Below are 61,956 nucleotides of genomic sequence, written 5' to 3'. Positions count from 1 at the left end.
AACATTTTCAAATTCTCATTTGGAAGTTATGGATGAATTTATTTCTAGTGAGGGATTGGATGTTGGTGATGTTATTTGTGAACTAGATTCTCATTTTGGGTTATTTGATAATGATGTTGTGAATGAGAATGTGGATTTATGTGTGGATGAGGAGGAAGGAGTGTTGATAGGGGAGGATGTTGGGGAAAACAATGTAGCAAGTGATGCTCCCCAAGTGTTTGATGAAATGCCCCTTAGGCATAGCCACATATGTATGCTTAAGGGCATTGAGGATATTTGTCTTCAAGAGGGGGAGACGGAGCTTGCTTATTAATCTCTTTAAGAAGAAGGATGAAATTAATTTACGTGTGGAGATTGATGACTATGGAGATGGGAGAGATGTTGGTGGTTCTACCATGTTGGGTTGTAGCATGCCTTTTGAGTCGGGCGACTTGGCACATGAATTAGTCGGTTCGAATTATGAAGAGGAGTGGGAGGAAACGAAAGGTCATGGGAAAAGACGGATCGTTGATGAAGATGGAAATGAATTTGAGCATGATCATGAAGAAGAGGAGTTAGTAGAGGAGATTGATGAAGAGGAGAACCAATCCAAGAATGAGCTAGAAAGAAATGTTGAACATGACTATTGTGAAGGCGAATTCGAGGATGAGGTTGAAGAGAGAGAGCACGCTTCCGAAGATGAAATATGTGAAGAAGGTGAACTTTGTCATAGTGCATATGAGTTTGATTATGATGAAGATGGTAGAGTTTACCATGGGGAGGATGAACGTCGACGCATTGAGTGGAACCAATATGGGGTCGCTTATGAGGAAGACGAAGATGGGGTCTACTATGATGAGAATGGGCATCGGTGTGTTGAGTGGGATCGACATGGGGCTCCCTATGAAGATAATGAAGGTAGATTCCATTGTGATGATGAGTTGGAGGATGTTGAACGGTCCTATAACGAAGATATCTATGAGTATGGTGGAGGTAGGTTCCATCATGATGATGAGTTAGGGAATGTAGAGTGGAGCCGAAGAGAAGAAGCCTATGATGAGGAAGATCGGTTCCGAGATGACTATGAGACGGGAAATGTAGAGTGGAGCCGAAATGAAAATGCTTACAATGAAGAAGAAGATCGGTTCCAAGATGAGGATGAAGCGAGAGGTGTTGAGTGGAGCCAAGATGAAGACACTTATGAAGTTGATGATGATGGCGATGAGCACAATGTGTATTTGGTGACTAGGGTGCCAATGCCTAGTGAAGAGGAGCCTAGCCAATGTCATCGGTTATTTAGAACTCGATGCTTAGTTCGTGGGAAGAAGTGTGAGATGGTGATCGACGGAGGAAGCCAAGTGAATATCATTAGTCGGTCCGCTATGAGCAAGTTTGGGTTGGTTCTCGAGCCACATCCTAGACCTTACCACCTTGGTTGGGTCAACAAGGTGGAAAAGCTTCAAGTTACTCATTGGTGTAAGGTTCCTTTCACTATTGGAGCTTATGGGGATGAAGCTATGTGTGATGTTGTGGAGATGGGTGCTTGTGATGTGCTACTTGGTAGGCCATGGCAATTTGATTGTGATGCCTCACATGCGGGAAGAAGCAACACCTACACCATACGCAAAGGCGGAATCTGATATGTCCTTATACCTTTGAAGAGTTCTCCTAGTAAGAAAATGGAGACCACTTTGGGAGATTGTCCAACTCGGGAGTTGAATGTGAATGGGTGCATTGGTGGAACGGGTGAGACATTGAGTCATTTTGATTTGGGTTCCATGGCTGAAATAGCTAGCCACTCTCCTAATGAAGTCAAATCCCAGGAGGGGAATGAAGTTGATAAAGGGGAGAGCCAAGTCGGAAGTGAGGAAGTAGAGCCGATGTTCAAGGGTGACAAGCACGTGTCTTTCAAAGAGCCACCTAAAGGGCTTCCTAAAGGACTTCCACCTTTGAGGAAGCTACCACATGACATAGCATGGGATCTGAGAGATAGTGCACCTAGCTCTACATATAATGAGCTGATCTCTAGAGAGGAGGAGGAAGGTTGCTCTATGAAGCCTATTGATAGCATCGAGATGCCTAGCACAAGCCACATGCAAAAGAATCGAGTCACTCATTGGGTAAAATCTGAACTTATTTTTTTGTGCTTTGTTGAGATATTTGTGTTGGAATCTTGGATGTGTATGTTGAGGGAGAACCTTCCCGATGATGAGCATATGGGAGGTGATCTTGTTGTGGGAATTGTGAGCTCTATGTTGAGGGAGAACCTTCCCTATGATGAGCCTACGAGAGGTGATCTTATTGTGAGAAAGAGGAGCTTTATGTTGAGGGAGAACCTTCCCTATGATGGAACCGTGAGGGTTGATCTTGTTGTGGGCTATGGTGATTGTTCATTGAAGGGGAATGGCTTCCCGGGGAACATAAAAAGGATGGAAGGAGATCAAGACTTGGTAAACTCGGAACTCATTATTTTGCGCTTTATTGCTATGTATGTGTGGGGGTATATGTGGTGCTCGTTGAAGAAGCATCAACCCTATGAGGAGTTAATGAGAAGCAACCTTGTGATGAAGAGAGTGGGGTTTGTGAAGTCTTTGATGAATGGGGATAGCCGCCCGAGAGATGTTGAGAATGTGGAAGAGATTCAAGACTTGGGGAGTGATGGCCAAGTTAGTAATGTGGCAAGTCTTGAAGTTCCAGGATTGTTAACCCAAGATGAGGATAGAGCTACTAGATGTGTACTTGGGTTCACTATGATGTAGGTTGACAAGTGTCGCCGGGATATTCCGTTTGATGTGGGCCATGGGCAAGGAGAGATTGAGCATTGTAGCCGAGTTAGTGGAATGAGTGATAGCCAAGTCCGGGCATATTCAAGTCAAAATCATGTTTGGATTGTGAAGAGTACTCAAGGGATCGCTCCAATTTGGGTTGATATATGGCGTCGGGACATGTCACTTGAGGTTGGCTATGAGCGAGTGGAGGTTGAGCCTAGCATCCGGGTTGATGGTGTGAGGTATATTGAGGTCCGGGCACATGCGACTCAAGGCCACATTGGGGTTTTGAAGAGTGCTTATGGGATTGATCCTAGTTGGGTTGATACGTGTCGTTGGGACCTTCCATTCGAGGTAGACCATGAGCGGATGAAGGTTGTGTTGATTCCTCAAGTTCGTGATGGGGAGATCAAGAGGGTCCTGTTGATTCCTCAAGTTCGTGATGGGGAGACCAAGAGGGTCCATGGGTGGTCTGTGCAACCAAATAAGGGGTGTTGGAAGATCATCCAAGCAGTTATGGGGAAGTGGTTTGACAAGCTTCGCCAAGACATACCGTTCGATGTTGGTAGAGCATCCGAGATTGGTGGAGATTGGGAGATGAGTGCCATGGAAGATAGATGCCGGGATGAAGTACCCGTTGAGATATCGAGAAAAGCTCATGAGGAGAAGGTGAGTCCGACAATATGTGGAGTGGACTCCTTGAATTCACCTCGAACAACACCTTGGTTCGATTTGAGGACTTGGGTTCATTCACAACGAATACGTCTCTTCAATGCGTCGCAAGCAACTTGGGGTCAAGTTCTTTTTAAGAGAGAGTGAATGATGCGGGGCATCTTTCCCTAGGATCGAGTCCGAGCGAGGGAAGTCGGAGGAAGAACCAAGTGCGAGCAACAAGCGAGTAAAGAGGCCAAAACAATACAACACATCTCTCGAACACGCCCCACGTGTACTTGGACACGCTCCGCGTGTATTTGCGATTGATCCGGAGAAGGTCAGAAGGTCACATATGCAGGGCTTGGATTGGGCACGCTCCGCGTGGAAGAAAACACGCCCTGCGTACTTGTGGGTTTGATTCGGAAAAGAGTTCAACAGCCAAAGTACGCCCAGCGTACTTCTGAGTACGCCCCGTGTAAAATGGCTCCTGATCCAGAGAATGGCTCATCAGCCAAAGTACGCCCCGCGTACTTTTGGATACGCCCCGTGTACTTGCACTTTTCAGGAACTTGCTCCTTACTCTAGCTTCCTGGTTATTTACACCTTTGGTCCTTCAGCTCCTCTCCCTCCTTCAAATCAACCCCCTCCACTCACCTTTACCTCATTTACCCCTTATCTTTATGTTCTAATTAGCTAAAGTTCTTTACCCTTTATGTAATTAGGCAAGTAGGGTTTTTAAGATGATATAAATTCATCTCTTTCTTGTAATTCTTCTTTAACTTTTTATCAATCAAAATCATATCTTCTTCAAGAAGCTTGTTAAGGTTTATCCTTCAACAATGGGGAATCTTGATTTCCTATGGATTTAGTCCATGAATTGGGATTCACTCCTTCTAGTTTAGCTGGAGAATTGGAATATCTTTGTTAGTTTACGATTAAAACTAACACGTTACTAATCCAGATAAATCCGATCTGTATCAATGTCGTTTGAACGAAACATGCACAAATGAATTCCCCTTTCTGGAACCGAACCAAACAGATAAAGAAATTCAGAATCATTCATTCTCTTTCTTTCTCCTTAAGCTCTTTCTGAATTCTTTTTGTTACCCATGCACGAACCAAATGCTCCATAATGTATTGTAGGTTACCTAGTTTCGGTGGCGGATGTAGGGGGGTCAAAGGGGGCATTTGCCGCCCCCCCCCCCCCCCTTCATCCCATAAAAAAAATTAAGTTCAAAAAGAAGGGTTAAGTTGCAAAAATACCCCTAATATTTTGGGTCAGGAGCAATTTTACCTCTAACGTCTAAAATGATACAATTTTATCCCTAATGTTGGAAGCCAATAGCAGTTTTACCCCTAACATTGATAAATTGGGTCAATTTGAGAAATAATTTATCAAACTGTCTTCTCGGCCATGAATCTTGTCATCTACACTTCACACCATGCGTTATTTTATTAGTAACAAATCATAAACATATGTTGGGATGTGAAAAAAATAAGAAAAAATATTAAAAATATGCTGTCTTTTGTACGATTTACACAAAAAAAATTAAAAAAATTCACCGAATTTATAAATATTAATCTCCAATTTTATTATTACATTACAAAAAAACATTATATCCTTTTTTGGGAATTGGTCTTGGCTACAAAAATTACGGGTAAAATTGCTCCTGACCCAAAACGTTAGAGATATTTGATACGTAACAACCCGAGAATCCCGGAAATGGATGATTACGAGTCGGAAACATTAAAATTTATGTTTTTTATCAAAAAGATAATGAAAATAATACATGATAATTGAACGATTTTGCATTTTTTATCACCAAAAATTAAACAATTTGCATTTTTTATCATAAAAAATTGAACAATTTTGCATTTTTTGTCTAAAATTTTTTTACGTAGAATTTTACCATCCCCCTCCCTCAAATCCTGGATCCACCACTGCCTAGTTTAAAATGCTTTTATATGACATTTTAGTTATTATAACGCATTTCACTGGTATAATTTTCTATTACTCTTTTTTTCATATGTATTAGTTTAGAAGTGCAATTACGCGTTAAATTAGTTCAAATACTAATATTTTAAGGATTAATTTAAAAAAAAACATGTAGTTACACTAATTTGCATATGAAAGACTGTGTTTTTTTGTTGTCAAAACGAGAACTGTGCTTGTCAAGATTTGTAAAATCGAGAACTTTTAGGTTAACATTACCAAGTTGGCCGTTAACGACCCCAAAATGAACCAAAAGCTCCCTTAATGTATTGTAGGTTACCTAGTTTAAAATGCTTTTATATCACGTTTAGTTACTATAACGTATTTTACCCTTTTAAGGGTTAATTTAAAAAAAAACATGTGGTTGCACTAATTTGTATATAAGAGACTGTGATTTTTTGTTGTCAAAACGAGAACTATGCTTGTCAAAAATTGCAAAATCAATGACTTTTGGTTAACATTACCAATTTGGTCGTTAACGACCTCAAGTGAAAATTTTCAAAAATCAAAGTTGTTTAGTATCACATTTACTATGGAATCACATTTTTTATTTTTCAAAATCATTAATTAATTTTGGAGCTTTATCTCTCTAAATATTAACTTTCTCTCCTCACCAAACAACACATAAATGATATTAAAACTAGAAAGTTGAAAATTAAAGTTGTTTAGAATATTATCAAATTCTTAAAAATTTTAATTTTGAGGTCGTTAACGGTCAAATTGACAATGTCAATCCAAAAGTCATCGATTTTGCAAATATCGACAAGCACTATCCACGTTTTGACAACAGAAAACTCACAGTCATTCATCTGCAAATCAGTGTAACCACATGTTTTTTTTTAAATAACCATTGTTTTAAATTAAAAATACAAAGTGTTTACTTTTTATTTTAATTTTTTAATTGTTGAACATATTCAAAATAAATAAAAATTAATCATTTATTATCGTTCAATACCGTGAAATTAAAAATCATATGGGGTGTTTGTTAGATGGGATAAAGACACGAGGATAGGGATAAAAAAACTTATACGAGTTATCTCATGTTTGTTTTAGAGATAGATTAGGGAGATAAGAGCAAGATATGAGTCTTATCCCTCAAATCCTATACCCAAGAGGGGGTGGTATAAGGAGGTGGAATAAGCTCCTGCGAATTCAATAGGATGGAAAAGTCCATCTTATCCCTCAAATTAATGTTATGTGGTTTAAATAAGGTTAAAATAGTAAAATGTATTATTTTATCTATATTTCTATCCCACATACCAAACATTGAATAATAATTTTCGACTATCATATTTTTATTCTTATCCCAACCATTTACCTTTATCCCTATCTCAATAGAATACCAAACGTCCCGATATAGTTTTTTCTTAAAAAAATTAAAATCAAGGGTTTAATAAAAGAAAAATAAAATTACAGGCTCAAACCTTGAAACTAAAAAGGTTGAAAAAAAAAGGTTGGAGGACTTAATTATGGGTTTTATTTTTTCTTTCATCACATCAACATAGAAAATCAGAAAATAAAACAAAAGAGCTCCGGTGAAATTATCATTGCTCTACAAAAACTACACCAGCCGGGAATCTAACCCGGGTCTGTTTGCCACGTACTATTCTACCACTAGACCACTGGTGCTTCATGAGCTTCAATTGGGATAGTTTATGAGTCAAATATAACCAAATAATAAGTAAAAAAAACAGTGTCATGATAGGGTACTATTCTACCACAGGAAAATTACAAAATTGGATCAAATGGGAGACCCATTTATATTTTTAACTCATTTACTTAACCTATTACATATCTAGACTATGTTTGTGTGACTTTTCTACTCGTAGACTTCGCGAAATCATCGATTCGCGAAGTAGATCGTCACGTTTCAGGCTCTTTCTCATCGTAGATCTTCGCGAAACCAGACTACGCGAAGTGATTTTCTGGAAAACGTAGAGAAAACAGTAGATACTTACATTTTTCGCGCCTTTCACCATTAAAATCGACAATAACAATATTATAAACTGGGAAAAACGATGAAAATAACGTAGAATAACCATTCCTTCGATGGTCACAAGAAGAAAGAAACAAAGGAACGAGCAGGAACAGGAAGATGAAGAATCATGGCTTCGTTTTCTAGGATTAGGAAGAAGAAGAATCAAAAGATGAAGAGAGGAATAAGAGAAATACATGGGGATGTGGAGAAATGGAGAAGATTTTGTGAAATTTAAAGGAATAGAGGAAGATCGAAAGTCTGGGAGAGCAACAGTTCGTGTAAGGAAGAGAAGCGGGAAGGGGGAAGATGAAAGGGTGAGGGTATTTTGGGAAAGTCACACAAACATAGTCTAGATATGTAATAGGTTGAGTAAATGGGTTAAAAATATAAATGAGTCTCCCATTTGACCCAATTTTATAATTTTCCCTTCTACCACTAGATCATTGGTGCTTCATGTTGCTCAACGCATATAAATTAATATAATCTGTAATATTAATATCAATACGGGATATGGCTCCTCTTTAGGGCTTTTATGAAGATTTAATTTTCATAAAGGTCCTAGTTTAGCATTTGATCCATTGTGGGTCTCTGCTAAGGGTGAAATCGGTAGTTTTTCTACCGGTTTCATTTTGTAAAAAAACCGATAGATTAACTACCGGTTTCATAATTTTTTTTCTCTAAATTCAAATAAAACTGGTAGTTGGTCTACCAGTTTCAATATATAATGAAAATCGTTGGACAGTGCTCATGCTCATCTCTGGGTTTTTGAAAATTTTAAAGAAAATTTTCTAAAATGATCTCTCTATGCTTTTAAAATTTTAACTTAACTTTAATCTTTAACTATTTATTTTTGGACTCATTAATTAAATCTTTCCTTGCTAAATTAGTTTGTAGTTAATATCCAATTCAGTTAAAAATGTTTTATTCTTTTAAATGTGAGTTTGAAATTATATGTTTTACAGTTTAAATTAGGATTTTTTACCGTTTCTTTATAGTCACATTACAGTTTGACTTATGGTTTTTATAATTTGAAATTAGAAATTTAACCATAACGTTTTCAAGCAAGATCCTTACATTTCTGAAAATTGAAAAAAACTGGTTTCAATGTTATTTAACTGTCACATCAAATATTCCAAACAAGTTTGTGGATAAATTGAAATAGTTTCATATATTTTTGGTTATAACTATATTAATAACACAGTAAAAAAATTACACATTTTGACAAAAAAAAAAATTTTGTGATTAGCTTATATGTGACAAACTTAGTTCTTAGTATGTTAACATGTTTTTTTTTTTGTAATTGTATTAGTAACACACTAATATATCTTAGACATAATTGAAGTTTGAAATGTCAAAAGTGAGTTAAATAACAGTCCAAACAATCTTTTCAAATTTTCTGTGATGTTAGGCTAAAATTGATTTTTCTTAAAAACGTTAGGTTTTAATTTATACTATTTCATATGTTAGGACTAATTAACCATTTTCTAAAATTTAATAACAAAATTTAAATATTAATATTTGAAGTTAAATTAAAATTATTAAAACTATAAGGATCAGTTTTGAAATTTTTTCTTAAAATTTTCAAAAGTACTCAGATGAGCTGCTACATGCCATCCACAGGTTAAATTCATTATATAACTAAAACTGGTAGATTAGCTACGAGTTAGAAAAAAAATATGAAACTGGTAATTAATCTACCGATTCTTTACAAAATGAAACCGGTAGAAAAACTACCGGTTTGGCCCCTGGTTAGTAGAAACGCACCGTGGATAATATGTTAAACTATGACCCTTATAAGGATTAAATTCTCATAAGGGCTCTAAATGGGGGCAAAACAGGACACATAATTTAGGTGATTTTTTTTTTGGTTTAATACATCATTTTCCCCTCTGAACTTTCAAAGCTGATAGCCTCTTAACTTGAATAAAAAGTACAATTAGCTTATTAAACTTGCGTAAAATATAATCAATTAATCACTCAGTTGCAAAGAGTAATTAAATGCAGAAGATGTATTATACACGTTTTAAAAAAAAAAGTAAAACGACCAAGGTCTTGGTATGCGATTCTAATTTTAGAGAAAACTTACGTGTCAATTTAAAAAGGGTTTTGTTATTCACCGCTCCCAAATTACTTATGACCGCCCCCTATTTTACCTTTCCGCCCTTCTCATTATTTCGCATCCAAAACTCAAAATCCTCTCTCTCCCTTTCTCTTCAGAGCAAAAAATTCGATTTTTACAAAAATGGAACCGAGCATTCCCGAAGTAGATGATTTCGAACACGAGGTAATATTACGATCTTACATTTTAAAAAAAATCGAAATCTGAAATTTCAAATTTTTTTTTCTTGATTTTTGCCTGAACAGGTGGCGCATGCTGCCCGTTCCATAGGCCGAACGCATGAACCACGCGAATATTATTTTGCTAGTGAGTCAAATCTTCACTTCCAACACGAACACTTGACTTGTCGATGGAGCGAACATTGTATTGTTCGTATACTCTTCCCCTAATCTCTGCTTGCTTCTCGTTGAACCGCTTTCGACTGCATTTACACATACATTCAACAATTTCGTGTTATTGTCTCAAATCGTTTTCTATATCTTCCATATATGATATACATATGCAAGAAACACGAATTAGAAAAAAAAATATGAAACCGGTAGTTAATCTATCGATTTCTTTACAAAATGAAACCGGTAGAAAAACTACCGATTTGGCCCATGGTTAGCAGAAACGTACAGTGGGAAATATGCTAAACTAGGACCTTTATAAGAATTAAATTCTCGTAAGGGCTCTAAATAGGGACAAAATCCAACAATACGACACATACTTTAGGTTATTTTTTTTGGTTTAATACATTATTTGCCCCTCCGAACTTTCAACGTGTCCTGATAGCCTCTCAACTTGAATAAAAAGTACAAATAGCTTTTTAAACTTGCGTAAAGTGTAATCAATTAATCACTCAATTGCAAAAGAGTAAATTAAATGTAAAAGATGTATTGCACACGTCTTAAAAAAAATAACCAAGGTCTTAGTATGCGATTCTAATATTAGAGAAGACAGATTCTACAGTTGAACAAGTAAAAACTGCATTTTTAATCTATTCTGTAAATTATGTAATAACATTTTAAGGAGCGTACACCATATCTTCCGCATAATTTTTTTTTTTTTTTTTTTGCAACCGAATGATTAATTGCTTACATTTTATGCAAGTTCAATGAGCTAACTGAATACTTTATACAAATTGAGAAAGCTATAAGACACTTTGAAAGTTCAAAGATCAATCAAACTTTTTAGATAAATTCAAAGGACAAATGATATATATATATATATATAAACGAGTTAAACATAACTTAATACGTTTAGAATAAGTATTATAAATAATTTATAAGACCTTACATTTTTACATAATAGACTGTTTGTCATACTTTATTATTTAGTTTTTACGTTTATTTTATTCAATTGTTTAGTCCGTCAATTTTAACCAACTAAAAAAATTTATGTGTCAATTTAAAAAGGATATTTCTATTTACCACCCCTAAATTACTTATTACCGCCTCATTTAGTCAATTTTGCCCTTTTGATAATTTTTTTTTTTATTTTTGTAAAAAAACGCAAATTTTAGTCTAGGAGGGTCCTGGATCCGTCCAACCAATGGCTTGGGTGGGTGCTATATCCGTCCAAGCCATTGGCTGGGCGGGTCCAGCACCCTCATAGGCCAAAATTTGGCCTAAGCACAATGGTAGGGTTTTTAGTGACAGAAAATGTGAAATCGTTCAATTTTTTACGACGAAAAATACAAAATTCTCCAATTTTTTTGTAAGGAAAACTGCTAATCGTCAGAAAAATATGTATTATGTTCATAATTTTTTTGATAAAAAAATGTAAATTTTAATATTTCCGACTCGTAATCATCCATTTTTAGGATTCAGATTGTCACATATCAATTATTTTCATAATTTCAGTTATTGTTCTTCAAATTTGTGATTTTAAAGAAAGAATTTTCAGTTTTTTATCAAAATTATGAGAAGGGCAAAAATGTTCAAATGGAGGCAGTAACTAATAATTTGGAGACAGTATTTAACAATTCACTTCTCATTCACAATCCCGCGATAAAAAATAGCAACAAATCACTCAACTATAGATGTGCAAAGGCAATTGAATTATAAATGGAATGGAGAAAAAAAAATGTAATGAATTTAAAATTCACACGAGTCAGTAACCCTAATTAGAGCTATAATCGTACCGAGCCAAATTTTAACCTGCTCAAGTTCGACTCGCTATAAAATTAACAAGCGCGGGTCCGAAAATAAACGAGTTCAAACCGAACTTCGAGCTTGTTTCGAAACCAAAACTCTCTTTGAACTTGATTCATTAAGAAAATTATCAATCATAATTTGTTTGTGAATAAATCGTTAATTATATTTATGAAGTTTATTCGCAAATAATTTTTTAATTGTATACATAAAGCTCACAAGCAAAGTTCGTGAATAAATAAACAAAATGCTTTCAAATAGTGTCTATTACTAATTTAGTATGTTTGTGAACGAACTCATCTAATAGGAAATGAAATAATATTGAGTTTAGATATTGGTGAACTAACACAAAACTAAAACTTATTCATAAATATTCTAATCGAACCTACTCACAAGCTTTCGAGCAGAATTTTATCCTGCTCTAACTCAGTTCGTTTACAAATCGGGGCATCGTGCTCGCGAGCGGCTCATTTACAAATCAAGCCAAATCAAACCGAACTTTTATCAAGCGACCACCGAGACACTCATGAGCGACTCAGCTCATTTACAGCCCTAACCCCAACCGACTAAAAATTTATATTTCTCACCCTCAAACCCACACACCCCGCCATATAGGGTAAAAAAAATTATGACCACCAGTAAAAAAAACACAAACAAAACAAAATCCCTGCTGTTTCACTCTACTATTTAGCTAGCTCTATTTTTGAACTCACCTTCTCCCAATTGCTAAATATGATCATATGAGGACCTGGAAAAAGAATGTTTCATGTACATGAATATTATTTTGCTAGAGAGTCAAATCTTCACTTCCAACACCAACACTTGACTTGTCGATGGAGCGAACATTGTATTGTTCGTATACTCTTCCTCTAATCTCTGCTTGCTTCTCGCTGAACTGCTTTCAACCGCATTTACACATACATTCAACAATTTCGTGTTATTGTCCCAAATCATTGCCTATATCTTCCATATATGATATACATATGCAAGAAAAACGGTAATTGTGTTGTGTGAATAGAATTGTTTTTTTTTTTTTAATCATATTACAATATCATAAATTGAGGGCGAGCCTTGGCGCAACAGTAAATGTTGTTGTCGTGTGACCAAGAGGTCACGGGTTCGAGTCTTAGGAGCGGCCTCTTGCCAAATAAATTGGCAGGGGAAGGCTTGCCCCAAGTACACCCTTGTGGTGGGACCCCTCCCCGGACCCTCGCTCAACGGGGACGCGTAGTGCGACCGGGCCGCCTTTTTTTTTATTACAATATCATAAATTGTCACTCTGACCGAGTTCATAACTAAAATACATCCATGACCTTGAATTATAGGGCTGCTAACATCATAACTCTTAAACTACATTTTTTTAACTCACCTTCTTCCAAACAAATCAATACCAGTATACCAAAGCCCAATTGCTAGATATGATCATATGAGGACCTGGAAAAAGAATGTTTCATCTACATGAATATTATTTTGCTAGAGAGTCAAATCTTCACTTCCAACACCAACACTTGACTTGTCGATGGAGCGAACATTGTATTGTTCGTATACTCTTCCCCTAATCTCTACTTGCTTCTCGCTGAACCGCTTTCAACTGCATTTACACATACATTCAACATTTTCGTGTTATTGTCTCAAATCATTGCCTATATCTTCCATATATGATATACATATGCAAGAAAAACGATAATTGTGTTGTGTGAATCGAATTGTTTTTCTTCTTTTTTTTTTTTGTAAATCATGTTACTATATCATAAATTGTCACTCTGACCGAGTTCATAACTATAGGGCAAAATACATCCATGACTCTGAACTATAGCTACTAACATCATAACCCTTAAAACTTCATTTTTTATTTGTAAATATAAATCCTTATACTTACGTTCTATGTTGCATGAAAACGGACATGGACACAGAAAACGTTATTTCTAAAACATAACATTCATAAAATAGCCTACAAACGAAAATCGATATGGACACGAAACGCAGAAACGCTACTAGAAGTGTTCGTGCAACATAGCTTATGTTACTGTAAAACAAAACAAAATTTAGCTTTTTTTCATAAAAATAATCGACACGCGGCTACTAAATGAATGTCATGTGTCGTTTCAGTTAGACATTTTAATTAACTCATGCTAATATGTCACTCATTATCATTCTCATGCATTTTAACTACTGAAATCATTAGAGTGACCTAATTGAGAAAACTCAAAGTTGAATGATTTTATTGAGACAAACTGAAATTGAGTGACCATTTTGAAACAACCATATAAATCGAGTGACCAACGGTACATTGAGCCTGTGAAATTTTGTAATATATAATCCCAAATACTATGAATTATATCAGCAATAGTCTGTAAATCACAATTTTCTCCACTTTACAAAAGGTTTAAAGAGAATACATCACCCTTTCGATTTATAAAATCATTGCATGAAAAATCTTCAAACTTTAACCATGGCTGCAATTTCAAAAAGAAAACAAAGGTAAAGAAAAAAAACCATCTGAACTCAAAATATCATTAAATATTAGTTTAGAAATTCAATTTTAATGTCAAAGAGGAAATCATATCAACCAAATACTCACAATTTAAATCTAATGCAAATGCAATCCTAATAAAACTAATTTACCAAATCCGACTCTGCTTAATAACTTAGTAGAGATGGAGAGTTTGAGCTTCTTACTCTCTTTTTTTCCTTGTTGTCAACTTGATACTAATGGCATGAAACTAGTTTGAGTTGATAACTTGATAAATAACAATCTAACTAGAGGATAGTGGATTTAGTCATAGTTATTAAAGGCGCATGGCGTACGCCACAGCGAGACAAGACACACTTACAAAAACAAAAATTATAAAACTAACATAAAAATGTAATGAATACTAAATCATGACTACTCTTAGCATAAATAAATTTTAAGAATGCAAAATAAACGTCATGTTAGAAAAGCTAAAGTTGAATACTAGATCCTAAGTTCTACTCCTAATCAAGACTCTTCAATGCAAAATGGCACGCCACCGCGATTGCGCCACGCCATGGGGGTGTCATGGCGCTAAGGCCTGAGCCTGGTGCGCCATACGCCAAAGCGCACAGTGCCTAATCAAGCAGACATTCAGCTCATTAGAACTTCCAGGGCCTAGAAAATGGGAGATCAAAATATGTTAATCATTTTGATAGAATACCAACTGAGAAATCATAAAAGATAATATGGAGCACTATATGACGCTTTTATAGTTGATGCTTACCTTCCAATGAAAAAAAAAGGGGTTAATTACAAATAACTACTATGTGGTTTGGCCGATTTGCAAAGTGGTACCTGTGGTTTTTTTTTTTTTTGCAAACACAATCCTGTGGTTGCAAAATTTTACATGTTTTTTTACTTTGCCAAATTTGGCGACTTCGAAATGAAATTTTTCAAGAGTTAAATGATATTTTTAGGTGATGTTTTTTTTATGAGAGAGAAATATAATGTTTAGAGGGAGAAAACTCCAAAAATGATGATTTTGAAGAATTAAGAATATGGTTTCATAGTAAATATGATATCAAACAAGTTTAATTCTTGAAAATTTTCATTTTGAGGTCGTTATTAGCCAAATTTGGCAGAGTAAAAAAACAAACACTACAGATAAAAGGTTTGCAAATCGGCCAAACTACAAGGTAGTTATTTTTAATTAATCCAAAAAATAATTACCTTTAAAGAACATTAGATCAAGAAGTGTTGGACAATTGCAACCCTTCATTTGGTGGATTCCTTAAAAGAAATGAGTGTAATTACTCTCTGAGTTTGCTGCGTGAAGGTGAGAAACTAAAGTTAGGGACATGAATACAAAGAAAGCGAATACAAAAACCATAATACTAACCCTCAATCCTCATCCATTCGATCTAATATACTTTTATGCACAAGTTCAAGGAGTTAATAATACAAAATAATTAAGTTCAAGGACCTGGTGAGACACTTACAAAGTTTAAGAAGTCAATCTAATTTTATGGACAAATTCAGGGAGCTGGTGATGTATTAAGCCTAAAATCAAATTGTTATGGTCCCGAGTTAGTGATCTAGTTATGGGTCTAGAACCAGGTAACTCTACCTTCTTCTTCTTAGGTTTTCTGCCTTTAGAACCTATGATTCTAAATATTGAGGATCAATTAAAGAGAGAACCTCAGATCTCTGAATTTTACTTGATGAAATGGAACTTAGTATTCTTCCTTTGTTCCTCTGCATTTAAATCAACCCAAAACACACATAACTGCTTGTTTACAGTTATTACAAGGAAACTGCTTATTTACAGTTATTACAAAGAAACTGCCTGCAAACTGAAATATAGAAACAAATAACTGAAAATTAATTAACAAACTTCTTCTTTCTGTCATGTGAGATCCGTTTATAAACTTGCAAAGGTTTGGGTTGCTTTGGATCCATAACACAAATATTATATAAGCAAATAATTCACTTACAGAAGCAAATAATTCACTTACAGACACATGATGAAGGGAAGGAAAATGAAATCAAAGCATGAAAACTAAACATGCCAGAGAATTCGAAGCAAACCTATGAAATATCCCACCAACTGTTGAAGATAGAGAGGAACCCATGAAAGACCCACCATCTATGGCTAGCCGATTCGTTTTTGGTAAACAGTACGGCAAGATACTATTCTACCACTAGACCACCGATGCTTCATGCTGTTGAGTGTATAAAAAGTTTTAAAACCTTATTATTTATGTGTAGCTGAGTTAAATAATAAACCTCAAGCTTTTATCACTTATTTTAGGTAATAACCATGAAATTTAATCAAATACCAACATACCTAAACTATTGATGTACAAATTATAGTAGTAATTAAGCTGAAACAAGCTGAACTTTGATCTGCTCATGCTCGCTAGTCAAAATCATTCACTCATAAACTACAGCACTACTAACATTATGCTCATAAACTTCAATATCAGTTACATAAAAATCATCTAACTTACATCACTATAAGACTATGAAGCACCGATACTTCCCGGAGGTCACCGTACGCGTATCCGATACTCCGGGTGCGGGGATTCGCCGGGGATTCGGCGGGATACGTACGGGATTCGCCTGGGAAGTATCCCCTTTTTTCTTTTTTTTTTAAATGAAGGGATACGCGGGGACACGCCGGGGACACGTCGGGGATACTTTAGGGTTTTTTTTTTTAAAAACTTAGAAAGTATAAGGTTTTTTAAAAAAAAAACTCAGTAAATAGAAGGATTAAAATGAAATAATCCAAGATTACTGGTATATACAGGGTTATCACGATTGAATTGAACCCTAAACTAAATTGAAAATCTCTCCTGTCGATTGAACCCTAATCGTATCGAGTTCTTCTGTTCAGTCGATCCCTCTCACTCATCTGGTCGATCCCATATATTATTAATTATATATAAAATTTGCCGTATCCCCGCCGTACCCATATCTCATATTTTTTAGAAATGCCGTTTGCCGTACCCGTACGCGTACGCACCCGTATGCGTACCCGTATCGGTGCTTCATAGCTATAAGATTAAAGTGTAAAGCAATAGAAATCCGTTAAAAAAACATAACGAAAGGATGACGAAAGTTTAACTACATTATTAACTCTTTTTTTCATCCATGTCACAAGTTTGACTACTTCTGGTTGTGATAACTAATAACCTCAAATCCCTTCCCCAACCTATCAAAACTAAACAATTCAAGCAAATTACCCTTTCTTTCAAGCAAATAACCAAAGGAACAATGACTCAAACTGCAGCAAAAAAGATCAAGGCATTGATTGTAAACAAAACCCATATTGACTTTTACCATTAGAAAATGTCAAAGGGAGTGATGAAGAGCGCAAATCCCTTAATAGGTTGAAGGGGACAAATCTTCCACCAGGCTCCTTCGAAGCCCGTCTCTCTTTTTCTATTTCAGAACCAAATTGATTAAAGCAAGCAAAACTCGCATTAGTTTTTAAACAAATTTCTCAGAATTTGAAGGAACAAGCTTAAATGTAACTCAAGAAGACTATTGAAAGGCTGTGGTGATATGCATGTGGTGATTGTCTTACCATTATATTCAAATATCAGATATAACACAATTGAAAATCAAGCATGAGATGCATAAAACAGCAAAACATTAACAGAAAATCTAGAATTGATATCATCATAACGAAGCTTTATCAAGCATAGAATAGTTGATCAACTACAATAACAAGATGCAAATAAGAGTCATTTGTGTAACTAGTTTTAGTCTTTCACCATTAGAAAATGTCAAGTAGGTAGTTTTCTTACCTTCTGCAACTTTGTCGGCTAAAGCATGGAGACGCAGGCAAGGAGTAGTAAGAATGCTTCTCTTTATCGCCTGTAATTCTTGCTATGGTGAATTACAAGGAGTCTATAGCAATTACAGGTTAGATCTTGCTGGCATTCAGAGTCTTCCTCTGTAATTGCTATAGACTCCTTGTAATTCATCACAACTGAACAATCCAAACTTTTTGAAGGCAAATTCATATAATCCAGACTTTCTTCCGCCAAATCAAAATATATTATACAGTCGATGTGCTCATCTTCTTCTTCGTTAAACAGCATTGCAATCCAATGGAGACCATTCTTTGCATAAATAAACCTTGAATATAGTAATAGACCGAATTCCTTTTGGCTATTCTCTTGCTTTTCCATGAAAAGCTTTTCAATGAAAATATTTCAAATGAAAATATTTCAAATGAAATGTAATCCTCATCAATGGGGCATTCGCTCTATTACTATACTTCAACGTTTATTGAAATCAACGCAGATTGTATTATCTGATACATAGCAAAATAAACAATCAGAATATAAGGATAATTAATTGCTCCAACAAAATGCAGAAGGGCATAAAAGTAGATAAGAAGAGCAGAAATCTTGCTAGATTTATCTCTCTATGAAATCTTAATTTCGACTTTAAAACAGAAAAATGATATTGTTCTTGCAGACCTGAAGCTCGTTAGGTGCCTTTCTGTATGCTGCAAAGGCGGTGGTTCAGCGGAAGAAGCCGCGGCGGCGGACAAAGAGATTTTGAGAAATAGGAATTTATAAACAGATGGGCAGGGAGAGAAGAACGAACATAAAAGGCCTAATACATCATCAACTCCCTAAACTTGTCTATAATAGTAGATTGGCTCCTAACTTTGCAAGTTTCTCACCAGCTCTTTGAACTTGATTATTTTGTATTACCAACTCCTTGAACTTGTTCATAGCTTCCTAAACTTTATAAATGTCTCACCAACTCCCTAAACTTGCTTATTCGGTAACAACTAAATACAAAAACCATAATACTAACTCTCAATTTTCATCTATTAGATCTCAACTCAATGAAGATGTATTTTTAGAATTAGGTTTAATATATTTTTGTATTTAGTTGTTACGGAATAAGCAAGTTTAGAGAGTTGGTGAGACACTTATAAAGTTCAAGGAGCTAATCTACTTTTATGGACAAGTACAATGAGTTGGTGATACGAAATAATCAAGTTCAATGAGCTGGTTGAGATACTTGCAAAGCTTAGGGAGCCAATCTACTATTGTGGACAAGTTTAGGGAACTGGTGATGTATTATGCATTTGTTTATGGGATAAGGTACCAAAATAGGCCAATGTTTTTTTTGGGGGAAGTATCAATTTAGGCTCCACGTACAAAATAGCATTAATACAGGCTTAACGTTTAAAAAAAAAAAAGTAACCATTTAGGTTTCGATAACGGATTGGGCACATCATTCCTATTACTCTGGTAAGTTTTGATTTCTCCCTCCACATACAACTGACAGAACTTAACGGAGTAATATCAATGACAGTGTCTCGTTCTATTATCGAGGCCTAAATTGGTACCCTTTTCTAAACGTTAAGCCTATATTGGTGTTATTTTGTATGTGGAGCCTAAATTGATACTTCCCAAAAACCATAGGTCTATTTTGGTACATTATTCCTTTATTTATTGAATGTCAAATTACAAAAATAAATCGATTGTTTCATGTATTTACATTACATGTCTGGGTGGTTTCAAAGTTAAAATCGTAATTCTTCCAAAAACAAATTAATGGTGAATGGATTTTTTTTAAACAAAACTACTTTAATATAATATAGTTGTTACATTTGCCTATAATAAACTTTATAAAAATCAACAAAAGTTGTTCACAATATTAATGGTCTCCATCCATTTACCTATATAAAACATAAATGATAAATGTTTAAATGAAATATGAATAAAGATTATAATAGCTAAAAAAGTAAAACAAATAAAGATAATTAAATATAAAATTTATTTCACCCTTAATGTTGACAAATTGTGTCAACTTTGAGAAATAATTCATCAAATTCTCTACTCAGCCATTATTCTTGTCATCTACACTTAACATTTGCGTTATCTTACCATTATTAGTAACAAATCACAAAAATACGATTACACATGAAAAAAAAATTTAAAATTTTAAAAATATTTCAATATTTAAAAGTGGATATTGAATTTAAGTAGATTGTTACAAAATCCCGCTATATATATTTCAATAATGGTTCAAGTCTTTATTTTACTAATTTAAGTAGATTGCACTTACCTTTTACAAAAGGTTTAAAGGGAATACATCACCCTTTCGATTTATAAAATCAGTGCATGAAAAATCTTCAAACTTTAACCATGGCTGTAATTCCAAAAAGAAAACTAAGGTAAAGAAAAAAACCATTTGAACTCAAAATATCATTAAATATTAGTCTAGAAATGCAATTTTAATGTCAAAGAAGAAATCATATCAACCAAGTACTCACAATTTAAATCTAATGTAAATGCAATCCTAATAAAACTAATTCACCAAATCTGACTCTGCTTAATAACTTAGTGGAGATGGAGAATTTGAGCTTCTTACTCCTTTTTTTTTTTTTCCTTCTTGTCAACTTAATACTAATGGCGTGAAACTAGTTTGAGTTGATAACTTGATAAATAACAATCTAACTAGAGGATAGTGGATTTAGTCATAGTAATTAAAGGCGCATGGCGTACGCCATAGCGAGACAAGGCGCACTTACAAAAACAAAAAATATAAAACTATAAAACTAACAAAAAAATGTAATGAATATTAAATCATGACTATTCTTAACCATAAATAAATTTTAAAATGCAAAATAAATTTTAACATGATGCTTACCTGCCAATTAAGATAAAAATAATTACCTTAATAGAACATTAGATCAAGAATTGTTGGACAATTGCAACGCTTCATTTGGTGGATTCCTTAAAAGAAACGAGTGTAATTACTCTGAGTTTGCTACGTGAAGGTGAGAAACTAAAGTTAGGGACATGAATACAAAGAAAGCGAATACAAAAACCATAATACTAACTCTCAATCTTCTTCCATTCGATCTAATATACTTTTATGCACAAGTTCAGGGAGTTGGTAATACAAAATAATAAGTTCAAGGAGCTGGTGAGACACTTACAAAGTTTAGGAAGTCAAATGGACAAGTTGATGGAGCTGGTGATGTATTAAGCCTAAAATCAAATATGATCTAAGCAAATAATTCACTTACGGAACGAAGGGAAGGAAGATGAAATCAAAGCACGAAAACTAAACATGCAGGGAGAATTCGAAGGAAACCTATGAAATGAAATATCCCACCAACTGTTGAAGATAGAGAGGAACCCATGAAAGACCCACCATCTATGGCTAGCCAAGTCAGTTTCAAGAGATAAAAACCAAATTTAACACTAACATTTTAAAGGAAATACAAATTTAGCTTTAACGTATGAAATGATACAAATTTAACGCCACATTTCCAAGCAAGATCAATTTTAACCCTACGTTATCAAAAATTAGAAAAAACTGTTTGATTGGTGATATTTAATTCTCATCTTTCCTAATTCTTTAACCAGTCCGGTTTCGATAACCATGGTACTTAGTTAAATATTAGATATAAAACAATTGAAAATCAAGCATGAGATTCATAACAACAGTGTTGTTTAGACGTATAAAACAGCAAAACATTAATAGAAAATCTAGAATTGATATCATCATAACGAAGCTTTATCAAGCATAGAATAGTTGATCAACTACAACAACATGATGCAAATAAGAGTTATTTGTGTAACTAGTTTTAGTCTTTCACCATTAGAAAATGTCAAGTAGCTAGTTTTCTTACCTACTGCAACTTTGTCGGCTAAAGGACAGATGCAGGCAAGGAGTAGTAAGAATGCTTGTCTTTATCGCCTGTAATTCTTGCTATGATGAATTACAAGGAGTCTATAGCAATTACAGGTTAGCTCTTGCTGGTATTTAGAGTGTTCCTCTGTAATTGCTATAGACTCCTTATAATTCATCAGAGCTCAACAATCCAAACTTTTTGAAGGCCATAATCCAGACTTTCTTCGGCCAAATCAAAGTATATTATACAGTCGATGTGCTCATCTTCTTCTTCGTTAAACAGCATTGCAATCCAATGGAGACCATTCTTTGCATAAATAAACCTTGAATATAGTAATAGACCGAATTCCCTTTGGCTATTCTCTTGCTTTTCCATGAAAAGCTTTTCAATGAAAATATTTCAAATGAAATGTAATCCTCATCAATGGGGCATTCGGTTGAAATCAATAGAGATTGTATTCTCTGATACATAGCAAAATAAACAATCAGAATATAAGGATAATCAATTGCTCCAACAAAATGCAAAAGGGCATAAAAAATAGATAAGTAGTAGAGCAAAAATCTTGCTAGCTTTATCTCTCTATGAAATCTTAATTTCAACTTTAAAACAGAAAAATGCTATTGTTCTTGCAGACCTGATATGAACCACTTGAGGACGACTCGGTTGTTTATTTTTTGGTAATCGAAATCATACCTTGAAGATCGTTAAGCAGGTGGAGATGGGCGCGTTTGACAAATAGGAATTTATAAACAGATGGGCAGGGAGAGAAGAACCAATATAAAAGGCCTAATACATCATCAGCTCCCTAAACTTGTCTATAATAGTAGATTGGCTCCTAGACTTTGCAAGTTTCTCACCATCTCTTTCTTTGAACTTGATTATTTTGTATCACCAACTTCCTGAACTTGTCCATAAAAGTAGAATAGCTCCCAGAACTTTATAAATGTCTCACCAACTCAACACTAACTCTTATAATAGGTTGAAAGGTAGGAGAATAAATAAAAATTACCTCACGAATAGATGAAGATGTATTTTTAGAATTTAGGTTTAATATATTTCTATATTTAGTTGTTACGGAATAAGCAAGTTTAGGTAGTTGGTGAGACACTTATAAAATTCAAGGATCTAATCTACTTTTATGGACAAGTACAAGGAGTTGGTGATACGAAATAATCAAGTTCAAGGAGCTAGTGAGACGCTTGCAAAGTTTAGGAAGCCAATTTACTATTATGGACAAATTTAGGGAGCCAATATAAAATATGCATTTGTTTATGGGATAAGGTACCAAAATAGGCCTATCTTTTTTTTTGGGAAGTATCAATTTAAGTTCCACATACAAAATAGCACCAATATAGGCTTAACGTTTAAAAAAAAGTATCAATTTAGGTCTCGATAACGGATTGGACACGTCATTCCTATTACTCGTTTAAGTTTGGATTCCTCCCTTCACGTACAATTGACAGAACTTAACGGAATAATATCAATGACATTTCTCGTTCTGTTATCGAGGCCTAAATTGGTACCTTTTTTTAAACGTTAAGCCTATATTGATGTCATTTTGTACATGGAGATACTTTGCAAAACCCATAGGTCTATTTTGGTACCTTATTCCTTTGTTTATTGAATGTCAAATTACAAAAATAAACCGATTGTTTCATGTATTTACATTACATGAATTTTTTTTTAAACAAAACTATTTTAATATAATATAATATAGTTGTTACATCAAATAGCTTAAGAAATTGCCTATAATAAACTTTATAAAAATCAATAATGGTCGTTCACAATATTAATAGTCTCCATCCATTTACCTGTACAAACATAAATGATAAATGTTTAAATGAAATATGAATAAAGATTATAATAACTAAAAAAGTAAAACAAATGAAGATTATAATAAATATAAAATTTATTTCCCTAACCTTGGCAATGAAGAGTAATTTCACCCTTAATGTTGACAAATTGTGTCAACTTTGAGAAATAGTTCATCAAATTGTCTTCTCAGTCATTATACTTGTCATCTACACTTCACATGTGCGTTATTTTACTACATCACAAACATACCGTTAGACATGAAAAAAAAATCAAAAATTTAAAAAATATTTCAATATTTAAAAGTGGACATTAAATTTAAGTAGATTGTTACAAAATCTCGCTATATATATTTCAATAATGGTTCAAGTCTTTATTTTACTACTTAGTTGCACAATAATAAATGATTTCCCATCAGGAAGACAAAAAGTTTGATATTGGATATGTAAAACATTATTTATGACAAATCCATTGAATTTCTCCATTGAAGCCTTCAATCTTCATAGATCTTTTATTTTTCATTTAAATTTCTTCAATTATTAAACATATATGTATTCAAAATAAATAAAAGATTTAATCCCTAAAATCTTTAACATTATTCAATGAGGTGAAATTAAAGATCACGAAGTTAATCCCTAAAATCTTTAACGTTTATGAGTGCAATCTAAGAAAAGAAAAGAAAAAAAAACGTTTCATTTACATGAATATTATTTGGCTAGTGAGTCAAATCTTCACTTCCAACACCAGCACTTGACTTGTCCATAGAGCGAACGTTGTATTGTTCGTACACTCATCTCCTATTCTCTGTCCACCATTGCTCTCCTTGCTTCTCACTGAACCACTTTCGACTGCATTTACACATACATTCAAGAATAATTATATGTAAAGTGACAATTTCGTGTTTTTATATGTTCCATGTGCTTATATATGATATAGATATGCAAGAAAAATGATAATTGTGTTGTGTCAATCGAAACAAATCATGTTACTATACCATAAATTGTCACTCTGACCAAGTTCATAAATACATCCATGACCCTTGAGCTATAGGGCTACTAACATTATAACCCCTAAACTTCATTTTTTATTTGTAAATAAAAATCCTTAGACTCGGTAGAAAAACAAAATATAGTTTTCTTTCATAAAAATAACTGACATGTGGCTATTAAATGGATGTCATGTGTCACATATGGTATCATTCCATTTTAACTACTGAATTCAGCGAAGTGACCTAATTGAGACAAATCTCAAAGTTGAGTGATTTTATAGAGACAAATTGAAGTTGAGTGACCATTTAAAAACAAACATGTAAGTTTAGTGACCAACAGTGCATTTAATCCGTGAAATTTTGTAATAGATAATTCCAAATAGTATGAATCATGTCAGGCCTGCAAATCACAATTTTCTCCACTTCAGATTGACAAAGGGATTAAAAGGATATAATACTCGTAAATTGATTTGCACTAAGCTTTTACAAAAGGTTTAAAGAGAATACCTCACCCTTTCAATTTATAAAATCATTGCATTAAAAATCTTCAAACTTTAACCATGGTTGCAATTCCAAAAAGAAAACAAAGGTAAAGAAAAGAACCCGAAAGATTCCATTTGGAAAATGTAGAAAAGGATTGTTGTTACCGCAGGGATTGGATTCCGTTTCTATCCAGTTTATAACAACAATAAATCTCAAATCAAGCCCTATAATTCATGAAGGGCATGCCAATTAGGAAGACATTGTTTGCCACAATAGCACCATCTTGCCAACGTTTCACATCTACCGATAGTTGTCAAATCGAGATTCGATTCATCGAGTCGAATCGTAAGATTCAGTTCAAATTCATAATATTATAACAAAATAAAATATTTATCACGTAGAACTCAAAATATCATTAAATATTAGTCTAAAAATGCAATTTTAATGTCAAAAAGAAAATCATATCAACCAAGTACTCACAGTTTAAATCTGGGAAAAGCTATCCGGATAGAAGGGATAGAAAAAAAAAATCCTACCAAAATGCCCTTTTGAAATATTTTTATTTTGTTTATTTTTATATTCTATTAATGATTCAATACTACTAGTACATTAAATACTATTTTAGTTTGTGAGTTCCCATGACTACAAATATATAAACGAAAATCTAATTTTATTTTATGAAGGGTAATTATGATATTTTAACTTATTCTATCCATTCTATCCCCATTTTTTCTATCCATTTAGCAGTGTCCTTTAAATCTGATGCAAATGCCATCCTAATAAAACTAATTCACCAATCGTGGACTCTTGCTTAATAGCTTAGTGGAGATGGAGAGTTTGAGCTTCTTACTTTTTTTTTTTTTTTGCCCTATAGTCAACTTAATAGTACTGGTACTGCAGCCCTGGTGGATATTCCTGAGGATATTATCGCAGACACCTATAGAGAAAAACATTAAGGAACTCCTTCGGAAAGTAACGATTAATGAAGGAGAGGAGGAAATACTAGAAAACATAGAGGATGAAGCCCAGATCGAACGCTGGTGTGTGACAGGTCGATTCTAACGCAGAAGCCATTGAACGTTCGGATTTTATCATCAGCTTTGAGTGGACAATGGCGTAGGAATCACTTTTTGATCGAAGAAAGGGAAGACGATCGGTTCGTATGTGAGTTCAAAACGCGAAAGGATTGAGACGGAATTTTAAGAGATGGCCCTTGGCAATTTGAACATAATATGGTACTGCTGGCTGGGGTCCATGGGCATGAACGTCCATCAAGAATTCCATTAACACACTGTCTGATGTGGGTGCGCATGTACGACCTCCCTATAAACCAAAGAAATCAGGCAATGATACAGGCTATTGGTTCGAGAGTGGGAACAGTGATACAATTTGCAGATGCTGAAACTAAGACAATTGGCAAATATATCAGGGTGCGAATCAGTATTGATGTGCAGAAATAGCTACTGAGGAAGATTCGAGTGAGGAATAGCAACGGGGACCAGGATGGGTATTTTTTAGTTATGAGAGACTTTCGGACAAGGAAAAGCGAGACTATGCCATGATATTAAGGTGGTGGAGTGGTCTCATGGTTCATCATTGCGCGCTTCTCCGATGAAAATGCAAAGCTTGAATTTCAAGCTAGCACGAGAAGGAACGCGAGCGACCAAGATGGGTTCAAAAGGAATGTCTACTTCTGAACCGAAGGAAGCATCCGGATCAGTGGGGGAAGCTAGGATTCACCGGCAACTACCCTTAGGAAAGGAGAATGAAGCTATAGTAGACAGTGGGTCGTCGAGGGAAAAAGTTGCTGAATCAGGGAGTCAAAATAAGGTTGCAGGGATAGGGCTCTAAGATAACGCAAGTAGAAGACAGCAGGACTCCCCTGAAGCTGCGAACTGTGAAAGTTGTGTGGGACAGACGACAAAAATCTGCCAAAGACATGGGGGTCCATGCAGCTACATGTCTGGGTCAATCGGGGACAAATAACAAGAAAATGGCGGAAGACTATTGAAAGGCTGTGGTAATATGCATGTGGTGATTGTCTTACAATTATATTCAAATATCAGATATAAAACAATTGAAATCAAGCACGAGATACCAAATCGATTAAAGCAAGCAAAACTCGCATTAGTTTTAAAAAAAAAATTCTCAGAATTTGAACAAAATTTGAAGAAACAAGCTGAAATGTAACTTTGAAAGACTATTGAAAGGCTGTGGTAATATGCATGTGGTGATTGTCTTACCATTATATTCAAATATCAGATATAAAACAATTGAAAATCAAGCATGAGATGCATAAAGGCTATTGAGACTTCATCCTAGCAACAAAAATTACAATTAACAGTGTTTTTTAGACGTATAAAGCAGCAAAACATTAACAGAAAATCTAGAATTGATATCAACATAACGAAACTTTATCAAACATAGAATAGTTGATCAACTACAACAAAAAGATGCAAATAAGAGTCATTTGTGTAACTAGTTTTAGTCTTTCACAATTAGAAAATGTCAAGTAGCTAGTTTTCTTACCTATTGCAACTTTGTAGGCGAAAGTAGACTCTCAAAGTATGGAGATGCAGGCAAGCAGTAGTAAGAATGCTTCTCTTTATCTTTTGTGTCATATTTGCCAAGTCGAACCAAAGTTTCTCCAGTCGATGTAGAGCTGCATAGGCCAGGGAGGAAAGGGGGAGTAAAATCAAAACATGAAATTCTGTTCCACGAGCTTTTCAACCCACAATGAAGTTCGAGTACCCATAACTCTTGCTTGGATTCAGAGTTTGTCCCCGCAATTGCTATAGACTCATTGTAATTCATCAAGGCTAAACAAGTGAAACCTTTTGAAGGCAAATTCATATAATCCAAATTTTCTTCCGCCAAATCAAAATATATTATACATTCGGTGTACTTATTTTCTTCTTCGTCAAACTTCATTGCAATCCAATGGAGACCATTCTCTGCATAAATAAACCTGGAAGTATGATAATAGATCAAATAACTTTTGGCGATCCTCTTGCTTTTCCATGAGCTGCTTTTCAATGAAAATATTTCAACTGAAATGTGATCTACATTAATGGGGCATTCATGGGACACTTTTATAATCCTGTAATCATCAGACATAGGATGATAACCCACTGCGACTATATCTTTGATTGAAACCAATGGAGATTGTATAATCTTATAGTCAGTCGGGACAGATGGATTCCATATTAGTATCCATTGATCTTTAATTAAACATACTAATCCATCACAACAGTTAGAAACGCTGATCCGAATCAACTTTTCATGACCGAAAAAAAGCTTATAGGGAAAATCAAATTGTTCCGTATGTATACTGCCATCATAACCTTCTTTGGACAAAAGCCAGGAATAAGTATTCTTATCGGGAAAAACAGGGCCAAAGAATTTCTTATGCTGATAGTAACCGGCAGCACGAGCACGAGCAAGATGTAGATGTTTTTTTATGAACTCAGTACAGTTTATAATGGAATGCCAATACTTGCAAACTTTCTTAAATCTCAAAAGAGATTTCACAGGCAACCTAAGTAGAATTTCTGTCACAATTTCCTCCGGCAGCAATTCCACCATAGCCTTTTGTTCTGTGTTTCTCCTTTTTCCATCCATTTGCAGGTGAACAGATATTTGTTGTTAACTTCTCTAATAGCATAGCAGAATAAACAATCAGAATATAAGCATAATCAATTGCTCCAATAAAATGCAAAAGGGCATAAAATTGGATAAGAAGAACAGAAATCTAGCTAGATTTATCTATATGAAATCTGGATTTCGACTTTAAAACAAATATCTTATATGAAAGCAGTGGCGGACGCAGGACTTGAGGACGACTAGGTTGTTTATTTTTTTGGTAAGCGAAATCGAAATCCTATCTTGAAGGCAGTGGCGGACGCAGGATTTCCGAATAGGGGGCAACCTGCAAAATATGATCTGCCTAAGCACTAAGAGAGACATCATGTGCGGGAGTGAACAATCAACCATGAGACAAGGTACCCTTGTTTTTAAGATACCGAAAGATCCGCTTCGCTAGTTAAAGGCGAGTGGTCTTATTCTACTTCTACAGGCTAGGGATTACCCCTAATTTATCCTCTAAGCTAGATACATACTCTTTTACATATTTGTATTTGTATAGGTAGGTCTGGGTAGGCTCCGACTATTTAAGTTTAATGTTAACATCCGCCACTAACTGCGGATGCTTTTTGTTTATTAAGATAAGAGACGGATACTCTGGCCGCCCAAGGCTTTCCAGAAGATATTACTTCTACTTTTTTTGCTAAATGTTATTAAAATAGGTGAACTTGGGATAAGGCTGTACACTAACTTAATCTATCTATCTTCAGTAGGTCACTGATGGGCATTGGATCCTACTTGTTAGTACGGCTGGCTAGGGGGGGCTAATTTAAGCCCAACATTAAAAAAAAATTATTGCATATATGAAAAAATTAAAATCAAACAATACAAAATGTTACATATAATATAAGGGTGGAAAATATACCTATTATTTGACAACAGATTAGCTATCGATAAATCCCCAAATCAAAACCCTAAATTAAATCCCCAAATTAGCTAAATTAATAAGTTTTAAACCCCTAAATTAGATCCCCAATCAAAACCTTTAATTAACTTCACCTAAATGAACAAGTTTAATTCATATCCCTAAATTAATTTCACAAATTAAAAACCCTAAAAAAAATAAACCTAATTTTAATTTTTTTTTTTTAAAACAAGAAAACTTACCTTGTTGTGGTTGTGGCCGGCGGCGGAAGTTGAATGAGGAGATGGTGGCCGGCCGGAAATTGAAGGAGGAGAGGATTGAAGGAGGAGATGTAAAATTAAAAGAAATGGGGGGAGGAGGTGCGCATAGAGAGAGCTGTGAAGGAGAAGGGATTGGGATCGATCTGCCCAGATACAAAACGACGTCGTTTTGGTCTGGGGCAAATTGAAAAAAATAAAAGGGATCAGGGCTGAGATCTCTTTTATTTATTTTTTAATTTGCCCCAGACCAAAACGACGTGGTTTTGAGTCTGGGCAAATTTAAAAAAAAAAAAACCGCCCATCTTTTAACAACTATTTACAACTATGTCAAGTTATAGTTTTGGATTATGTTAAACTAGTAAAATCAGTACTTTTAATTAGACATGGGCATGGGCCGGGCTCGGGCCAGGCCTGTCGGGCTTTTCATAAAACCTGCTGAGCCCAAACCCAGCCCAGCCCGTAGGAAATTTATCGGGCTCGGGCTCGGGCCTGAGATACGAATCCCAAACCCGCCCGTCCAAGCCCATCTGTATATTTTAAAATATATATATAATTAAATTTTTACAGCAAAAAAAAAACCAAAACAATACAATATGGCAAACACACAAAATCAAAATCAAAGATAGCATTTTCACAAATATGGCAAAAAAAACAAACCAAAATCATGAAGAAGAGGAGTGAAGGACGGCGTTTTTTTTTTGTTGATATGAAGGAAGATTAGGTTTTTTTTTTTGAAATTGGAAATCTCATTGATTAGAGCATTCTGGAAGAAAATTAAGTTAAAAATAATTAATATTATAATAAATAAATAATTATATTTATATAATTATATTATAATAAATATTTAAAAACAGTATATATTGTATCGTGCCGGGCCGGGCCGGCCCGGTGTAATATATGCAAAGCCCAAGCTCGTCCAGTTTTTAACGGGCTTATACGGGCTTGGGTCGGACCGGGCCTAAATACATTTTTATGTGTCTAGGCCCGGCTAAACGGGTCTGGGCCCGGACCGGGCGGGCGGGCTCGTCGGCCCATGCCCAGGTCTACTTTTAATATATTTTAAGGATTAGAATTTATAAACTAGAAGTCTAGAATATATTTTCTAGGATTTATGATTTATGAATTGGAGCCTAGAATTTTTAAACTATAGTGTAAAATCATAATATATAGAGAATAATGATATATTAAGAATTAAGTTTAGTGATATGACTTAGTTGTAATTTTGTATTTAATTATGATATTCAAATTCATCTTTTAACAACTATTTACAGCAATGTCATGTCGTAAGTTTGGATTATATCAGACTAATAAAATCAGTATTTTTAATATATTTTAAAGATTAAAATTTATAAATTAAAAGTCTAGAATATATTTTATAGGGTTTATGATTTATAAATTGTTGTCTAGAATTTTTTATCTATGGTATAAATTTATAATATATAAATAATAATGACATATTAAGAATTAAGTTTAGTGATATGACTTAGCTGTAATTTTGTACTTAATTATGATATTCATTTATTTGACCCTGGGTTAATTAATGGGTCAACTACATGAATATCATAATTAAATACAAAATTACAACTAAGTCATATCACTAAACTTAATTCTTAATATATCATTATTCTCTATATATTATGCTTTTACACTATAGTTGTTAAAAGATGAATTTGTGTGTAATTTTCCCATTAACCTATCTCCTTCTCCACAGACAGTGGTGGGTAATTTCTACCCCCACGCAGCTCCGGTGCCGGGGTGGTTGGAGCCCCCCAGGCGTCGGGCTGCATCCACCTCTGCTTGAAGGTGGAGATCTGTGCGTCTCTTTGTGCTGCAATGGCGGCGGTTCAGCGGAGGACACAGCAGCTGCGATGATTTGGAAGATCGTTAAGCAGGTGGAGATCGGCGCGTCTCCGTGTGCTGCAAAGGCAATAGTTCGGCGGAGGACACGGAGGCGCAGATTTGAGAGGCGACGGCGGACGATGAGATTTGGAGAATTAGGGGTTTATACAGATAGGCAGTCGGGGATTTGTTTAAACCGTTGATTTGGTTATTGGATGACAAATTACAAAAATAAACCAATTTTTTTCATGTATTTACATTACATGTCTAACTGGTTTCAAAATTTATAAATATGAATAAGTTTCAAATTTGTCCTATTATTTTAGTGTGTATTATCTTTTTTTACGTAATGAAAAATAAAATTTATGCCTAATGCTTTTAAATAAAATTAATTTATTTTTACCTAATGAAAAATTTGATCGAGTTAATTTGATAATTATTTGATTGACATATGATCATATCTTTTAAATAAATTTAAAACCTAATACATAAATAACCCCCTGAACTTGTTTAAATGTTGCAACTGCCCCCTCCAACTTACACCTCAAATTTGTCCAATTATAACAACTTACCCCTTAAACTTGTCCAGTTGTAAAACACAACTCCAAATTGCTGACATGGACTGCAATTGAATAAACACGTGAAATACAAAATCTGCAACGCTCGTGGAGTATGATAATCAGATCTTTTGGCGTGATACGAATCCGAGGAAACTTTTTTACGGTTGCTTCAAATACGAGATAAAAAAAAATTCAAATTTGGGGTAATGTTTTACAATTGGACAAGTTTAAGGGGTGAGTTGTTACAATTGAAAGTTGAGGGGGGCAGTTGCAACATTTAGACAAGTTTAGGAGGTTATTTGTGTATTAAGTCTAAATTTAATATAGATCAATCATTTCCTTAATATGTGTCATGTGGTCAAATGTGACAATTATTTTGAAATGAGAGAGTAATAAAGTAGTGTACCTTAAGTTGAACTTACTCTATTTATATTGTGATCGATTGTTATGGCAGTTATGAATTGAGGAGTAGAAGGTTCTACGTGTCACCTATTAATAGATGAACATGCGCTCAGATATCGAGGTCTGGTATTCTTTAAGCCCATGATGCCCGCGATTCACGGGATCGGGTATGATTGTTGTAACAGACGGATCCTTAACTGGATCTGTTGAGACTTACCGAGTCGAGATCTCTGATACATAGTCGTATTATTCAATTTGGTTATGGAAGCGTCACATGTTCTCTTTCCCTGATTGTTGGTTCGGGTCTCTTAAATGTCATATAATGAGTTTATATTTGTCTGATATAAGCTACTAATATTATGAGTTTTTATATAAGATAAGGTGCAAAAATACTCATAACATTGATATCGAAGAATAATTTTACCTCTAATGTTGGCCGACAATAACAATTTTACTCATGACATTGACAAGTTTGGTCAATTTCCGACATCATTATAAAATGCAAATATTTTATTTTTTTATTCTACACAAATTGCATATCAATTTGTTCTAAAAGAAGATTTTATATTTTTTAAATTTATTTAATAATAGAATTGAAAATCAATATTTTTAAATTCAATGAACTATTTAGATTAAATATCAAGGAGTTAATCCTGAAAATTTTTAAATTTCAAGAATTTAATATGGGAAAATAAATAATTAGGGATTCAATTTCCGACATCATTATAAAATGCAAATATTTTGTTTTTTTATTCTACACAAATTGCATATTAATTTATTCTAAAAGAAGATTTCATTTTTTTTAATTTAATAATAGAATTGAAAATCAATATTTTTAAATTCAATGAACTATTTAGATTAAATATCAAGGAGTTAATCCTGAAAATTTTTAAATTTTAAGAGTTTAATATGGGAAAATAAATAATTAGGGGGACTCAATCCTTGAAATAAAAAAAAATTCAAGGACAATGCATGTGAAATTAAAGATTAAAGAGTTAATCCTCTTCAATGATCAATTGGTGGCCTTCCGCTCCTGATTACTGCCACAGGTTTATCAATGATGACATTTGTAATATTTCTCATTTGCGTTTCTCTTAATTTTCTCTAAACTTTTCTCATCCTTTCTTCTTTTTGTTTGTTCTTTCCTCTCCTCTTGTTCAAACGTTCATTTTTTCCTTTTTTAATATATTGCGGGTTTGACAGTTCTTGGGCCATGGGTGCTCACCCCGCTCTAGTTCTGTCTCGTCCCAATTTCTATCAAAAAGATTAGGGACTCAATCATGAAAACCAAAAATGTTCAAAGATATAATTATGAGTTTTATTTTTTCTTTTAAAATAAAGGGTTAAGGTATAAAAATACCTCTAACGTTTTGGATTAGGAGCAATTTTATCGTTAATGTCTAAAATTGTGCAATTTTATCCCTAAAGTTGGTACCGAAAAGCAATTTTGCCCTTAACATTGATAATTTGGATCAATTTCAGATATTATTATAAAACACAGATATTTTTATTTTTTAAACATTAGGGGTAAAATTGCTCTTCACCCAAAACGTTAAAGGTATTCTTGCACCTTAACCCCAAAATAAGTAAAACAAAAAAAATGATTAGGACTCAATACTGAAAGCCAAAAATATTCAAGGACTTATTTATAAGTTTCATTTTTTCTTTTAAAATAAATAAAAAAAGCAATTTTGCCCTTAACATTGATAATTTGGATCAATTTCAGACATTATTATAAAACACAGATATTATTATCAAAGATATAATTATGAGTTTTATTTTTTCTTTTAAAATAAAGGGTTAAGGTATAAAAATACCTCTAACGTTTTGGATTAGGAGCAATTTTATCGTTAATGTCTAAAATTGTGCAATTTTATCCCTAAAGTTGGTATCGAAAAGCAATTTTGCCCTTAACATTGATAATTTGGATCAATTTCAGATATTATTATAAAACACAGATATTTTTATTTTTTAAACATTAGGGTTAAAATTGCTCTTCACCCAAAACGTTAAAGGTATTCTTGCACCTTAACCCCAAATAAATAAAACAAAAAAAATGATTAGGACTCAATACTGAAAGCCAAAAATATTCAAGGACTTATTTATAAGTTTCATTTTTTCTTTTAAAATAAATAAAAAACAAAAAAAACAAAGCTCAGCTACACTATATATCATCCTGGAATCAGATGACAGTGATGAACCCCTTTATCACAGGGGTGTGTCCTATGGCAGGGTACTATTCCACCACTAGACCACTGGTGCTTCATGCTGATCAACCAATAAAATATTATGTTATAATTTATGTGCTGCTGAGATAAGCATAATTCAATATATTCAGAAATCATTAGGTGGAGGGTAAGTATTATCTAACTATTCTATCACTAGAACACTGGTACTTGATGTTAATAAGCTTATGTGTACAGATTATTACTAGGTGTAATACAAAATTAAAAATAAATAATATATATATATATATATATGATAACACTGGAGAAATTTCCAATCAGATCACGTCCCTGTGAGGCGCCGTTGGGATCGGCCGGGGACACTCCGATGCCAAAGTCAGTAACAAATATGGAGAATAAACTGTATGGACAAAGCTTAGCGAAGAGTAAGAATATATATACCTCGATAGCCTAGACGTAGGCTATTTATAGTTTGATGGATTTGTAACTTTTAGGTAACTAGAGAGTCTTCATTAATGCTCATTTAATGGCGGTTACAAGTTACTCTTAACCTGGCGGGTTAAGACTATTAATGATTCATTTAATGATCATTATGGCCGAGTTGACGGTTAGCCGTTACTTAGGTAAATGGAGAGATTCGCCATAGAGATCCGCCAGCGGATCTCTTAGAGCTAACCCAGGGGGATCCACCGGGCGGCTTCCTATGCCACGTGGCATACTTGAGGCGATTATCTCTTTTGGTCCTTGCGATAATATCCCGATGTTATCAGAAGCCCCCTCAAAAGGCTTTTAAAGTCCTTCAGGGCTTTTGGACTTCTGCGCGCCGTTCTATGCTTCTGTGAGCATTTTGTTCGATGTTCTTTTATGGCCGACACGTATAGTGACATCATAGTTGTGACGGATGATTTGATTTCGTCTGTTCGTTAGATTTTGCCCCTTAGGTAGTATCTTTACTGGTGGCGAATCTATGAATGTGGAGGAGGACCCTCAAGTAGTGAGGGCGAAGAAGAAAGGGGATAACCCTATTTTTCCGCTTTTACTTAAAGATTGGAGTAGGTGGCCAGCCATACTCCATTATATGAACCTTTGTGAAGGTTTTGAAGCTGTTCTATTCCTTCTTGGAGGAAGTAAAGCTGCCCAGGGGTTCAATTTGTTACCTATCTTTGAGGTGAAATGATCCGCCCGCAGGACTTATAAATCCTTCTCTGGGAAGGATATGAGAGTGTAGAGACCTTGCGTCCAAGGATCGTTTTAACTCTATCGGTGACCATGATCCGCCTAGTGGCGGATCTATTGTGAATGTAGAGAACTCGGGATGTTCTCTTTGTAACATACTGAAATTGCAACAGTAAAGGATATAAAGTTGATCAACCATGTTTATTAATGGAAAAGACACCTTATTACAGCGAATAGGTCTTTTATAAAGGAGCTTCATTTGATAACCGTTTAACAAGAAAACCCACATGGGAAAAAAAAGCTTGCTAAAGGAAAAAAGAGTACTCAAGACCGTGAGCGTGCTTCATTTTCTGACGAAGTATTTGCGGAGGTTTTGGAGATTCCACGTGCGTGGTAGCGTATTGCCCTCCGTATCTTGTATTTTGAATGTGGCTGGTCCAACCTTCTCCACTATCTGGTATGGACCTACCCAATTGATCCCTAATTTGCCTTTGCCTTCTCGAGATTGGATTTTATCAGCTTTACGAAGCACCAGATCCCCCATCTTCAAATCCACAAGCTTGACATTTTTGTCATGATAAGAGGCAATCCGCTGCTTATACGCTGCCATGCGTACATAGGATTGGTTTCTACGGTCTTCAACCCGATTTAGGCGGTCCTTTAACCGTTTATCATTGTCCTCTTCGCAATAAAAGGCCACTCGATCACTGGGGACTTGTATTTCAACTGGGATTACGGCCTCCACTCCATGAGAAAGGGCGAATGGCGTTTCTCCTGTAGCAGTTCTAGGAGTTGTACGATAGGCCCATAAAACACTCGTAAGCTGATCCGCCCATTTTTTGTCGTGTTCTCCTAGTCTCTTTTTTATCCCTTTTACAATCGTTCGGTTGGTTACTTCGGTCATTCCATTGGACTGAGGATAATAAACGGAAGCAAATCTGTTCAGGATGCCCAATCCCTCACAAAAAGCCTTGAATTTGCCACAGTTAAATTGTGTCCCGTTGTCGGTGATAATAGTATGTGGAATGTCGTATCTTCCCACGATGTTGTCCCTAACAAACTCCACTATCCGCTCCGCTGTAATGGAGGAAACAGCCTCGGCTTCCACCCATTTGGTGAAATGGTCCACCGCCACTATTACATACCTCTTTTGCCGGCGAGTTGGAGGAAATGGGCCAACAATGTCTATTCCCCAGAGGGCGAACGGACGGCCTTCAATGATTGGTTTTTGGATGTGCTTGGTGGTGTGTGACTCATTTGCATGAATCTGGCAACTGTGACAAGATTCTACCAAACTCTGGGCGTCTAACTCGGCCGTGGGCCAGTAGAAACCTGCTAACCTGGATTTTTTTAAAATCGTGGCGGATGCCTCGTGTGATCCACAAGATCCCTCATGTAGCTCCTTAAGGATTTGCTGTCCCTTCTCAGGTAGAATGCACTTCAGCCAAGGATGGCTAAAGGATTTTCTATAAAGACCATCGTTGATCAAGGAGAAATAAGCTGCCCTTCTGATTATCCTTCGCGACTCTTCTTTATCTTCAGGTAATGTTCCATTTAGCAAGTATTGGCGGATAACCGTCCTCCAATCATCTTCCACTGTTGTGAGTAGGGTTACTTCTGCAGATACAAATGCCGGGGCCATTTTTACCTCGAAGGGACAGTCCGGATCCGCCCAGTTTGCCTCACAAGAAGCCATTTTGGCCAATTGATCCGCCTCTGTGTTGGATTCTCTTGGTATGTGAACCAATTCCCATCTGGCTTCTTTAGCTTCAAGGTTATCTAGCAATTTTTTGACTTCTGCTACATATTTGGCCAGGATCTCGTCTTTTACCTCGTAATTCTTGATGACTTGGTTGACCATTAGTTTTGAATCGCTGTAGATCACGCTCCGCTCCGGGGTGATCTCTTGAAGTATACGTAGACCCAATATCAGGGCCTCGTACTCGGCAGCATTATTAGTGGCATGGAAATTTAATTTTGCTGCGTACCGTAATTTTATGTAATGGGGACCCTTGATCACAACTCCCACCCCTGCTCCCTCCGCCGATGAAGCCCCATCGGTATACATCGACCATTCTTCTAACGGAGGTTTGGGATGAGATATCCCCTCATCAGTGAATTCATTCACGAAGTCCGCCAGGACTTGACTTTTCAATGATGACCTGCTTTCATATCTTACATCAAATTCGCCTAGGCGGATCGCCCATTCCATCAACCTTCCCGAAGTGTCCGACTTCTGCAATACTTTTCTCATTGGTATATTGGTACGAACTATTACTGTATGCGCCTGAAAATATGGCCTAAGGCGTATTGCCGTGGTTACAACAGCCAGTGCCATTTTATCTAGTCTTGAATATCTGGTTTCAGCATCTTTCAAAACCTTGCTCACGTAATAAATTGGGAACTGTTGGCCATCCTCCTCCCGTATCATGACCGTGCATACGGCTTTATCCGTGATCGATACATACATGTATAAATCCTCTCCCTTCAAAGGTCGACTCATCATAGGTGGTTCTATGAGGAACCGCTTGATTCCTTCAAAGGCATTCTGATAATCTTCATTCCACTCGAATGCTTTTTGCTGTTTGATAACTTCGAAAAAAGGCTGACATCTATGGGCTGAGCAAGAAATAAACCTACCCAATGCTATGATACGCCCGTAAAGGCATTGTACCTCCTTGATGTTCCGGGGCGCTTGCATCTCAAGAACTGCTTTGACTTTGTCAGGGTTTGGGCTAACTCCTTTTTCACTGATCATGAATCCTAAAAATTTTCCATATGTAGCTCCAAAAGTGCATTTCTCGGGATTTAACTTGATGTTGTGGTGTCGCAGTACGCCCAGTACTTCCTTTATATCTTCTGCATGCCTTTCTGCCGTCGTGCTTTTAATGATCATGTCATCTACGTAGACGGAATAATTACCACTTTTATTGTCCGCGAATATCTTGTTCATCGTCCTCTGATAGGTAGCTCCCGCATTCTTGAGCCCGAAGGGCATAACTTTGAAACAATAAGTGGCCGGATGTGTTACGAACGAGGTCTTGATTCTATCCGAGGGCTCCATAGGGATTTGATGATAACTAGACTTTACATCAGTAAAGGAATACATTGCGTGACCGGCAGTTCCATCTACAAGCATGTCTATGCACGGTAGAGGGTAATTATCTTTGGGGCAAGCTTTATTAAGATCTGTGAAATTGATGCACATACGATAAGACCCGCCAGCTTTCTTGACTAGTACGACGTTCGCCAACCACTGGGTATAAAGCACCTCCTCGATGGCATCCGCCTTTTGGAGCTTGGCGATTTCATCCTCAATCACTTTTTGCCTTTCCGAACCATGGTTTCTCCTCTTTTGAGCCACAGGAACCGCGTTTTTATCAATGTTGAGTTTATGGGTGATCACGTCTGGGCTAATCCCGGGGAGTACTTCATCCTTCCACGCGAAAACATCTTCAGTTTCGCCAAGTACTTTGGTGATTGCGTCTCTGATCTCACCTTGTAGACTTTTAGCTATCCGCACCTGCTTTCCATCCGCCACAGGGTACATTTCGGTTTCCCCCAAAGCCATTGTGATGCGTTCCTCCTCATCCTCCTCCTTAGATTGAGGGCGAATCATTAAGGATACAGAATATGTCTCTTGGGCCACTTTTTGACAACCTTTGACCATCATGCATCCCTTGGCCGTGGGAATGTAGAGTGTTAAATGGCGAATGGAGATAAGAGCTGCAACTTCGGAGATAAAAGGTCGTCCAAGGATAATATTGTAAGCTAATTGTCCATCTAAGATCGAAAACTCCAAATCTTCTCTCCAAACTTGATCATCCCCAGTAAGCTCGCAGTCCAAAGTAACCTGACCTTTCGTCTAAATGGTATGACCAGTTACTCCTAAAATATCGACCACAGTTGGTTCTACCCGGACAGGATCAATTTTGAGTTTGGCGAATGCTCCTCGCGTAATGATGTTACATGAACTTCCCGTATCAATCATTACTCGCCTTATTTCCCAACCTTCAACCCTCATGGTGACAACCAGTGCGTCCGCATGGGGTGTAATCTTCTGACATGTATCTGAAAAAGGGCGGTTTAATGACATTCTCTCAAGGGTGGTCATCCTTGCCTTCTTTGCCGTTGGCTGATAACCAGGTCCGCCAGCTATGACGTTAATTATGTTTTTTCTCTTCCTTTTCGTCGAGTCCTCCTTGAGTCTATCATCTTCTCTTCCTTCTATTTGGATAAATAGATCCAATTTACCTTGTCCACCAAGTCGTTTAGTTTTTCGAGTCAACTCCCAGGGAGCATCCGCGTAGCCATTTTCCTTATGGCATTTATAACAATTCTCAGGAGTGGTCGTGTCTGTGCGACCAGCACTTGGCGGTGTAATTATCAGTGATTTAATCTCAAAGGAGGAATTTCGTCTTTCCTCCGTCATGATGTTTCAGTGTGAACAAAAAATCCTTTATTTAACCAAGGATTCCACCTTCACCGCACCAATTGATAACACTGGAGAAATTTCCAATCAGATCACGTCCCTGTGAGGCGCCGTTGGGATCGGCCGGGGACACTCCGATGCCAAAGTCAGTAACAAATATGGAGAATAAACTGTATGGACAAAGTTTAGCGAAGAGTAAGAATATATATACCTCGATAGCCTAGACGTAGGCTATTTATAGTTTGATGGATTTGTAACTTCTAGGTAACTAGAGAGTCTTCATTAATGCTCATTTAATGGCGGTTACAAGTTACTCTTAACCTGGCGGGTTAAGACTATTAATGATTCATTTAATGATCATTATGGCCGAGTTGACGGTTAGCCGTTACTTAGGTAAATGGAGAGATTCGCCATAGAGATCCGCCAGCGGATCTCTTAGAGCTAACCCAGGGGGATCCACCGGGCGGCTTCCTATGCCACGTGGCATACTTGAGGCGATTATCTCTTTTGGTCCTTGCGATAATATCCCGATGTTATCAATATATTAATAATTTTAAACTAACAAGTCAATTTTATATATGTGTCAATTTAAAAATCACCAATTATGGGTTTAAATATTTTGAAGGGATACTGTGGTTTACACGTTTTACAAATGTGAATCTGTGTTTTTTTTTTTTTACAAAAACAGGTCTGTGCTAAACGTCGTTAGCAAACAAAGGCAAAATTGACTAACGGTGTTAAAATTCAAAGAGAAAAAAGTTAATTTGGTCTTTATATTTATTTATTTTATAAATTAACCCCCCTAATTATCTAATTACCACAAATAAATCCCAAAATCAAAAATAAAAATAATAATAATAATAAAAAGAAAATTAAAATATATATAAAAAAACCTACCTTCTTCTTCTTCTTCTTCCTCTCTCTCTCTCTTATCTTCTTCTTCTTTTTTTTCTTTTTTAAATTTTCAGAATTCTGGAATTCCAGAATTCTGGAATTTTTACCAAATTCTGGAAAAATTCCAGAAATTCTGGAATCAAAATTTAAAAAAAAAAATACAAGAAAAGAAGAAAAGAAGAAGAAGAAGAAGAAGAAGGGGTTTATTAGTGATAATTAGATAATTAGGGGGATTAATTTATAAAATAAATAAATATAAGGACCAAATTAACTATTTTCTCTTTAAATTTTAACACCGTTAGTCAATTTTGCCTCTGTTTGCTAACGGCGTTTAGCACAGACCTCTTTTTGTAAAAAAAAAAAAAACCACAGGTTCGCGTTTGTAAAACGTGTAAACCACATGCATTTTTTTTTCCAATAGTGAAAACACACAAAGTAATGCTTACTTTGTAAAAAACAAAGTAAGCATAGCCTTTACCTTAATGTCTTACTAATAAAATTATAAAAAAAAATTGTTAAAATGTTGAAAATTAAATCTTACAAATAAGTTAATCAAATTTGTTTTTGTCAAACTGTCTAAAATATTTACTTGGAGAAAGCATATGATAAGGTACCAAGGGAAGTACTTTGGTGGGCCTTTATAAGGAAAGGCATTTCACGGAAATATATTGACATCATAAAGGACATGTATGAGGGAGCATGCACGAGTGTACGTACTAGTGTTGGGAAGACTGAAGAGTTTCCTATTACGATTGGAGTGCATCAAGGTTCCGCACTAAGCTCATTTCTTTTTGCCATCATTATGGATGAACTAACAAGTTCACTTCAAGATGGTATACCATGGTGCATGCTGTTTGTAGATGATATTGTGTTGGTTGATGAGACGAAAGAAGGAGTAGAGAGGAAGTTGGAACTATGGAGACAAACTCTAGAATCTAGAGGCTTTAAGTTGAGCCGAAGTAAGACAGAATGTTTGGAGTGTAAGTTTAGCGGCCATAGGAGTAGGGAGGTGGGGACAATCACCCTAGATGGGAGAGTTGTTCAGGCCTCGGATTGCTTCCGGTATTTAGGATCTATTATCCAAACGGATGGAGAAGTAGATGGAGATGTTGCTCATAGGATTAAAGCTGGTTGGTCGAAGTGGAAGAGTGCTACGGGTTTCCTTTGTGACCCCGGCATGCCTAATAGATTGAAGGGAAAATTCTACCGGACGGCAATTAGACCATCATTGTTATATGGTACAGAGTGTTGGGCAGTGAAACACTGCCACATCCATAAGATGTCGGTGGCGGAGATGCGTATGTTGAGATGGATGTGTGGTCATACGAGAAAGGATCGGGTGAGTAATGAAATAATTAGGACAAAAGTAGGGGTCACATCTATTGAGAATAAAATAAGAGAAAACTGATTAAGGTGGTTTGGCCATGTGAGACGTAGAGCGCTTGATGCGCCGGTTAGGAGAATGAGTGGCAAAGGGATGTAGTGGTGAGGGGTAGGGGAAGACCTAAGCAAACTTGGAGGAGGGTGATCGAGAGTGATATGAGTTTACTGGGAATTGAGGAAAATATGGTAGTGGATAGGACGGAGTGGAGTGAGCGAATTTGTGTCGCTGACACGACTTGATTTCACGGTTTTATATGATGGTTCATGTTAGCCGACCCCGAATCATTTCGGGACTAAGGCTTTGTTGTTGTTGTTGTTTGTTGTTGTGTCGATTTAAAAATGACCAATGACTGGTTCAAATATCTAAGTATGCTCCTCTATGATGCACAGAAACTTCAACATGTCGTTCAACATGCTGGCGTATCACGTTTCCGATACGGAAACTTCCGGAAACTGCTGAAATACATTTCGGGGCGTTTCCGTAATATTCAGAAGTTGGATACGCGTATCTGTTTGGGAAACTCGTTTCCCATACAAAAAACCGATTGGATTTCATTTCAGGAACCAAAAAACATAGGTAAATAGAGCAATTATGATCGATAGTTTAATTTGAAGGGAAAACGAGTAGAAATATCCAAAAGAGTATGTCGATTTGTATGTGCAACAAAAATAAAATCTGAAATAAACCAAAAGACAGTGACGAAAGCTTTCATTGTTTTATCTTTTTTTTCTCAAAATATTTTTTGACATTATTTATATTTCATGTATTTAATAATTACTTTGAGATAAGAGTTTTATAATTTCTTTTATGTGTTTATTTAGTTATATTACAAAAATTCAAATATAAAAATATATTTTTAATATTTATAAATGTGCCCCAATTTTTTTAATATTTACACGTTTTCTCCACGTTTCCGTGTCTTATGTTTTATAAAAAAAACATTTTCCGTTTTCGTTTCCGTGTCGGATACCGTATCTGTGTCCGGGCAACATAGATGCTCCTTTATCACTTATTTCTCATTCACAATCTTGTAATCAAATAGCAACAAATCTCAACTATTGATGTACAAAGACTGATTTAAACAAAGACACCTGATTTAAACAAGCCTGATTGAGTAGAATTATAAACCAAAAGGAGAAAAAAAATGTAATGAATTTACATTTTACCATGAGTCAGTAACCCCAACCCTAACCTACTAAGGATTTACATTTTAGGTGATAATCATGAAATTTAATAATATTTGATTATATGATTCATAATCCTTTAATCAAATACCAACATATCTCAACTATTGATGTACAAATTATAGTAGTAATCGAGCCGAAACAAGCTGAGCTTTGATCTGGTCATGCTCGCTAGTCAAGATCATTATGCTCATAAACTATAGCAGCACTACTAACATTATGCTCATAAACTTCATTTACATAAAAATCATTGAACATACATTACAATGACATTAAAGTTTAAAGCAATAAAAATCCGTTAAAAAACATAACGAAATGATGACGAAAGTTTAACTACATTATTAACACTTTTTTTTAATCCATGTCACAAGTTTGACTACTTCCAGTTGTGATAACTAATAACCTCCACTCCTTCCCTAACATATCAAAACTAAACAATTCAAGCCAAAACACACTCTTTCAAGCAAATTACGCTTTTTTTCAAGCAAATAACCAAAGAACAATGACTCAAACTGCAGCAAATAAGATCAAGCCATTGATTGTAAACAAAACCTGCACATTGACTTTTAGGACATCAAGAGGAGTGATGAAGAGATGTGTAAGAATTCCTCCAAGAGCGCAAATCCAATAATAGGTTGAAGGGGACAAATCTTCCACTAGGCTCCTTCAAAGCCCGTCTCTCTTTTTCTATTTCAGAACCAAATTGATTAAAGCAAGCAAAACTCGCATTCAGTTTTTTAAAGAAATTTCTCAGAATTTGAAGAAACAAGCTTAAATGTAACTTAGGAAGACTATTGAAAGGCTGTGGTGATATGCATGTGGTGATTGTCTTACCATTATATTCAAATATCAGATATAAAACAATTGAAAATCAAGCATGAGATGCATAAAGGCTATTGAGAGTTCATCCTAGCAACAAAAATTACCATTAACAGTGTTTTTTAGACGTATAAAACAGCAAAACATTAACAGAAAATCTAGAATTGATATCATCGTAACGAAGCTTTATCAAACATAGAATAGTTGATCAATTACAACAACAAGATGCAAATAAGAGTCATTTGTGTAACTAGTTTTAGTCTTTCACCATTAGAAAATGTCAAGTAGCAAGTTTTCTTACCTATTGCAACATTCTCAGCGAAAGTAAACTCTCAAAGTATGGAGATACATGCAAGGAGTAGTAAGAACTCTTCTCCTTCTCCTTATCGCTGCCATCTTTTGGATCATATTTGCCAAGTCGATAATTCCCTTTCTGAACCAAAGTTTCTCCATTCGACATAAAGGTGAAGAAGACATGGAGGAGAGGGGAAATAAAATCAAAACATGAAATTTTTTTCCATAAGCTTTTCAACCCACGATGGTCTTCGAGTACCCATAACTCTTGCTGCAATTCAGAGTTTTCGCCTCTAATTGCTATAGACTCCTTGTAGTTCATCAAGGCTGAACAAGTGAAACCTTTTGAAGGCAAATTCATATAATCCAAATTTTCTTCCACCAAATCAAAATATATTATACATTCGGTGCCCTCATCTTCTTCTTCGTCAATCTCAGTTGCAATCCAATGGAGACCATTCTTTGCATAAATGAACCTCGAAGTATAGTAATAGACCTCATAACTTTTGGCGAACCTCTTACTTTTCCATGAACTGCTTTTCAATGAAAATATTTCAACTGAAATGTAATCTTCATCAATGGGGCATTCATCAGACACTCTTATAACCTTGTAATCACCGGACACAGGATCATAACCCATTGCGACTATATCATCAATTGAAATCAATGGAGATTGTATTATCTTATATTCAGTTGGGACAGATGGATTCCATATGAGTATGCTTTGATCTCTAACGAAGCATATTAATCCATCACAAGAGTTACAAAAGCTGACCCGAACGGGCTTTTCATGACAAAAAAAAAGCTTATATGGAAAATCAAATTCTTCAGCATCTATACTGCCATCATAATCTTCTTTGTACAAAAGACAGGAATAGGAAGCATTCTTATCTTCAAGCTAAGGAATTTCTTATGATGATTGTAACCCGCAGCACGAGCAAGATGTAAATGTTGTTTTATGAACCTAGTACAGTTTATAATGGAATGCCAATACTTGCAAACCGTCTTAAATCTCAAAAGAGATTCCACTGGCAACCTCAATAGAATTTCTGTCACAATCTCTTGAGGCAGCAATTCCACCATAGCCTCTTGTTCTTTATTTCTCCTTTTTCCATCCATTTGCATGTGAACAGATATTTGTTCTTAACTTCTATGATAGCATTGCAGAATAAAGAATCAGAATATAAGGATAATCAATTGCTCCTACAAAATGCAAAAGGGCATAAAATTAGATAAGTAGAACAGAAATCTTGCTAGATTTATCTCTATGAAATTTTGATTTAGACTTCAAAACAGAAAAATGCTACTGTTCTTGCAGACCTGATATGGTGGAATTGAAATCGAAATCATACCCTGAAGATCGTTCAGCAGGTGGAGATCGGCGCATTTCTGTATGCTGCAACGGCGGTGGTTCCACGGAGGACGCGGCGGCGGCGACGGCGATGATTTGAGACGCCGCGGTGGTTCAGCGGAGGACGCGGTGGTGGTTCAGCAAAAGACGCGGCGGCGGCGGTGGTGATTTGACCTGGAGAAATAGGAATTGGGTTTTATAAACAGATGGGCAGTCGGGGAAGAACGAATATAAAGTGCGCATTTTTTATTGAATGGCAAATTACAAAAATAAACCAATTGTTTCATGTATTTACATTACATGTGTGACTGGTTTCAAAGTTTATAAATAAGTTTCAAAGTTGCCCTATCATTTTTTTTTGGGTGTTGTTAAACTCAGCCTCAATTTTCCACCCCTAGCCCCGTGAAAGGACGAAATTACCCTTTCATGGGTTTTTGGGTGGAAAAAGCTATTTTTTTTGCTCTCTCGACACGCGGACGTATGAGTATCACGCCTCACCGTGTGGTCGAGCGTGATAGCCCCACGCCTCACCATGTGGGCGGGCGTGATATCTACACGCCTCACCGTGTGGTCGGACGTGGGACTATCACGTCCGACCACACGGTGAGGCGTGGGGTTGTCACGCCCGACCACACGGTGAGGCGTGATAGACACACGCCCGTGTGTCGAGAGAGCAAAAAAAAATAGCTTTTGTATCCCGTAAATAGGCCGTTAAACCCGTAAATAGGCCGTTAAGCCCGTAACTACATAAATGTACTTAACAAATAAAATTTGAAAACATAAAAATTAAAATAAACATTAATAAACATAAACATTTATAAACGTAAAAGAGTAAATTTAATATCTACAACAAAAAGTGTTTAAATGTATGAATGTCTACAACAAAAAATCAGCTCGCCCGACGCCACGCATCCATAAACTGATCCATCTCCCTCTTAATGCGTGGAACATCCTCATCAGATCGGTGGGTAGCCGATAGTTGGGTGACACGCCACAACCAGCTAACCCACTGCAAAAAAAAAATTAATAAATAAATAATAAAAATTAAACACATATAAACTAATACTAAATAATAACATTAAATAATAATAAACTTACAAATTCGCTGTTGGCGTGAGCATGCTGTACCGGTCCAGCCTGTGGTGCATGAAGGAGATGGGGATGCGAATATCGCCTATACCAGTCCATATAAGCAGCATCACAGGCAGTGGGATCGTATCCAACTGGTCGGCATCTGCCCCGATCAATGGACCGAGCCCGTGGAAATCTCCGCCAAGTATCCTCAACTGTGACTAAGGAATGCGTGAGCTTATACGCTATAGATCTCCATGGTCGTACTGCTTTATCAGGTCTAATACGCTCAGCTGGGATAGTCTGAGTATATCCGACCTGTCGCAGCGCTCGATCGGGCATATACGGCTCGACGATGTCTCTACACCGTATCCAACCGGCGTATGACACTCGAAGCCGATCATCATCGGGGACATGACCATAAGGCAACCACGTCACCTAAACAAAAATAATAGTCAATAAAAAAATAATAATATACTATAAATAATACTTACATTAATTCTAAAATTTTATAAAATACATCTGCCGCCGTCATACGGTCCAACTGCCCGCGTATGGTATCTAGTCGGGTGGTCGTCTTGCCTGGTACCCCGACCTCCCATCTCAGTGCATGGGCATGGTCAGCTGTGATCAAGTGAGCTCCTCTATGCGGCCGGAACACCGGAAAATACTCGTATATCCATGCCTGCAGTAGGGTCAAACATCCGCAAATACCTGAACAGTCTCCTCTGCTCGCTATCCCCAGCTTCCGGTACAATATGGCTAGTGTAGCAGACCCCCATGATAGTCCAGCTGCCCCGCTGACACCGCCGTAAACCTCAGCAAGATGGGCCGGTCTAATCCTATGTCCACTCTTGTCAACAAACAGAGTGGATCCAAGCATAAGCCACATCCACGCTGTGGCCCGAGTAGCGTCATCCCTACCCTCAGTGAGAAGCCCCTGTACAGCCCCAACAAATACACCTCCACCACCCCATAAATGCCGGGTCGGCAACAGAAGCTCAGCCTGACTCACCCCAAACATCATCATGCACATGGCATGAAGCTCGTCAATAGGGGGAGACTCGGACACCATCGGACCGTCGATCGGGATCCGAAGAATCTGCCACACATCATGCAGCTGGATAGTCATCTCCCCGAACGACATGTGGAATGAGTTCGTGTCGGGTTGGCACCGCTCCACGAACGCAGTCAATAGCGGAGTGTCGAGGTTCTTAAACATAGTCTGTGGAAGGTGAGACAAACCAGTCCTCTCGATCATCTCCCTCAGCTGTAAAATGACACATATACAATTTATACAATTACTGAATGTTTTTTATGTTTATAGTTAAAAATACAAATTACAATAAATGTTGACACTATATATTATTCTTACCTCGGGTGACGCACCAGAAAACCACTGACACAAATCTCGGCATACTGATGATCTATTATAGCATGTCAGAAACGACCGAATCTCTCCTCCCAACATCCGTGAGGCAACATGTCCTAGAAAACTAGGAATCACGGAACCATCAACGAGGCCACCATCTACCGGTGTAGTAGTAACTAGCCAGCTCTCGTCCTCACTACCTTTGGGACATTTGCTTGTCCCTGAAAATTATAATAAATTATACTATTACTAATATACTAAAATTATAATAAATTATACTAAATTAATACTAAAATATACTAAAGTTTTAATCAATTTAATTATACTACCGGAAATATCAATACCACGTAATCTCGTATGTCGTGGTGTATCATCCTCGCCGTCCATATCTAGACAACGAGCAGATGACGGGATGGATTTCCCACCCCTAGTAGGCCGCTCCGTCTACATAAAAAATTACACTAAATTAAGAAAATTCTGCTAAAATACTACTAAATTAATAAAATTCTAAATATACTATAATTATAAAATTATAATAATTTATACTAAAGTGCAAATGGTAGTTCGGTTAATTGTAGGGGCTAGAAGTATAAATTAGTGGCTAGGTTTAGTAACCCACTTTTTTTTTTGTAGTGTGTTTTTTTTTTGCGCGCGTATGGAATGATACAATTTATGCCTAATGCTTTTAAATAAAACTAATTTATTTCTACCTTATTAAAAATTTGATCGAGTTAATTTGATAATTATTTGACTGACATATGACCATATTTTTTGAACAAATCTGTCAATCAACTCAACTAGTTTCATACATTTTAGTTATTGATATTCTGGCAAATTTTTTGTTACTATGTTAGTATATAGTAACTATTTTAGACATTGTTCCACTAACTCACTCTAATACCTAAATCAGATTGAGATAGAACTCGAAGATAACACAACAGTAAACATAAATGTAATCTAAGCTTAATGAATTACTCTCTCCGTTTCAAAATAATTGTCACAATTTTCTTATTTCATATTATTTGTAAGATTTAGTTTTCAATGCAACATTTTCCTATTTTACCCTTATTAATGAGTTTAATATTAATTACATTTTTAGTTATTTTAAATTTTCAATATATAAAAACTGGTTCAATTTAATGAGTGGTACAAAAAATGATAATAATTAGTAAAGAGAAATAAAATGTATTTTAGTCTACGTTTTGTGAATTTAATGCAGATCAATCATTTTCTTAATATGTGTCATTTGGTCAAATGTGACAATTATTTTGAAATGAGAGAGTAATAAAATAGTATACCTTAAGTCGAGTTTACTCTATTTATATTGTGATCGACTGTAGATGACAGTTATGAATTGAGGAGAGGAATGTATTATGTATTACCTGTTGATAGATGAACATGTGCTTAGATATCGGGGACTGGTGTTCCCACGCTGCCCGCGATTCACGGGATCGAGTGTGATTGTTGTAACAGATCTTTGACTGGATCCTTTGAGACTTCTTGAATCGAGATCTCTAATACAGAGTCGTATTATTCAGTTTGGCTATGGAAGCACCACATATTCTCTTTCCCTGATTGTTGCTCCGGGTCTCTTAAATGTCACATAATGAGTTTATATTCGTTTGATATGAGCTACTAATATTATAAGTATTTTTATATGAGATAAGGTGCAAAAATACTCATAAGATTGACTGCGAAAAACAATTTTATCATCAACATCATTGTACAATTTTACCTCTAATGTTGGTCGACAATAGCAATTTTTTACTCCTGAAGTTGACGAGTTTGATCAATTTAATGCAGATCAAGCATTTTCTTAATATGTGTCATTTGGTCAAATGTGACAATTATTTTGAAATGAGAGAGTAATAAAATAGTATACCTTAAGTCGAGTTTACTCTATTTATATTGTGATCGACTGTAGATGACAGTTATGAATTGAGGAGAGGAATGTATTATGTATTACCTGTTGATAGATGAACATGTGCTTAGATATCGGGGACTGGTGTTCCCACGCTGCCCGCGATTCACGGGATCGAGTGTGATTGTTGTAACAGATCTTTGACTGGATCCTTTGAGACTTCCTGAATCGAGATCTCTAATACAGAGTCGTATTATTCAGTTTGGCTATGGAAGCGCCACATATTCTCTTTCCCTGATTGTTGCTCCGGGTCTCTTAAATGTCACATAATGAGTTTATATTCGTTTGATATGAGCTACTAATATTATAAGTATTTTTATATGAGATAAGGTGCAAAAATACTCATAAGATTGACTGCGAAAAACAATTTTATCATCAACATCATTGTACAATTTTACCTCTAATGTTGGTCGACAATAGCAATTTTACTCCTGAAGTTGACGAGTTTGATCAATTTCCGACATCATTATAAACAGGGCTGGCTCCAGGGGGAGGCCGTCTAGGCGGCCGCCTAGGGCCTCCGACTTACGGGGGCCTCCGATCGGAATTTTTTTAAAATTTGATAATTATAAAAAAAAAATTATGGTTAAAAGGTATATAGATTTAGATATATAACAAAAAATAGTGCTAGCTTGAATGGTAAAGACATAGTAGAGATGTTTATAAGGGTGAGAGTTTGATTCTCTAGATTAGCATTTTTTTGTTCACATTTTCTCTTATTTTTTCTTTCTTTCTTTAACAACACGAATGTATAAATTATTACTTTGTTATTGTAGTTATTTTTAATTTTTTTTTTATATTTTTATAAATTACAATATGAAATTTACTTATGAATTACAATTTGTAATTTGGTGCAAAATGTTATTTAGACACTGATTTATAAAACACAAACATTTTGTTCTTTATTCTACACGAATTGCATATCAGGTTGTTCTAAAAAAAGATTTCACTTTTTTTTTTGTAATTTAATAATAGAATTGAAGATCAATATTTTTAAATTGGCCTAATACACAAAAACCAAAAATATTGAAGGACTTAATTATGAGTTTTATTTCTGAAAACCAAAAATGTCCACATAAACAAAAGAAATCAGAAAATAAAAAAAAAAGAAATCAGATTGATCCAAAAAAAGATCAGAAAATAAAAAAGAAAAAACGAAAACGAAAAAGAGCTCAGCTACACTTATTTTCAGGAAAAAAAAAATTCAGAAAATAAAGAAAAAAACAAAAACGAAAAAGAGCTCAGTATTCACATTTTCTAAACATCCAATCAGAGACGATTGTGATGACCCCGCATCACAGTGAAATTATCATCACAGCTCTACACAAAAAATGCACCAGCCGGGAATCGAACCCGGGTCTGTACCGTGGCAGGGTACTATTCTACCACTAGACCACTGGTGCTTCATGTTATTCAGCCTACCGAACTATACCTTATATGCAGTTGAGAGGGTAAGGGTAAGTATTATCTGACTATTCCACCGCTAGAATACTGGTACTTGATGTTATTAAGCTTATATAGTATAATAAAAAAAATTAAAAATAGATAATATATATATTAATAATTTTAAACTAACAAGTCAATTTTATATGTGACAATTTAAAAATCACCAATTATGGGTTCAAATATTTTTAATCCTAACATTTCAAACGAATAACAAATTTAACCCTAATATATGAAATAGTGCAACGTTTCCAAACATGATGTCATTGAAAATTTACAAGACTGGTTTGACTGATCTAAAATATTTAGTGTATTACTTAAAAAAAAATTATAAATTTTTTTTGTTAAAATGTTGAAAATTAAATCTTACAAATAAGTTAATCAGATTTGTTTTTGTCAAACTGTTTAAAATATTTACTATCCTTATGCCAATTTAAAAATGACCAATTATTGGTTCAAATATCTTTGGTATATTTTTTATTTTAAGTGAATGGGTTTGACCGTACAACTTTCCATCCAAGGTGTACCAACTAAAGTATGCTGCTTTAACACTTACTTCTCATTCACAATCTTGTAATCAAATAGCAACTATTGATGTACAAAGACAGCTGATTTAAACAAGCATTATAAACCAAAAGGAGAAAAAAAAATGTAATGAATTTACATTTTACCATGAGTCAGTAACCCCAACCCTAACCTACTAAGGATTTACATTTCTCACCCTCAAACCCACACACCCCCTCCATATAGGGTAAAAAAATTATGAAAACCAGTAAAAAAAAAAAAAAACACAATCAAAACAAAACCCCTCCATTTCACTCTCCTATTTAGCTAGCTCTATTTTTTGAACTCACCTTCTTTCAAATCAAACAAATCAATATCAGTATACCAAACCCAATTGCTAGATATGATCATATGGGGACCTGAAAAATTAAAAAGAAGAAAGAAAGAACGTTTCATCTACACTTGAATATTATTTGGCTAGTGAGTCAAATCTTCACTTCCAACACTTGACTTGTCGATAGAGCGGACATTGTATTGTTCGTATACTCTTGCCCTATTCTCTGCCCACCATTGCTCTGCTTGCTTCTCGCTGAACCGCTTTCGACTGCATTCACGCATACATTCAACAATAGTTATTTGTAAAGTGATAATTTCGTGGTATTGTGTCAAAATCGTTATCTATGTGCTCCATATATCATAAATTGTTATCTATATGTTCCATATATCCCATAAATCGTTATCTATGTGTCAATCGAATTGTTTCTCCGAATCATGTTACTATATCAGACATCGTCACTCTGACCAAGTTCATAACTAATTTCAATAGTTATTTGTTTCTGCGAATCATGTTACTATATCATAAATCGTTATCTATATGTTCCATATATCCTATAAATATGCAAGAAAAATGATAATAGTGCTGTGTCAATCGAATTGTTTTTGCGAATCACGTTACTATATCAGAAATCGTCACTCTGACCAAGTTCATAACTAATTTCAATTAAGGAAAAATACATCGATGACCTCTAAACTATAGAGCTACTAATATTATAACCCCTAAACTTCATTTTTTTGTAAATAAAAATCCTTAAGATTGGCATTATTATAAAATTAGAATCTATCAACAAAAATCCATAAAATAATTTAACAAATTGTTGATTTTGACAAGCTTGACTACATTATTCACTCTTTTTCTATCCATGACACCAAAAATCATGGTCAAATATCTATTTTACCCTCATCGTTTCTTAAATTTTAATGGGTTTTTGTTGATTTGGAGTTTAATATTAAATTAATGTAAGTTCAAGGTTTTTAATGACAAGAAACCGAGTTCAGGGACCAATAATGTTAGTACCGTTGTAGTTTAGAGGTCATGAATGTAATTTACCCATTTCAGTTACTATACCATAATAACTTCCATCAAGGACCCAAAAAGGACACATGTTGTTTCCCTTATGGGGTCCTCCGAGCACCGGGTGCTTGCAATAAAAACCTTCTATCAAGAGATCTTTAAGCAAATAGATAAGGATTAACTCATCTGGAACAGACAGAGTACAAATTTCACATGGAGGAATCAGCTTTCCCACATAATCCCTCCAAATAATTTGAGCTGCTCAACCAGATATATTTCGTTTTCATTTGAAGTTAGTTTCGGATTGAGGCTTTAGACGAATGCAGAGATGCACAAAATAGATCCATGTTAAATTCAAAGACATAATCTAGATCAGTACAGAAATTTAGATTGATTCAAACTACTGAATAGTTTAAGATTACATACCTGAAGCGTACTCGTTTAAGATCCTTGACACCGCCTGGAAGGGACGTAAGAGTAATATATACTCCAGGCTCATCTTGCTCAACCCATTCAGCTTCATGGTGTGATTCACTATCTTTTGTTCTGATTCCGTTTCTAGCTGTTACTTCCAATTGGCCTTGTTTGGTGTGACTAGCATTACGGAGACTGGTAATGCTATGGACACTAGATAGCAACTGGCTGTTTAATCCATTTGTGTCTAATTCTTGGGATGCTATTTGACCATTCGTATGGTCAATCGAAACATTAGAAACATCGTGGGAAGCAGTCAAGCCGAACAAAGTAAAGGGAGATGATTTTACATTCCGTGCTGCTCCTACTGGCAACCTTTCAGCCATGTCTTTCAACTATTCAGCATAAACAAAATCCATCATCAGTATGAAGATCCATTAGAATGTTCATATTAATGCAAAGTGCAGAATTAATATGCAGAACATGGATTTTAAATTCTGTTTAGAAGTTTCCAAAATGTGCAGATAAATTTAAGTTCACATTCCAACAGCTGTTTGTGGGTTTAGAAGTGTCACTTTACTTGAGCTCTCGAAAGCAAAGGCCTACAAATACAACTAACACTGGACCATTTTCATGGCCATCTAACATATTATTTAGGCTTAATACATTAGGAGCCCCCTGAACTTGGTCAAAAAAGTTGATTGCCCCCCTGAACTTACAAATTGTCTCATTAACCCCTGAACTTGCTTAAACTGACATATTGGTCGTTTAAACTGACTTATTGGCCCCTGAACTTGCTTAAAGTGATCTATTAGCCCCTTGAACTTACAAAAAGTGATATACATTTCAATTTCTCCAAATCCAATCTTGTTCTGCTACATAAACTTAAAGAGTTAACCATGTCACTTTAAGCAAGTTCAGAGAGCTAACAAGACACTTTGTAAGTTGAGGGGCGCAATCAACTTTTTTGGCTAAGTTCAGGAGGCTACTAATGTATTAAGCCTATTATTTATATATTTTTCTTCAATTGTCCACAAGCTTTGGTATTTGAATGATATTCACAAATCCATGTCATCAACCAATCTCTGGTAGGCACGAGCCTACTATACGCCACACACGCGCGTGCACACACACACAAGCCAAAAAAAGAGGGAGAGAGAAAAGTGAGGCAAAGTAGGAAAAGGAAAACCAAAAGATAAATATAGCCAAAGATGATAGTAGTAATAATCTGCAAAAGCATACTTTTAAGCTCTGAACTTTAAGTGTTTGTACTATTGATTTATTTGCAAACGTATTCACATAGAGATACAGGATATGCACAACTCACAAGAACATTTGATGTGCATGATATAACATCAAAACAGTAGCACCCCATAATAGGAAAATTCCAAATTAAAAAAAAAAAGCATTTGATTTATATTGCTAATGTACAAATACAAATGCATGGAAAAATATAATACAAATGATAGTTTGGTACCTTAATGCAAATTTGCATTTTTATTCCAATATGTTTTTATATCTTTTTGAAAATTTATTCCAATTTGTTAATTTTGTCAATATTAAACCTAAATTGAAAACTTGGTAGTAATTTTATCCATTTCGTGAAAATAATAATATACTGATCTATTGTTGTTCTAATAGAAAAATTATGGATCAAATAAAACATTAGCCAACACATCAACGCTATGCATTAGCATTATCCTTCAGTGAACATAAAATGTAACTTACTTGGGCAGTCAGCGACTTGATGACTTCCTTGGCTGCTTTGCATTTTGCAGTCTCTTCTCCTGCAATTGCAATTGCTTCTTTTAGCTGTTTAGTTGTCCTTTCCAGCTCAGCTTCGTGAAGCTGGGCTTTGCGAGTAAGAGTTTCCACCTGAACAACAGAGATAACGCAGACTGCCTAAGAATGAGTCATGATAAATATGCTTCCTAGAGCGTTAAAAAAACTGAGGCTGTCGATGGCAAATTGCTTTATTTGATTTTTCGTATTCTACACTCAAAATCATGTCTCGAAACTGACATATTTCAGCTGAAATAGTTCAAACTGACTCAATGTTCCAATTTCAATTTAATGTCTATTTGAAATACATTTCCAAGTAGTACTGCTTTCATAAACATCCAAATCAAGCAGAAACTTTGCAACTGCAATAATATATGACATGGCTTGATTTTAGCAGCAGCTCATGAAATTAGATCCATAAACCATAGATAGCAGAGCATGCTAACCACATAAGCTTTGACTCTTAACATTATGTAAAGCAAGACATGGGAATGATATTCAAACGAAATTTGAAATTAATGCATCAGAATTTTATGTATATGCATGCCAACAAGGGAGGTGGAGCGGAAAAAGAATGTTTTAGTTTGTTATATTTGGGAATTAAAAAGTAGATACGGAGAAGGGAGAGAATTATCTTCATTTTGTATGGACAGCAGGAGGGAAGGGAAATATAATGGTGAAAGGACAATTAAACTCCAGCCATTTAAATTGATTTTGAATCATATGAATATAAGAATTCTTCCATGCCCTTTAGATTTAGTCTATTTAACATATTTAATAAGTGCAACTTACTTCGCCGGTGCCTCTATTCTTCCATGCCCACATGATGGATCAGAGGTTGGCATCAGAAAAGGGAAAAAGCTTAAATAATAGCTGACTTAAGGAAGGGAAAAAAAAGTAACCTGTGCTCTCAACTTAATAACCTCTTGGTTGAGGCTCTCGTTTGTTCTTTTAGCATCATCTACAATGATTTTTGGTGAGGTTAGTCCGCCCAAGGTTGGTGTTGGTGTAGTCGAGCGAGGTGGGCTAGGTCGTCTTGATATTGGGGATGTTGCTCGAGAAACAATTCGTGATCCAGGAACAGAAGCAGAGAAGAACTTTTTGGATGAATTAAACATGGGATTAAAAGACTTAGAAATATTAAGTGCTCCCCATTGAGAACCTCCATTAGGTACAGGAGAAACGCGGCTACTGTTGAACTCCAGTTTCTTGTTTCTCTTGGACCGACTATCTGCTTGCTTCAAGGACTCCATTGATGAAAACCTAGCGAGCTGTGCACGAGATCTAAAGTCCAACTTCTCATCTTTATCAGTGAACTCATTAGACCCATGATTGATACTACCTCTCCTGCTTATAGAAGAGTGAGACGAAGCATCGGTTTCAATGGTTTTCCTCAGTTTATTAAAGCAATTATCACAGACACGATAAGGTTTGTTGGGATTTGGAGCCATTGAAGCCTTCAGAGTCTTTTTGCTGCTGCATGAATGACAAAAAACTAGTCCACAGTTATAACAATTGTGTCGTTTCCTTTTGAAATTAAATGGAAGGCGGCAACCAGAACACATGGATTGATCAATTCCAGAAACCCACTTATGAAGGCAGATAGCTGCAGTAAAATTAGTGCCACATGCAATACTTTTTACTTGTTTGTCCTTCAGGGCTTCTACCAATGATGGAAAATTTCTATCATCAGTGTCTCCATGTCCTAATCGTCCATTTGCTCCCTTTCCCCAAGTATAGACTTCAGTTTTTGAAGTTAAAACTGCAACATGATAAGCTCCACAAGCAATCTCCTCAACAAAACTCTTGGAAAGCCTTCCATCGACACGGTTGGGGAGCTTTCCATCAGCATGGGGGTTCCCTAGTTGCCCATAAACTGGACTCCCCATTGTGTAAACATGGCCCGAGGTTGTAAGCGCAACTGTCATGCTATGCCCGCATGCAACTTGGCAAAAATTGGGTTCAACAAGAGCAGCAACACATGTAGGAACCAATTTTGCTTCCTTGTCACCATGCCCAAGTCTACCTTTATCTCCATCTCCCCATGTGAACAGCTTCCCAGAGGAACAGTTGCTAGAACTTGAATTCCCAACCATGACTTCTACAACTGCAGCAGTATGCCAAACACCACAGGCTGCTCGCACAGTACGGAGACCCTTGAGAGATTCCACTTCCCTTGGCATTGAAACACTTTTCCGGTCTCCATGACCCAAAACGCCAAAAGTGCCATCACCAAAAGTAAACAATTGCCCAGAAGAGGTCACAACTGCTGTATGCCATGGTCCACATGAAATTGACGAGACATGTATGCCTTCTAAAGGCCCATTCACCCTTTTCGGGACCCAGTGACTTACTTCATTTCCATGTCCAAGAAGACCAAAGTTATATGTACCATCACCCCATGTATACAAATCACCAGAGAGTGTCACAGCACATGTATGGTACTCACCACAAGCTACAAGTTCAATGTTTATACTGCTGAGAGCATCCACAAGTTTAGGATGCAGAACATCACAGTCTACACCATGCCCAAGTCGGCCTCCTGATTCCTCCCCCCAAGAGAAAACCTCTCCTTGCTTGGTAACTAAGGCTGCATGTCGTCCACCACATGCAATATTCTGAATATCAAGAACAACAGTAGACTCTAAAGCTTTAGGCAACAAAGAATCCATTTTTAGACCAAAACCACTTCCAACTCTATGAGCTCCACCTCCTAGGACACCATCCCCTGTCCATTCACCCCATATGAATACATCTCCCAGAGCATCACCTTCGTCATGACCAGAACCTTGGCTTGATGAGCTAACAGCACTAGATAAGCTGACTCTGAAGGCATCCACTGCTGTTGGCTTCATATGACCATGCACACTATCCGAGCCACCAGATGACAAAGAATGTACTGAAGCACTAGCAGAATCTGGGGGAAAAAATCCCTGCGGCGGAACAGCATATAATATTACATCTGAAAATGCCTTATCAAGGCCATTTTTTGGGGGACTTTCATATGGACTACGAAGACGAAGATGATCTCCATCCTAAAATTATGGCAAAGAAAAGCCTTTACAATCAGATTTATCAACCAATATGGTTGGGAGAGACCAAATATATGGAAGAGAATCATACCTTCTGGAAACTGTCATTACTACCAAATGGAGAACTCAAAGGAGAACTTCGGCGAGTGTATGTCCTTGGACTGTTTGCTTCTGATGAAATTCCATCACTCCTTGATTCTGCTCGCCATTTTCGGTGATGACTGCGTGAAATTAATGCTTTTAAACCACTAAACCATACCTCAGCTTCATCTTTATCTTTGCAGATCTAGAAAAGAAATATCAGGCTGAGATTATAATAAACTCTGAATGAGAAAGCTAAGAGAATCATTTAGACAGCACACTACTGCGAAGGTAATGGCATAGTAAAAAAATTATACAGCAACCGAAAAAAATGAAAATTCACATAATAGAAAAAACATATTTCAAAAGTTGCAAAGACATCCATAGAAAGGGTATTCTTACCAAATCTAATGACCGCTCGTTGTATATAAGAGAAAAAGACTGATACTCCTTCTCTGGTCGTGGATGCCTTTGAAAGATTGGCTGGAAAACAAGGCCATGTTTGATCAGTAAATGTTAAACAAGTTCTGTTACTAATTTCACCATGTAGCAAAGTGAGGCTTACAACATGTCAGATATTAATATGAATTGGGCCTTTTAGTTCAGCTGGTTCCATGACATGTTATCTGAGCCTCTTTGACCAAGTGATCAAGGGTTCAAATCCTAGCAACCTCATTTGTTGATTAAATTGCAGGACATGGTAATATGGGTCTGTGTTGTGCACACTTCAAGCCCAGTGAGCATTCGCGTGCAGGGTGTGTCAGATATTAATATGAATTGGGCCTTTAACTATCAGCTTAAGCTTTTAGTTCAGTTGGTTCCATGATAAAACCATTATATTACAAGACTAAATGTGATCAGGCGAAAAATAGCTACAATTGACAAGGGAAACATTTATTTGCATATGCTAGTGTAAAAATAGTGAAACACAAATGGATAACCAGCTGTCTAAATCTTAAATGGACACCAAAAAACCTTCAGCGAATGCACTTCAAGTTAGCACTACATCAATCTATCTTTTAAGATCTTAAATTACAAGACCAGCAATGGCCAAGAATAGTAATTAAAGAGAATTAGGTCGTAAAAGTAGTTGATATTCTTGTTTTATTTGTAAAATGAAATTATGAATAATTGTAGATTCTAAAGCAGTCCTCACACAAATTGATTTAAGATTTTAAATTTTATCAGTTGGCCACACTGTGAGCACGATAAGCTTCGAAGATTATTCTAATTGGAATAAGAAATATTCCACCCACATAATTGCACATATGGTTTATGATAGCCATAAAAGATATTAACAAAGAAAAGATATATTGAGAGAAAAAGAGACGAAAATTAGACCCTAAAAATTATCAGAATATGCAGAAACATAACTGCAATAGAGTAGAACTGAGAAATGAAAAAGGAGATGCTATACAGAAGCACATCGATTTCACAGAAACAAACTTACAGTGCGTTGCCCAGATACGATTCTGGACACATGGCTTAGCCTAAGATGCTTCTCCTCTTTCCCTGAGAACCATATCAAAACCGACTCATCCTGAGAAAAAACCAACACTTAAAACTTCTTAAATAAGAACTAAGAAGCTGATTCAACAATATGCTAATTAGAATAAGGGAAATGCTGCATTAAATATTATACAAAATTAAAACCACTATCATATGATTGTGTGCAAAATAAACTAACAGAAAATGATATTATGCAACAAAGATATGTAATCAGCACCTTGCAGGGACAAGTAAACTGCCTCCTGATGGGGCTCGACCAAAAATAAAGACTTGACTTATTTTAATATTTCACTCCAGTGCCAAAAGACAATAAGATTTTTGTTTTATTTGTCTCAAAAAGATCAAGTGGATTAAAGTTAAGCAGATTACTTGTTACCAAGCTAACCATCAGACAAAAGCAATGACAATAAAGAGAGAAAAAGGCATTAAAGATGCACAGCTTGGACAAACTTACATTTGATAGACGGAAAGGACAAAACTTGGGCTTCCCCCTTCTCCCATACTTGAGCAAGTAAGCCCCCTTCTTTAGAGCAGTGATGGCCTGTTGTAAAGATCATCCAAGAATCGAACTTGAGCATATTCAGCATACTTGCTTGCAGTGAATAATTAATGGCTTGCGATTTATAAAACTAAGAAAATAATAAAGGGATATGTAGTTGCAAAACTATGTTCAAATACCCAACAAAACTATCAAGGAGGCAAACTTTTTACGGTGCAGAATATGAATGCCAAAAATGTCTGACAAACATTACTTAATCCTAACAATGTAGGAGTAACAAACCAAGAGCACCAGAAGATGCACTAACTAGTGTTAAGACAAGTGCAAATGTTTTAACTCGCTCGAAGAAACCCTATCCATCTTACCTCCCTACCTAGTGTCTAGAAAACTACCAGCAGGCTGCTATATTCACGATTTGAGTGATCTAGAATCTGAGAATTGAAAGAACAATAGTGGCAAAATGTCCATGCATATACCTAGTATATCTAATCAGTATTATCTATGTGTTTATATCAGGTTACAATAGGATAGTTCCAGATTCTGGGATTCTTAAAGAGAGGAAGTATATGCATTCCAGTGATTTGTGTTCCTTTGTCATTTCTTACTTAATCTTAACAATACAAATATCTTAATCCTACAATGAC

At 35.7% G+C, this 61,956-nt stretch overlaps 2 protein-coding genes and 1 non-coding gene across 21 annotated transcripts in view; all 3 read right to left on the bottom strand.

The window, feature by feature from the left end:
• Positions 1 to 12,714: 12,714 nt before the first annotated feature.
• LOC136232418 (putative F-box protein At3g16210) lies at positions 12,715 to 30,000 on the bottom strand. Of its 13 annotated transcripts, none has more exons than XM_066021572.1 (8): positions 29,795 to 30,000; positions 27,575 to 28,699; positions 24,275 to 24,422; positions 23,685 to 23,809; positions 21,760 to 22,223; positions 21,061 to 21,112; positions 20,795 to 20,888; positions 17,894 to 18,405 (listed from the first exon to the last, which is right to left on the bottom strand). In XM_066021572.1, the coding sequence occupies exon 2, from the start codon at positions 28,664 to 28,666 to the stop codon at positions 27,575 to 27,577; it is 1,092 nt and encodes a 363-aa protein (XP_065877644.1). In that variant the 5' UTR covers positions 28,667 to 28,699; positions 29,795 to 30,000; the 3' UTR covers positions 17,894 to 18,405; positions 20,795 to 20,888; positions 21,061 to 21,112; positions 21,760 to 22,223; positions 23,685 to 23,809; positions 24,275 to 24,422. The 13 variants fall into 13 exon arrangements, 12 of the variants coding, with proteins under 12 accessions (XP_065877644.1, XP_065877645.1, XP_065877638.1 ...); XM_066021573.1 differs by lacking the exon at positions 21,061 to 21,112 and adding an exon at positions 20,184 to 20,267; XR_010690493.1 differs by lacking the exons at positions 21,760 to 22,223; positions 23,685 to 23,809; positions 24,275 to 24,422; positions 27,575 to 28,699; positions 29,795 to 30,000 and adding exons at positions 12,715 to 13,217; positions 14,306 to 14,756; positions 15,312 to 15,407; positions 16,170 to 16,303; positions 17,424 to 17,525 and having other exon boundaries at positions 17,894 to 20,888; positions 21,061 to 21,751.
• A 22,029-nt stretch (positions 30,001 to 52,029) lies between these two features.
• TRNAG-GCC (transfer RNA glycine (anticodon GCC)) lies at positions 52,030 to 52,100 on the bottom strand. Its single transcript has one exon. It is a non-coding gene; the product is annotated as a tRNA-Gly (tRNA).
• Positions 52,101 to 52,778: 678 nt separating this feature from the next.
• Positions 52,779 to 61,956, bottom strand: part of LOC136232232 (PH, RCC1 and FYVE domains-containing protein 1-like) — an 11,356-nt gene continuing 2,178 nt past the window's right edge. For 5 of the 7 annotated variants that reach the window (XM_066021275.1, XM_066021277.1, XM_066021276.1 and 2 more), the window contains 8 exons: positions 61,268 to 61,354; positions 60,755 to 60,844; positions 59,707 to 59,787; positions 59,315 to 59,509; positions 57,094 to 59,226; positions 56,138 to 56,284; positions 54,422 to 54,804; positions 52,779 to 53,248 (listed from right to left, as the gene is read on the bottom strand). In XM_066021275.1, the coding sequence (XP_065877347.1) occupies positions 53,122 to 53,248; positions 54,422 to 54,804; positions 56,138 to 56,284; positions 57,094 to 59,226; positions 59,315 to 59,509; positions 59,707 to 59,787; positions 60,755 to 60,844; positions 61,268 to 61,354 (3,243 nt within the window). In that variant the 3' untranslated portion in view covers positions 52,779 to 53,121. The remainder of the gene's footprint in view (positions 53,249 to 54,421; positions 54,805 to 56,137; positions 56,285 to 57,093; positions 59,227 to 59,314; positions 59,510 to 59,706; positions 59,788 to 60,754; positions 60,845 to 61,267; positions 61,355 to 61,956) is intronic. The other 2 variants (XM_066021280.1, XM_066021279.1) reach the window with 2 other exon arrangements.

The sequence above is a fragment of the Euphorbia lathyris genome, chromosome 6 (genome assembly GCF_963576675.1).
Source record: "Euphorbia lathyris chromosome 6, ddEupLath1.1, whole genome shotgun sequence".
NCBI lineage: Eukaryota > Viridiplantae > Streptophyta > Magnoliopsida > Malpighiales > Euphorbiaceae > Euphorbia > Euphorbia lathyris.
This window is presented reverse-complemented; position numbering and strand designations above follow the sequence as displayed.

What these genes read in the sequence shown, in the direction of transcription:
- LOC136232418 (XM_066021564.1), bottom strand. Translation starts at nt 28,666, where the DNA reads ATGGATGGAAAAAGGAGAAACACAGAACAAAAGGCTATGGTGGAATTG.